Source organism: Manis javanica, chromosome 2, assembly GCF_040802235.1.
Source record: "Manis javanica isolate MJ-LG chromosome 2, MJ_LKY, whole genome shotgun sequence".
In the NCBI taxonomy this organism is placed as follows: domain Eukaryota; kingdom Metazoa; phylum Chordata; class Mammalia; order Pholidota; family Manidae; genus Manis; species Manis javanica.
Window position 1 is genome coordinate 47,027,744 of NC_133157.1, and position 71,566 is coordinate 47,099,309.

General features: G+C 41.3%; 5 protein-coding genes across 5 annotated transcripts; 4 read left to right on the forward strand and 1 right to left on the reverse strand.

The window, feature by feature from the left end:
* The first annotated feature begins 3,612 nt into the window (after window positions 1-3,612).
* LOC118972774 (uncharacterized) lies at window positions 3,613-12,101 on the forward strand. The gene is made up of 4 exons (XM_073219828.1): window positions 3,613-3,876; window positions 4,109-4,689; window positions 5,017-5,105; window positions 8,047-12,101. The coding sequence occupies exons 1-3, from the start codon at window positions 3,613-3,615 to the stop codon at window positions 5,057-5,059; spliced, it is 888 nt and encodes a 295-aa protein (XP_073075929.1). The 3' UTR covers window positions 5,060-5,105; window positions 8,047-12,101.
* A 144-nt stretch (window positions 12,102-12,245) lies between these two features.
* Window positions 12,246-25,356, reverse strand: LOC118972772 (uncharacterized). The gene is made up of 4 exons (XM_073219842.1): window positions 25,261-25,356; window positions 24,858-25,163; window positions 20,962-21,111; window positions 12,246-15,406 (listed from the first exon to the last, which is right to left on the reverse strand). Exons 1-4 carry the CDS (start codon window positions 25,354-25,356, stop codon window positions 15,155-15,157), a joined length of 804 nt encoding a protein of 267 aa, XP_073075943.1. The 3' UTR covers window positions 12,246-15,154.
* Window positions 24,884-29,216, forward strand: KLHL9 (kelch like family member 9). The gene has a single exon (XM_017660820.3). The coding sequence runs from the start codon at window positions 25,433-25,435 to the stop codon at window positions 27,284-27,286; it is 1,854 nt and encodes a 617-aa protein (XP_017516309.1). The 5' UTR covers window positions 24,884-25,432; the 3' UTR covers window positions 27,287-29,216.
* Window positions 29,217-35,659: 6,443 nt separating this feature from the next.
* Window positions 35,660-43,739, forward strand: LOC118972790 (interferon alpha-4-like). Its single transcript, XM_073228428.1, is given in 2 exon segments — window positions 35,660-42,817; window positions 42,819-43,739. Coding segments are annotated over 2 exon segments (558 nt in total). The 5' UTR covers window positions 35,660-42,295; the 3' UTR covers window positions 42,855-43,739.
* A 13,976-nt stretch (window positions 43,740-57,715) lies between these two features.
* On the forward strand, window positions 57,716-60,453 carry LOC108397407 (interferon omega-2-like). Its single transcript, XM_037020579.2, has one exon. The coding sequence runs from the start codon at window positions 59,345-59,347 to the stop codon at window positions 60,020-60,022; it is 678 nt and encodes a 225-aa protein (XP_036876474.2). The 5' UTR covers window positions 57,716-59,344; the 3' UTR covers window positions 60,023-60,453.
* Window positions 60,454-71,566: the final 11,113 nt, after the last annotated feature.

Genomic DNA, 71,566 nt, shown 5'->3' on the forward strand with positions numbered 1-71,566 from the left:
CAGATACACTTATAATTATTCAAAACTGCTAGGAACCACTGAAAAATTAACTTATTTTTTTAACATTTATTTTTAGGTCCTTAACTTTTAATTTTGCTTCATATTAGAAAGCGGTTTTAAACTTCACTAGCTGCTAGATATTCATTAAGATATTGTCAACACTTTTTTTCTTTTTAGCACTTGACATAATCATTGATGTATTGAATAACCTTAGTAGAAGTAAATAATAAAGTTTCTATTTGCACGTAACTCTCAAAGCCCGCACCTGAGGTTCAAGCATAAGCAGCATCCATAAGGCAGGCAAAGGCAACTCATAAGTAAGCAAAGACCACCTTTTACAATATGATTTTGATTCAAGCAAAATGATGGGAAGCCATCCCGTGAGTCATCAAGTTACCACAGGATAGCAGCACTGACTTCCATACAGATTGTTTATCTTCAATGAACTCAGTGTCATTACTTCTCATATGAAACACCAGAAAACCCAATGAGAAAAATGACTACTAAAGAATAAGATTCTGTTGGAAAGAAACAGTTTGTTGGAGCACCACAAACTATTGTAATATCTAAGATTTGTTCAGACCCCTAAGAACTAATTTTTGCACCATTGGGAATAAAATCATCCCCAATAAGAATAGAAGATGTAGAAAACACCACCGATTTGAATTTTTCTTTGTACTTTGGCACTGAATTTCAAATTTCCCAAAGGACTGTCAGAGGTCCCAGTCCAAGTCTATTCTTTTCCAACAAAAAGAAACCATCTTTGTAATAAATACATGCTAGATTAATATGGATTATTATCACGTAAGGAATTAACATTCAGCTCTGATCCGGAACTCTTTTTATTTTTGCATAGAAAGTTACGTCGTCTCAGTCCTCTACATTCCTACTCTTGAAATGGTAGGCATGTGACCATCCTTGTCAAATCCGCTTTTTAGTCACTGTCTTTTTCACTGTGTTATTCTCAGCACCAAGCCCCATGTACTCACTCAGTAAATACTTTTACTAAAGCTGTTTCTTAGATTTTTCTCATCCTACGGGCATGACCAAGCTATTTTGCTTCATTATGGCCATATTTGCTAGGATTATGATAGACACCAGCCAATATTTCCACACTTAATTGGTGTCAGTAATACCTACTGAGTTTGTTGCTGAAACCAGGAGGATTTTATTTCCTTTAAGGTGCGGATGGCTTCGGGTTCAAACTTCAAGAGCAGCTCGTTTCAGCCTTTGCCACGCACTATATTAAACTTACAAGTATGGCTTCATCTCTAATTTGCCCTCTATCTGGTCAAAACAGAAAAACAACTAGCCTGATGTCATATACAGATCACGTATCTCAGCTGAAACTCTCCCTCTTTCACACAATTCACAGCAACCAGACAATTCCCCACCTTGCTTTTTGGTGGATCTTTACAGAAGTGGCAATTACCTACGTTTTTCTGGAGATTCTTTGGAGACTCCTCACAAAGGGTGGTGAATGATCATTTGCATCCTGTTATCTCTATCCATTTCTATGGGATAGTGGGTTCCATTTCAGTTTGATTTCCAAAATTTGGCATGTAATAATTAGGGCATTACTTCAGATAAAAAATAAGAGTTTGGATTCTTAGTCCTTGGTTTGATGTTTTTACCCACTACCATGCTCATTCTTTATTTACTATTATAGTTATATTCTCTCTATAGATACCAAGCATGTAGCCTTTAGTGTCTGACCTTGGTCTGGATGTCTGTGTCCCTACAAAAGTCATGTGTTGAAGTCCTAACCCCAAAAGTCACGGTATTCAGTGGTAGTGATTAGAGCATGAGGGTACAGCACTCGTGAATGGAATTAGTGCCCTTACAAAGGAGGCCTGAGATAGATCTCTTGCTCTTTTGCCATATGAAGATCCAAGGAGAAGTTGGCAGTGTGTGACCCAGAAGTGTGTTCTCACCAGGTCCCAGTCAAACTGTCACCCTGATCTTGGATTTCCAGCCTCTAGAATGATGAGTGATACATTTCTGCTCTTACAAGCTACTAGGTCCATGCTATTTCTTGAAAACAGGCTGAATGGACAAAGACCTGACCTGACCTATTTTCTCCTTGGAGTGCCTCCCAGTAGTCTGTAAAATGCCTAAGGGGAGAGAAATCACCTTATGTGACCTTGTTTCCTGGGCATCTAGTCCAGTCCTATCATTTCAGGAGCTCAATCAATGTTAATGGAGAGAATAAGCATGGTAATATTTGGAGAAAGAATAATACCAGTGTATGCCAAATAACTATGATTTGAGAAGACAATAAAGATGCCTTACAAAGTCTTTAAGGTTCTACAAGGAAAGTTATAATTAAATATTCTGTGGGGTGTTTTCTAAAAAACTATTTGCAAGGTTATTTTCTTCAAGATCAGGGTAAGAATCATAGGCCTGGTCATAACTAGAAGGCTCACTTGCACTTTTATTTCACTGATCTTCAACTACTGCAAGGACCTATCTGGTCATACTTTCCTCATTTCTCTCAGGTAATAAGGAAACAATTTAAACTCTACCATGTGTTCCAAGACCTCATCTGCACACTTGCGGCCATTTTCCAACTTTGGCCTTCACCTTTGGGAATCAATTTGAATGCTGCTTTGAAAGAGTCAATGATGCCGTGAACTCTAACAAGACACATCCATTGAATTTCTCCATTTAAATAGTAGAATGAGATTTTTGGGTCATGTTTTCTTTTTAATAAAGTGTGTGCAGGTACACATTGGTTGTTTTTCCCAACAACAAAGCATCGGTACAAATAGTGTAAAACTGAAGAGGTCTTATTCACTGAACTTGTCTCCTCTTCTATTAGTCACCTGACTAAAGTCTTTTCCCAACTTCTTTGTACTTAGGCATCCCATGAGAATAAATTCAGGCCAATTAAATGTTGGCAGAAGTGGTATCAACCTGCAGAGTCTGGACCCTGGAAGACATCCCACGTGGTCCACCTTACTTTTTCTGTTTGCAGCTGAGTGGAATAGGCTCAAGTGCCACAGTCAGATTTGGAGTCACATGTTGAATATGGTGAAGTCACAAAATAGAAGATGCCCATGGCCCTGAATCACTGTTTGGCAAAGAGCCAATCAGACAAGTCATCTAATCAGGAATGCTTGCCTTGTGCTCTTAAGAAAAGGAAAGATGAACTTCTATCATGATCACATAATGCCTAGTTTTCCATTTCTCTGTTATAGCAGCTAGTGTTATGGGAAAAATGTCTCTAACAAAAAACTATTCTAAAGAACCTTTCCATGAAATATTGGACTTCACACTTTAGAAACAGGAAATACCTCCTCCCAAAGTTAAACAGATTTAGAAAATCGTTACAAAATCATTTATTTAAGAAAGTCATTCTCTTCTCTATAAGCATAGTTTTGTAAATTCATGACGTACAATGTTTTTTAAATAACCATTATTTTGGTTTCAGATATAAATTGAGATTGTTTTTTGGGCTTGGCAAACACTGTAATGTATTAGGGAGTGTCATGAGTATCACTTTATTCTTTGTTTCCTTGTCTTTGAGGATTGTCAAATGAGAGAAAGGCACATTTTAATTTCCCTTCTGACAACCTCCCAGGCACAAGGGCTGTATTCTTTTTCCTTCAGATGGAGATTGATTCCTTGGAAATATTTGCAGACAACAATTTCCAAGTGAGGACAGGCCAGATTTTCTTCTTCCCTGTGCTGCAGTTGTTCCAGGCTGTGATCAAGGCTGAAGAGTATTTTATGGAGAAGAGCGTTGTTCCAAACGGCATGGCTTTCCTTTGTGCTGAAGAGGTTGAAGATCTGCTGGAGTATCTGATGGTGGAAGCAAATGCCTTGTGTCATCCGTATTTGAGTGATAGTCCCTCTTTTCCAAGGGAATTTGAAGTCGGTTCTGTCATTTAGGCAGGACTGAGAGGGAATACTTTTCAGTTGTTGCAGAAGTTTGAAGAGTTCCCTGTTTTCTAGGCTATGGTACCAAGGCAAGACCGAGCCAGGAGAGCAGGTAGGGATGCAGCAGAGCATCACTCCGGCCACGAGCAAATAGATCTGGGCCACAGAGATTCAGCGATTTACCAGACGGCTGCCAGGGGGCGCGCGAGCACCGCTAACCAGTTAGGGCCCAGTGTCCTTCGATAGTTCCCTGAAAACCGTGATTCCCTATCAGGCCACCAGGGGGCGCGCGGGTAGCTTTTCGGACGCCGAGATTTGGGAGCCGCAGACGCCGGAGCCTGACGGAAACGCCCGTCGCCTCCTGGCGGGCCATCATCGTGCTGCTTTAATAGTAAGACACCTGCGTTTCGGCGGCCCTGAGTGCCGAGCTGGGAGCCTTGGCGCGGTCCGGCGGGCGACGTTTTTCTCGGGGAGCGAGCCCGGAAGCTGGCGTTTTCTGGACTTGGACGGAAGTGTTGTGCCCTCCTTTCCCGCAGACACTTTGGCGAGGCCATTTTTACACAGAATGGAGGAGACGGGGGCTCGGAGGAGAGCGTGCTTAGGCGTTTCTGCGGAATCGGGAGCGTTTCTGGGCGAGACGCCGCGACAGACCCGCGAGCCAGGGGGCCGCGGAAACCCGGGGAGCCGGCGGACCGGGCAGGGGACGCGCCCGGAGCCGGTCGGGGCGCCTGTCTCGTGGGGGAAGATGGCGCCACAGACGGGTTTCTGTGCCGTTCACGGTGGTTTGCAACGTCCAACGTTCAAGCGGTGGGCACACGAAAGAGGGGGGAGATTGAAAGCACAGCACTTTATTAACCTTTTAAAATATTGACATAGTTCAACATTAGATGTTGAAGTAAAAAAGTACTTTAATATTTCAAAGTTAAAACGGAATTTTGTTCAACTGTAGTCAACTTTATAATCTACATTTTTATACTAAAACAAGAATTTAATATAGTTCTGCTATCCTGGCTTTCATGAAAGCACTCAATATTTTCAAAATTGCTTTTACTTGTCTTCGATTGAGAGGATTGTTGTGTTTGACAATATCTCGTGACTCTATGACCATCTTAAATAATTTTTATTTGACTTTAGGTCACTGAAACGGCTTTCTCAGGTCCCCACCCTATGTTGTTGAAAAGAAAAGTCAGTGTTGTGTACAAGCAGTTGAGGACATTGAACAGGTCAGATCTCGTTTTCTTTGGTAAGAATTTTATAGACTGAATGGAAGTTGCCACAATTTCATATGCACAGTGCTCCCTTCCTTTATAATTCTCAGGGACCTGCAAACACAGGGTCACTTCTTGTCTTTAAATTTTTGGTATTCTGTTCATCATGGATGTTTTGGTATTCATTTTCAATGTTTAATATTGTATTAGAATATTACTTATTTTGATTACGTAGTTTTGGTGCCTCCTTAAATTGTGTGCTTGAGGGAAGTACTGGCTTCCTTTAACCCTAATACTGACCCAGGAAGTAACTTTCAAATTAGAATTGCAATCTTCCATAGCTGAAAATCTAGGAATGTCCCATTTCTCATCACACTGCCCCTCATACTTTTTAAAAATCGTTTTCCTGGTCCTACAACTTTATTTTTCACCTGTACCTTAAAAACCATCTCCAGAGATGGTCGAATCTAAGTGAGAACCAGGCAAGGGACTGTTTATCTCATTTATACTATTCACAGAGCAGCCCTTTCTGTCAAGCAACTTCTAGGACGCTGGTTCTCTGCAGACTGCTTTAACTGTGCTGTAAGATTTCTACCTTTAATGGGCCAAGCTCTGCTCTCAGTTCCTCTTCTAGAGTTTACTGAGGGGACCTCAACTTGCAGACCCCCAAGAGTGTCAAGGGAGCTGCAATCAGAGCTTTTCTTGGCTTGGCTTGGCTGAACATGAACTCTACAGGTTATTGTAGGTTATATTAGTACTAAAGGCAGCTGTCATTTACCGTGTTCTGATTCTCAGACTATAATTTGCAATTTTTTTAATTTAATATTTATAATTTCCTGTGTGAGCACCACTAATGTCATGATTTTTTTAAAAGAGGAAATGAAAATCTGATGTCATTTAAATTCAGGAGCCACAGATTTTGTCAGACAGTGGAGCTTTCTACTGCTTTTCAGTCCCTCTTCTTCATCATTTCCAAGCACTTGCTCTTAGCTGCACTGAGCCTGCTGGTGCTTCATAAATCCTAATCATGCCTTCAGTGTCTGTCAGCCGGCTCCTTGGAAGGCAGTCCTATTCCTAAGTCGACATTGCCAAGCACATTGTCACATATATGCAGTCAGCACATTTTTGGTGATTAAAGAGAACTGTGTGAATTAACCCTTAGTGGTCCAGTTTTATGCCTCTATTTCTCATAGACAATGTCAGAAAATGTGAGAAAATTGCATAAAATTCTCCTATAAAGAAATGTGAAGGGATTCAAATCCAGTATTTAGCCCCTTAAAGGGAAATGCAGATGGATGAGGCAAGTCGTGCAATTTAAGTGCAGCTTAAAGAAGTGTAGTTTAAGAAGTGTAAAAATGGCATCCAGGATCACACCTCTGAGTACTCCTACTAGAATTTAAAAAGAGAGACAGATGGAGACTCAGGTTTTTATTTCAATCTTGGGTCTCAATTAGACGTATACATCCTATAGGATTGACACCTCTGTCGTTTTTCACAAGTGTGTTTAATTTCCAGTATAATGATACAAAAGAGGTGGTGACAAAACCTGAGGCCCATTAATAGAAAAGAAATTTTTTAAAGTGGAAAGAAAATTGAGACAGTACAGAAATGACAATCCTAGCCTATTTAAGAATCTAATTTTCAAGGTGGTGCTGAGAGCATTTGGGCAGAGGGTCCCATAGCCAGACTGCATCACCAGCTCACCAGGGGCCTGCCAGTCCCTTTCACTGATAACACGGAGGATGATGTTGCAGCTCCATCTGCACTTTTAGCTCTGACCTGGCTGAGAACCATAGAGCAGACCTTGACATTTCACCAAATGGGGACAATCTTCCTTGTTTTGTTTTCTGAAGACCGCAAATGTTTCAGGTTCGCCCAGGAGCAGCTGAAATGAATATGGCACTAAATTCCAAAAGGCTCAGCCCACCTCTTTTTCCCTGAGATGATCTAGCAATTCTTCAACTTTTTCAGCAGAAAGGGCTGATGATCCTCACTGGGGTGGTCAGCAGCTGGAATTTCTGGAGACCTGTTTGGTGCAGAAAATAGAGATGGAAAGACTCCCTGAGCTATAACGATTCCAGCTGGACTGAAAGAGCTAGTTCTAAAGAATCTTTCTGCAGCAAAGAAAGTACAGTTGCCCTGGAACAACACAGGCCTCAACAGCACAGGTCCACTTATACACAGATGTTCTTCTATGAATACATTGGAAAATTTTTGGAGATTTGCAACAATTTGAAAAAGCATTTTCTCTAGTTTTGCTTTATTATAAGAATGCTGTGCATAATACATATAACATACAAAATATGTTAATCAACCATGTTCTCACTAAGGCTTGTGGTCAACAGTATGCTATTTGTATTTAAGGTTTGGGGGAGTCAAAAGCTACATGAGTATATTTAACTGCATGGGAGTCAGTGCCCAAAACCCCCATGTCGATCCAGGGTCAGCTGTATAGAGGTGCTATGCCTGGGACATGGTCAGTCTGGAAATGAAGATCAATAATGTCTTTCTTTGTATCAATAAGCTCAATAGAAGATTCAGGAAGTTAGAAAGTAGACTTAAACTCAGTCTTCTACAACTGAGTCTCATCTATTTATAAGTGACCTCAATGTTATAAATATTCATTCAGTTTAAACACTTTTTGTCTGCTTCAATTATAAAATGTACTGAGTCATTTTGGGGAGTTTATCAATAATGTGTTCTTTTGAAAGGAAAGAAATTACATTTTAATTTGTAATAATCTACTTTGTGATAATTGCTGTTTTTGCAAAATTTATAATATGACAAGCTTTGCCTTCCACTTTATTTGCCTGGGGGGCTAATTAAATCTTTATTTTAAATGTTGGGCCTTATTCATAAAGAGATACAAAGTGCCCTTAAGCCTTTAATCTGCCTAAAATCCAAAAGGAACAAATCAGTTTCACTGATTTCATTTATGTTTTTGCTCATCTTCCAGTAAGACCTGCATGGAACTGCCATTTTATGATGCCAGTTCTTTGCCAGAAACTTGAACTTGTTACCACGGGAAGCCACCACCTTAGCCAGCAAACATGGAATCCCCATACAGAGCCTCTATCTTCTCAGTTTCACTTTAGGATCAAAATCCCACAGAGGTGCTTCAGATTGCCAAAGTCCTATTCGAGTGTCCTTTGTTCTATCCACAAAGGAGACTGGAAATTTGAATTGTGTCTCCTGCATTGCTGAATTAGTTTTCCATTGATGCATAATTACCTGGAAAATCGAGCGGCTTCAAACAAGAGTTTATTGCCTAACAGTTTTTGTGACTCAAGAATTTAAGAGTAGATTCGGTGGGCTCAGGATCTCTGATGAGGTTGCTGTCCAGATGTCAGCTGGCCTGCAGCCACCTGAAGGCTTTATGGGATGGAGCATCTGCTTCTAACATGGTTTACTCACATGGACATTGGCAGGAAGCCTTCATTCCTCAACAGTCACATGGGCCTCTCTCTGAGGTCTGTGGTGTTTCCTCACAGCACAGCAGCTGGATTCTACAACAGTGAGTGATGAAAGAAGTGGAGGAGGCAGTAAATTTAGAGCCTTAGAAGTTACAATCATTTCAGCCATATGTTGTGTACTCATTGGAAGGAAGTCACTACTCCAACACATAGTCAAGGGAAGGAACAGGGGAGAGTATGAGACAGTTTGCAAAAATATTTTAAGACAACTACATCTGAAAAATAGAATTTATAAGGTGGTATATCCTCTAAGGAGAAAGGCTGTTCTACAGATAATGGGTAGCCATGAATATGGCAGGTGGTCCAGGTGAATCACGTCAGTGGGACAGCCTGTGGTGATTTATTGGATAGGATCTTGGAAGGTGAGGACTCAAGGATAACATCTGTGTCTCTATCTCAGGGGTATGCGAAAGATGGGGGCCCATTCACACAGCACAGTCAGGGGAAGAGCAGGGCTTAAGGGCAAGAAAGGTTAAAAATATGTAACAAGGGAATGTCTCCAAAAAAATGAGCCTCTAGAATTGTCTGTTTGGTGTCTCACCTAGGTTTTGCACCCTGGGGTTGTGCAACATGTTGAGGCTTGGGATGGGTAAGAGACTTCTTTTATAAAGTGATAGAAAATCTAAATGTGAGAATGGAAGTGCGAATGGAGATAGGCCAAATTATCTCTGGCAGATCAGTTTTATGCAAGCATGTTTATGAATGTTGAGGTGTTAGAAATCTTTTTAATTAAAAGTTTTAATGAACTTTGAGCAGTTTTTAAAAAATATTAAAATGGATTATCTTCTGAATAATTAGAAAATACTGTTTGGCATAGGAAAAATGGAATTTTCCTAGTCAGGTCAGTAATAACTTTTGCATAATTGGTGGCCAGGATTTGATATTAGTACCATAAAATGGTAAAATCAGACAACCGATTGAGAGAGGTTTTTCTTTGATGCCCATCAAAAGTATATATTAAGTCTTTTTATGCCTATACATTTATAATACTTTCAAGCATGTACAGAAATATATTGCAGTAAGAAACAGATCTATGGGTCAACATATTACAAAATCTAAAATCTAAAAAGTTCAAACATTTAGTGAGTCTGGATTCAGCCCCTTATCAGACTTCATTTACCTATGGCACATTAATCCTGAATTGTTTACTAATTCAGTGTTACAGTGTCACTCTGATTATGATCACCAAGGACATACCTGTCAAATTCCACAGACTTCTTTCAGTCTTTACTAAAAAATGATGGTGCTGCTGCTGATTATAGCAACTACATATTGCCCTTTCTAAGGGATGTTATTTAATCCTTCCAACATAGTTGAAACTGAGTTGTTAATATCCTCATTTCCAAAGAGCCGACTGCTAAGAGTTTATATACGTTAAATCCAGATTTCAAAACCTGCTATGTCAGATTCCAAACTCCACCTCCTTATCCATATTAAACGCCTATGAAAACTGCAAGTACTAAACCACCACTTATTTTCTGGAAAGCTCTGCACCTCTAACACATTTATGTTTATCATCTCATTCCTCACTGATCATAAATTTCCTGTTTTCATTAATTTGTCTGCCAACTCCACAAATTTGTAAATGAATTGACCTAATGACAAAGTATTTTGATTATTTCATATAATAAAAATGAAATTATCATTTGATAATTATGAGCCTAAAATATCGATAAAATTAATAATTCTAATAATAAAATAACCATATTTAATATATCCCAGGTGACTCATACAGATTGCTCAGTTAATTCTCACAATAAATTTATGAGATGCATAGGAGACAGGACTTAGACTTATGGCACCAGCACCAGAGCGACTGAATTACAAACATTTTAGTGACTCTTCTGTAGAAAATGCTGCGCTTGTGGGTTTTATGGATTAAAAGGAACAAATATTTATGCCACCAAAATTACATGACATGATTGGCAAAATATAAGACGACGTGTGCTAACGGGTAAAATGTGAGGGAAGGAGCCGAGCATCACCATTGCCCTCGGCAGAGAGACCAGGGGTTAGAAATGGATTGCTTTGCCAGGACCACAGTGAAACCCAGCGCGCGGCCACCGCCCTACGGGGCGCGCAAGGCCTTCGTTGCGTCCCAACGACCGAAAGGGGGCGCCCGCACTCACGGAACGGACCCACCGGCTTCGACCTGCCAGCGGGACCCGTCTGGAGGGCCAGCACCGCGGTCTCGGGTGCCAAGTCCATTCGCAGAACCGCAGCTTCACCAGCAGCAGCAGCCCCGACCCGGCGGGACGCAGCCGCGAGAGCCGCCAGAAAGCTTCCGCTCCGGGCCCTGGCCGCCCGGGAGCTTTCCGGACCGGCCCCTGCGCGGAGCCTGTCCTTCCTCCTCGAACAGGTCGGCCAGGCCGGTTTACAGAAGCGCCATGAATTCAGGGCATTGACGGCTCGAAATCAGAGCGTGCTGTGGTGCGTTTTCAGATTCGGAATCGTTCCCGCGGAGAAAGGCCAGGACTCAGAGACGGGAAACGCATCTACAGTCCGGATGCGAATGTAGGAAATACTGGGACCCTCCAGGTGGAGTGACTCCAGGACACACAACTGAGACTTAAAGGAGCCCCAGGGGTGGCAGGGGTGGAGGAGGGAAAATGTGTGCCTACGATGTCATTCACATTTAATGAACTGCTCCTATAAGAAACATTTTGAAAAAACACTTTGCAGGCCACAAGGGAGTGGCACAATATATTAAAATAACTGAAAGAAAAAAACTTCCAAGCAAGAATATCATTCTTGCAGTTATCATTCTGACGTGAAGGAGTTTTTGCATAATAAAATTATAAGATGAGCAAATAATGAACTGCCTTTGCATACACCTGTCATGGTAACACCACTGAGGGTTTTTTTCAGGGAACTTGGTAAAGCTGCACATTTGAGAGTGTGAGTGTGGCATCTGGGATCTAATTGAAGACCTTAATGGACAGTGTATGCCTACCACGTGTATAAAGCAAAAAGTTTGTATTAAAAAACGAATAATAAATTTCTTTATGTAAGGAAAAAATGCAAAAGCAGTAGATGCTTTACCTATGGATAGGAAATTCACAGAAGAAATACAAATTTCCAAAGAATCTGAAAATATTCTTCTGGTCTTGAAGCTGAAGTCTCAGGTCCAAATCCTCTCAACTCTTCTCAAATCTTCTCCACGTGTAATGCTGGGAATCCAGTTCTCTCAACTACACTTCTTACCAGCAGATTTTTTTTTCATTTTAAGTTCTTCCATACCAATTACAGGAGATGGACTAGAAGGTTGGAGTAAATTTTCTGTTTTTCTGACTGGACTGTGACAGATAGTAACTAGCACCAAGGACAAAAGGACAACTAATGGTTGCTGACAGATGCTACCTGTCACCTTCAGATGGGCAGAAACTAAAAGAAGAAGACACTGTGTTAGTCAATGTGTGTGAACATATATAAACTTACACACTCAAATGTAGATTAATATAGCCATTTTTCATGGACAGTTGGCAATACATATTTGCATTGGGTATTTATTTTGACCAATAAATTTTACTTCATGACACCTTCTTTAGAGAAAGACACTCACTTGGATGTTATGACAATTGCATGTTTAAACTTAAAAACAACCACAAAAATGTCAACTAGTCAGTGTGGGCAAGAGTTGGAGGAAGGGAAGGGGAAACACACCTAGAATCAGAGCTAATGTAAGGAAGCCTTCCTTTGGTGTGCCCCACCAGATTTTGGACAAAACCTCTTTGTGTGTACACATCTTGTCTGATTGCCTCACCCCATGTGTGTTTCTGGAGAAAAATTCTGATGTGGGGGCCAAATATGGCTTATTATGTGACTATAGCCATCAGTATTTTAAGCCACCACCTCCCTTTGGATGAGTAGTCTTTAGCCATGGGAGTATACGAAAGGTCATTGTCCTGAGGGTCACCTCCTCTGAGTTCTCTAGTCCTGGATCTCCACCTATTTGCTCATTCATCCTCTCTTCAGGTTAATAGACTCAAGTGAAAGAAAGGTGAAGGAACTGGAGTAGAGAGAGCCAGGAGGGGCTTCCCTGACCTTTCCTTTTCTCTCCTGCAGGTGGGAATGGGGCAACAGGGGCTCCAGTGCCTCTTTTCTTGACTTTAATTTCGTGATGGCTCTCCTCTTGGCAACACCATTTCCGCCCTTTTTTAGCAGTGACTGTACTCACCCCTTGAATGGTGTTGGTCCAGACCACATGGATATAGAGGAATACGGAGCATGATTCAGAACATTTGACCATGTTGACATCAATGGACTGAGTAGTGATCCAAGGTGTGCCCAGAAAAACTATTCTTGTCACAAATTGCAGGACCTGATTATGCAGCATGAGTGTCTATGTCCCTGAAGGAGCTACCCCATGGCTCTACCAAGCACACAGAGATCACAGAGGGTGCCCCAGCACTGAGAGGCCAGCCCTGCCCCAAGGACAAGATCCTGCACAATCTCATAAGCGGTTACTATAAGGCACTTACCCAAAAAGGAATTTTGCCTGAACACATCCCTGCAGACATTGTCTTTGTGCTCAAAGACATGCCCTACCTCCTACCTCTAAACTACTGATAAGGAGACATGAATGTGCTCTTCAGTGTCCTTGGGAGGCACTTGGGTTGGTGTGTGTGTGTGTGTGTGTGTGTGTGTGTGTGTGTGTGTGTGTGTGTGTGTGGCTAAGGAGTGAGAGTTGTCTTGATTAGTGATGATGGAAATATTCCCATTCCTTCCCACTAATTAGGCTATTTTTTCCCATCTTTCCCACACACTGGCTTTCCATCTTTCCCACACACTCATCCTCAAAATTTTTCCTCACTATCTGCCTCATTTTTCTGCAGGCACTGTGTGACCCAGACCATCCCCTCATTGAAGGCCATGTGATTCCTTTGTCCTGCAGTGATGTCATCAAGCCAGGCACCATGTAGGCTTTCCATAGGAAGGGGCTTCCCTTTCTTAAGTTACTCACTCAGTGGGGAAAACTCCTTGTTGAATTAAAATTTTGTTTCAAGGCAGACACCACAGACAGGGAAGATCCTTAAGTAGCATTCCGTAGTTTCGTGGCCTCTCACATTCCTCTGGTAATCCACTCAGCAGTACTCCCTGCCCCCAAATACCACCCTGCTAATGCTCCCCTAGCTCTGTTTTTCTAACATTCAAAGAGTTACTGTTTTCCAGACAACAGTCTTACCTCTGAACACTTTCAGAGCTGGGCTGCCTTGAGCAAAGTGACCCAGGCCATGGGTCTGTTTTAATAACTTAGAACCCAGCTCTCTTCCAGGAGCTGAATGGTGAGCAGAGCACTTCTTGACGAGATGGAGATTTCTTTGCCAAGACTAATAAGACCAAGTTCTTCCACTTCCATGTTTGCTAGGGCCCTTCACCTGCTCTGCCTTCCCTTTGGCCTCCTCCTGTCCCTACCTGCTAACCCACAATCAGCCAGGAGTTCTGCCTCCCTCTGCACCAGAGGCCTCATGCCAGGAAAGCAAAGGGGAAACGTGGTCAGTTGTAGACCTTCTTTAAGACCTGGGGAGCTGAGCTGATGCACCCAGCCCTCATCAGGAATGGAAGAGGGCCCTGGAGTCACATGGAAGATATCCTTCAAACTGCTCTGTAAGGTGGGATGTGTTCCTTACGCAGCCAACTCCAGTTCTGGTGGGGTGTGAGCTTCCTTGTCTCCCACTCTTCCTGGAGACCGAATGGGGCATTTAACCTGTGTGCCCATGCAACCCTGAGCATTCCAACCCATGGCTATTTACAGTTCAATATTGTGATAGAGCCAGGCTTGTTCTTTAGTGGGTTTCCCCATTTTTCTTAAGTCCCCCCCAAGCATTTGAGAAGTTTTTATGCTTTTGTATTTGTTTTTCGGATGGCCACGTTCAGAATAACAGATGAAGGAAGCTGAGATGGTGGTGGGTGTGTAGGGCTGCTGCAAAGTTCCCGTGACCAGCCTCAGCTTTGAGAAAATTGTCAGCTCTCAGTAAGAATGGAACCAACCTTTTCTTTTCCCTAAGCCCCAGTTTCTGGAAAACTCTCACAGTCCCCCAAATGCAGTAGAGACAAAAGAAAACACTCTCTTTTTAGAAGAAACAAATATATTTGTGAAGAATAAATGTTGCTGTTTTTGAGAACAGAGACCGTCCTCAGAGGATGCATAATATGAGAAACAATGAATTTTTTCTAATATTATGGAAACAATCCTTTGAGAGAAATCTTCTTGGAAGTTAGAGGGTAGTTGACCAGAGGAAACACCTTGTAGAGACAAGGCATAGGGCAGGTGTGAGGGGGGTCGGAGGGACCCGCCATCCTTGTCCATACCACTGTGGTCTGGCTGGGAACACAGGCTCCTAGCGGGCATAGTGTGGGATATTTTTGTTCCCTCCCTCTTAAGTATCTGAAAGCACTAAAGGAAAGGCCTCATTCTCTTTTTGCTGCTGCTCTTCAGTGAAACCTATGGCAGGAACTGGTGGTTCTTGTGCCAGGAGCCTCTTCTGATCTTCGGTCTGAGGAGGTGTCTCTCCTTGAGGTGGTTAGTCTCTTTCCTGCATCCTCTGTCTCATCTTCTCCTGCTAAGGGTCTCTTAGAGTCCTTGCTCTCTTAGGTTGTTGATGGATTTTTGTCCTCTTTGCTGTCCTCCCCAGTCTGGGGAACCCCTGTAAGCGTCTGAGCAGAATTGAGGGGACCCCTCTCATGGCTGTCTTGTCTTCTCTTACCCACAAGTGAGGGTGGAGTGAAAGAGCTACCCAGGCCGGGGGCTGAGTCTTTTGTGGTTGCCTCTTCTTCCCAGCCCACTCGAGAGTTTTCTCCAAGGAGCACTGCAAGCATTGCTGCAGAGTAAGACCTGGAAATCTGAGTAGATAAGGAAGAACAGTGGAGTAGGGAAGAGGCTTGGATTGGGTCTTCTTCACACTGAAGTGTTTTATTTTCAGAAGGAGTGGGGCCCTGCCTCTGATGTACCCAAGACTGCCTAACATGGGCTTCTAAAATCTATCAAAATCTGGATTAAGGAAAGAAGGCCTCCAAGAAGAATTCTGATAATATTCCTGGCATAAAAAGGGAGCCACATTTCTGTTTCGTGCATGGACGTGGGATTTCCCAGGCTGGAGCAACGCAGAGTGGGCATCTCACAGTATGATCCTCCCTATCTTCTTGCCCATGTCTGCCTCCTGGGTAAACACCCAGGGTCCTTCTGGTCTAGTTCTCCCCTGGGCCTCTTCATAATTCATTCTGAGTGACTCACCAAGCCACATGTCATCTCTTTCTCAGAGTGACCCACAGAAAGCAGCCCTCATAGGGAGTTAATGCAGGTACATGTAAAAGACAACAGGTGAAAAAAGGAGAATGGGGACAGCCTGGCCTGGTGGTCTTTGGAAGGTCACATTCCTCACAGCACTGCCTTTATGACATTCTTTCTGTCCCTCATTTCATCTTCAATTCCCTGTGGCTCTCCCTCAGTTCAATTTCCTGTTGCACTGGGGCCCTGGAATTCCATAGAGCAAGCCAGCAGGAGGGATACCTGAAATAGCAAAGAGATAAATCACCTTTTCTGAAGAGAAAGTACATTTGGGGCCACGTTAGCACCTTTTGGGTGAGCTCTTCAAACAGGGAAAATAGGAGCCTGTGTGTGTCAAGTGGAAGTAGGAATAAAGACAGTATGGAGATGGCTAAGTAGAATGTTCCATTGGGAACATTCTTTCAAAATTAGTGCCCAAGAATTAGGATTCAAGGTCCAAGATTCAATGACAATAATAGTAAGGCCCACGTGTATGGGGTTATGTCATTTTAAAGTGCTTTCACATACACTGTCCCTGGTGATCATCAGAACAGCCCCAGGAGGTGTGGAGCCAGGTGCTCTCTCAAACAAGGAGTCCCAAACAGGGAACTTAACTTGTCCAAAGTCATTACCCAAAAGTTTTGCTGCCACGCAATAGTTCTTCTACCATATCTCACTGTCACCTAATAGATAAGTGAATCTATGGCCCAGCTTTCACAGGGAGCAACAGAGCATGGATTAGAAGTGTCCCAGGTTCCAATTTCTTTACTATTCTGCTATGTGTCTCCCTCTGAGGGTGCTGTTTTCTGAGAAGGACTGGCTCTAGCAGGTGACATCAGCAGCAATTATGGACCTCTGGGACTTTACATAAAAAAGAAAGAAGATTCAACCTGGAAGGACCCAGGGTTGAATAGCAAAACTTTACCTGCTTTCTTTCTGCCTTTGCATTGCTGCTGAAAGGCCACAAAAAACAGAATTCAGAAGCAATTTTTCCCCTTTTCATTTTAAAGAAGCAACAAGCGTTGATGAATAATGTGTGTGACCTTCTGCATTGATTTGAGATCTCTATTGTCTCCATGTTATTCATCTTTAGGAGATCAAATATTTTCTACTGATCCTTTGTCAAACTTGAATAAAGAAGTATTTTGTGCACCTAGTCATTTACTGGTATTTCTGACAGTGGCCCTCTACTGAAAAGGGGCACCAACTCTCAGATCCTCAAGAACACATAGGCTATAGGAATCTGCACCCTGAGGCCAAGTCAAGTAGAATCCAATCAGAGTGTTTGCAAGGCTCAGCATTGCTCTCCATGTGTCAGATCTAACACAAGGGGAGGCCTGGCTGAGACAGAAGCGTCTCATGAACAGTGTTGAGGGACTCTGCCCTCGGGGGCCCAAACTCCTCTAATAAGCTTTTCCATGGCCCTGAACCAAAGTTTTGGGGATTTTACTCTGAACTCTTCTATCATACCTAAGTATATGGTTTCTGAGTTTTGGATAGAGCTCTAGTCTCTACTCAGTCCTAGGCAACCAACTCACAAGAGTTTTAAATAACACCAGTTTACTAATTCACTAATTCTATCTGGCAGAATAGTGGGTATTAGTTCTTTGCAATGGGCCCATGATTAATGAATCCATTCAAAAACTTGGATCATCTCACTATCACTAATACTCAATATAGTTGGAAATTTATATGGCAGTATTAAAAAATAAGGATTATGGTAAGCAGCTACTATGGACTAGGTACTATTCTAAGCACGTTAATACTTGGGATTCATTCCATGAACACTCCTTTGAGTGTACATGCATATATAAAACAGGTGTTTCTCAATCACCTATATGTGTCAGTTCTTGTTATAGTTGCCTTAGTACATATCAGCTGACAAAATGGGCAAATGTAGGTCTTTTCATTATCCCCATTTTATATTAAAAAAACAGAGCTACAAGGGAATTTAATAACCTTTTCAAGGTATAGCAACATTTTGGGAGCTAGGCCTCTGACTCCACATCCTGAGCCCTTATCCACATTCCAGGAATACCACTGTCCACAAGAACCAGAGGCTGCTGAGAATCTGAACATCCTTTGTACAGTACAGTGCCTGTTATCACTAATTTTATGTGCCAGCTTGGCTAGGCCATGGTACCTAGATATTTAGTCAAACATTTTACATGTTTCTATGAACACTTAAGATTATCATTTAAATTGGTAGACTCAGGAAACCAGATTACCCACTGTGGATGGACCCCATCCAATCAGTTGAAGGCCTTGTAGAAAAAGACTGACCTCCCAGAAGAAGACGGAATTCTGCTAGCACGCTATATTTGAACTCAACCTGCAACTCTTCCTGCTGTCTCCAGTCTGCTGGCCTAATCTGCCGATAATTGGATTTATCAGTCTCCACAATTTCTTCAGCCAATGCCTCTTAAAATAAATCTGTATGTACATACATCTTATTGGGTCTGTTTCTCTGGAGAACTCTACTAGTTTTTGATAAAAAGTTATTTCCAGTTCCCATTTGTCTGAGGCATAACAGCCACCCTTCTTCCCTCATGACATTTAACAGTGTACTTTGCCATCACATTCCTCACAATGGTAACACGGTGTTTTCTTCAGGATGATTTCACTTGTCAAACACCTTGCTTAGCCAGCAGTTTTTCTAAAACTGAATTTTGGTGATGTTTGCATGTTGCATTATATGAAGAATTTATTTTTGCCTTTTATGAATTTGCAATTTCAGGTTCTGATTGCCTCAACACTGGCCATCCTGCAACTCTTAAAATGTAGCTGGAGCCAGAGAACCATAACTGTAGCTGCCCACCATATCTTCCCAACGTAGACCAGCTAATCTACAATATCTTCTAACTTACATGTAACACACTTGACATATTCTATTTAATCTGTTCAGTCAAAAGCCCTGCATACCAAATTTTGCTGAGTTTCCTACATTCCAAGTTCCCCAGCTGCGACCAGCTCTTACCCCCTCGCAGTTCTTGAATCTCCTGATCTCCTGAGCAAATGAGCTCATGTATCTGGTGCAGTCCCCTCCTAGTGGAATCCACTTCAAAGCCCCTGAACACCTGCACAGTGAGTTCCTACATTCTTTACCAGCTTATGTGGTTTAGACACGTGGGCTGCACGGGTGCTGCGCCTGCTCTGTTCACTATTTCTGGGCCTGGCTGGTCGTCCCTGGGGTCTTGCCCGTGACAGCCCCTGGTGGCACTGGCACATGGGGAGGAGCAAGGCATGCCTACATTCACACTCAGCCACCTCCAGCTAACACTGCCCAGTGACTGTGCACAGATGTTCACAGCCGCCATAATGGCAGCCTGGGTCTCCCCTGGTCCTTTTTCCCAGCTGCATGGGTCTTGGGCACCTAAGTCCCAGAGAGGATGGGACCTGTGCCCACAGGGTAGGCACCTCAGTGCTGTGGTGGCCCAGCTTACACTGCCCCCCAGCTCTGCTGCCGCCAGCCTAGTTTTCAGGTCTCCAATGCCCTCGAATACACATAAACCTCCTAAATATACTATAAATGTATTGTGATTCCTGGAGAGCAAACATGATTTGGCTATGGAGATTTTCCAGGGCAAAGTGACAGTGTATGGTTGGCTAGGAGAAGTTTCCACACTAAATATTAAATGAACAAAAATAAAATTATACATGTATATATGTGTTTGTATATATACTTCTATGTAGACATAAGTATAGGTGTATGTATACTTGGTACATGTAACATGCATTCTCGACAGTACCCCACATAGAAAGGACAGTAATACTTGAACTGAGTCAGGCAGTGAAAGAGAGGGGAAGTCCAGAACTGCCAAGCCTTGCCACAGCGCCTGAACTGGTCCACACAGAAGTAACAGTAGAGGAAAGAAAGATGAAGGACCAAAAATTACTAAAATTCAAATATGACTAAGACTGTCCCAACCACAACTTACAGAAAAGCAAGCGAAAGCACTGGCTAAGTGATCTAAGGCAAAGATTCAAAAACCCTCCCAAACTGACACCCCTCCTGGCCACTTGAGCAATTCATCAGTATACACACCCACAATTCCTGGTTGACTACCTCCAGGACAATACCGTGTGGATTATAACAACACCCCCAAATATTACCAACATCCATGTCCTTCAGTGACAACCCCTCTGGTTGTCAGTTGGCAGTATCAGAATTCTCTGACAGCTGTTGAAATGCTCTTGAGCTCTCTAGCTGACTACTTCAAAGGGCTGCCAATATCATCATTCTGTCCGATGATGAGTATATTTCCAATTATGTTGTCAGACAGGATCAGATATGTGGAATGAATTTGCACAACTGGAAATTTATTGTTTATAAAGAAATTCAACAACATGGGCTATGAGGTTTCCCATTAATTAAAACACCACTGCAGTTCCACTCCCAGTTTATCTAGGTCCACCGCACAGTGTGAATAAGGGAGGCTTGTCAGGAAGTGGTTAGTAGCAGGCTGGAGGCAGGGAACATCTTTTAGTCCCTTTCTCTCTCCCTAGCTGCCCATTGCCCAAGGAGGCCTTGCCCTGCGTGAAGCTGTAGACTTCCTTTTGTAACGAGATCAGCTTGGAAAACTACCGTATTCGAGTATTCGGTCAATGCTCGCCAGAAAAACGCCTGTTGTTCCTTTAGGAGGGGAACGCCCTGAAGGGCTAGGACTTGCCCCTGGAGAAGCCTGGCCCCCACATTTGATCTCGGCCTTGGCCCATGTGGCCGGCAGGGGCGCAGGGCCGTGTGGGGGTTTCAGCAGAGCACACGGGCAGTTGGGTTCAGCTGTTCCCTTTTACTCTCAGCACCTATGTCATCCTGGTAAAGGCACATTGCTCAGGTCCCAGAGTATTCATCTGGACGCTCACGGAAACAAACCTGCCTACAGTGGTTTTGAAAAGCTTACAACTCTAACTTTTGCTCTCTCCCTGTGGCATTCCACTCGTAACGGGAACCTTGAAGCTAGAATCCACACGGGAGCAGAGCCCCTGTGTGCTGGAGGGAGTGGAGAGACTGTACAGGGGTGTGAATGGACTCCGTAAAGCTGCGCGGGGGACAGAGCCGGAGGGCGGGTACCAGCAAGCAGCGTATGCCTTCCGCGCTCCCCTCCCCGTGACTCCTCTCAGACATTCCTACCTGCTGCTGTTGCTGACTCGGCAGAAATCGGTTAGGCCTCTGACGTAAGTACTGACCGTTGTGCGTATTTCCCAGGGCTCCTCTCAGTTCCATGGAATTGCAGCTTTTGACAGGCATTTTCTGACACGTGGTAGGACTGTTCCATAGGACCTAATAGACAAAGATATGCTGTGACAGATTTATATAGAAAGACTAAGGATTTAAGTTTTGTGAATGAAAAACTCAAGAGGTTTTCTTTAATGAGAATTTAATTAATAGAATACAAATGTAATAAAATTGAAAGTTGAGCATGTTTTCTAAATTCTTATAGAATGTTAAGGGAAATATCTTTTATATGAAAATGTAAACAAATATAAGATGCAAGAATAAGTAAATAAATGAGTATATAAGCAAATAGGGTAATCATCTATTAGGGTCTGATGCTTCAGGACCTGAATATCTAACATATTCTTGCTTAATACTACTGACAAATAGGTAAATTACTTAAATTAATTCTGTAATTAAAGTTGAAATAACCTTTTGGAATAACCATCGACATATGTGCAAGAGTGATACAGCATATGCCTCAGTGAGAATCATTTCAAGGAGACCCTATGTCTCTAGCCCCAGTTCCAAACCTTCTTGCAAGTTTCTGGATGAAGAGAAGGATCTCATGATTTCCACTCTGACAATTTCCTAGGCACAGTCACTGTATTTTTGGTCTTTCAGGTAGAGGTGGATCCCTGGAAGTACCTCTTCACAGCCCATGTAGGGCCCTCGGTTTCGAAGGCAGATTCCACCTCTCCCATTGCCTGCACTAAGCAGGTGTCCAGGTCTTCCAGCTGCCGATGGAGTCCAGTGCAGAGTCTGTGCAGGAGGGAGGTGTTTCAGGCAGCCGAGGAGCGCTCTGTGTGGGAGAAGCTGAAAATCTGCTGGAGTATCTGGTAGAGGACAACAGTCACCCAAGGCCTTCTGGAATCAGCTGCCTTCCAGCAAATACAGCAGAAACAACTGGAACCAGCTAAGTGTCTATCAGCAGGGGTCTGGTTAAATAATACATGAGACACCCATTCAGTGGGAAATGATACAACTGTTTAAAAAAATTAAGTTCTCTATGTACGAATATGGGAAGATCTCCAAGTGAAAAATATAGGTGCGGAACTGTGAGTATGGCATACTATCTTTTTTTATTAATTGTTTTATTGACCATAACAACTTTAAGAAATCTCTTCCAACTTCAAAATTTATATCCCATTGTTTACTGGTTTAAAGATGATGCATTTAGGACCACTGCAAGTTGGTTAAAAAAATCTTTTGGGATTACATTTCTCTTGAATTTAACAGGTCCTTACATAGAACATTGCCTGGAAACCAGAATAGAACATGAATAAGAAAACTAAAGACGTGTTTAAATAACAAATACTATCAGTGTTTAAAATGGCAGACTACAGAAAGGTTTAATTTGTGTGTGTGCAGTCAGGCACTGACTGACGCATTTAGAAACCATTGTATTAAGTGCACTGAGTATAAATTTTTACCCCCGCAAAGGAATAATTCAATGAAACCCATGTTTTTTTCTTGGAATCAACCAGCTCGAAAACATGCATGGATGAACACTTACTAGACACTATTAGCAGTCTTTTATTTATACTCCTGTAATAGTAATAGCAACATATTGTGCTTGCATAGATCACATTTTATCCAAGGACCTCAAAGTCATTGTATCAAGCAATATGGTGTTGGAAGTTTAAGTTTCCATGACATATGAAGTTTGCTTAGTCATGGCATGGGAAACAGATGCCAGCAACAGAATCAAAATAAAAGCTCAAGGAGACAGTCTAAATTTCTTATGGTTTGTAATTTTCTTTCCAATTTGCCACTTCTTTCTTACCATACCTATAATACTGATTTGGGGTAAAAATGAACTTTACATGTTAGGAATAATTTGAGCATCAACTCACAAATGAACTATGTCTTTTTTATAGTTCATCTTTGAAAAGCACATAGGGAATGTTAGAGGTGGCTTTTTAATAGTGTAACTTTACACATCATTGATTTGTAATATGACTATGAATGATCCTTGAATAGAAGAAAACATTTTACACTGGAATGACATACATATATATGTAAAAATGATGGAGCTATATCTTTTAGTACACTTACATTTAACACAAAAGTACTTTAATTCATTGAAGGTCAGACTTTTATTCTTTCTGTCTTCTTGTTTAAACTTCTTAGAGGGTTTAACTCTTAGCATTTAACTGAGAGACCCAAGTTAGTGTAGTTTAAAGTTTCTTTGGAATGCATGAATCTGCCAGGCCCCACTGGAGAAGCCCACCTAAGTGAGAAGAAGGGGTGCCTGAGCTGTTCTGTTCTTGACTAAGGGCAGAAGGCTCAGCTCTTCTTGGTCAGGTACCCAAGATGGGCATTCTGTGCATTTTCTTTCTTAAAGGAATTTCCAACATTATTGGAAATGCAATTTCTCTTTGGACAATGTGATTAAGGTTCCGATCTTTCACTCGAATATTAAACTAAGTTAGCTCTAACCGTGTCCTTCTTTACTTCGAAGGAAACTCAATATCCATTCATTTTGGGTTAGTTCTGCTGGAAGTTCATTGGCCTTGTTTCTCAGGGTTGGGTCTGTCCCTGCTTCCGAAGCAGCGCGACTGTTTTAATATTCCCATTGAGCACCGCTGCGGGGAGCGCTGACGTCCCCGTTCTTCAAGATACCAAGGGTGGGTGAGAATTTCAGCAACTCCTCTATGATATCATTATATCCTTTGTTGGCAGCTTTCAGTAATGCTGTTGTACCATCCAAGGAAAGGCGGGTTTACTCCGCACGTGTAAGCAGAGATGAATTCGGGAGCTTAGGTACACGTGTCCCACCCGCCCCGGGCATACTATCTTTTACAGAGAAATAGAGTGTAATAAAAGAATATAGCTATATTCTTATTACTTTGCATATACTTAAGAAACTGGATGGATTTAAGAGACAATAATTTCAACCCGTGGGAAATGTTGGATAAATTGTGTCAAAGTTTATACATTTATTCATATGCCAAAATTCAAATTTAGTTAATTGAAGAAATCAAATCAATAAAATACCCATAAAGTGAATAATCAGTAGAGGGAAGAGATACAAACATTGCTGTAACCGTATTTTGGAAAGAAATTATATATATTGAATCAGTATATTTTCCAAATTTATTTATCCAAAACGGTATAAATATTTTTTTTGTATTTATACAAAAACGGGTAAGTTTTTGGATTCTATGTTTATTACAGAGGCTATAAAACAATGGAGGACAAGATATATATTCAGGAACAAATAATGAGCAAAGAAACTATAGAATGTATAGTTATTGGAAAGTTGTGTATCCATTAAAAATTATGTGAGTGGAAAAAAGCACGAAACAGTTACTGATGATGGAATTGCATTTAGGCACAAAAGTCAGCCTTTATTGTTTACAAAGCATGATCACAGTTGGGTATTGGAGACAAGTGATATGTTCCATATGATTAAAATTTTGAAAAATAAGAACGAAAGTTATAACTGAGGTGTCTATTAAATTTTGTAGGATAAAAATTATAGTGTTGTATGGAGGAAAAATTTCTTTCCCCTACGTCTTCTACGGCCCCCGTTTCCTCTCAAAAGCAGCATTTCATTGCTATTCAAAAAACGCCAGGAAGCATAAATCTTAAAACATATGCCCTTGGTGGGAGAGCTCAGACGCCGTGAAAACCGTAACGTTCGTGCACCCAGCGCGGCCTCTTCAGTCTCACAGGTCCCGCCCCTCTCCTGCCCCGCCCAGCCCAGCGCCCTCTTCTCCCCCACCCAGCTCAGCCCCCTCTCCAGGCCCCGCCCTCCCCGTCTCCCGTGCACTTCCTCCCCATCCCCCACGCGCCCGCCCACGAACCCGGTCAGGCGGCCGCGCAGCCGCTCCTAGCCCGGGGGATCCTGGGACTAGACCTTTCCGGAAGGACCGGCTCGGCGTCCGGGACCAGGCCCGTGTTCCAGGCCCAGGCCCGTGTTCCAGGCCCAGGCCCGTCCTCCAGGCCCTCGCCCCAAGACAGGTCCGTAGCCGCGGCGACTCTCCAGGGACAGCGGAAGGTGCAGCCGGCCGCTCACTGAGGAGGCCGGCCTCGCCGCCGAGCGAGCCGCAGTACGTGGCGGCGCCTCCCCTTGGCCCGGAGGGAACTGCTGGAGGAGCGGCAACGCAGGCCTGACCAGGTGAACCGGGTCACTTAACTGCCTTCAGGTGATGACTCATCCGCATAATAATCAGATTTGAGGCCTAGAGCTCGTTGTGGTCCAGCTACAGAACTGTTTTCAGTGGATGACTGGTGTGTTTTGCGGGGTGCTACGGTGACTGCTTGCCCTTGATAAAGAAAGCAAGCTTCCTGCTCTTTGCACATCCTCTTTTCCCTTAAAGCTTTCAGGTTATAATCTCTTTCCCTGGCGTACGTCCTTGTGCAAGAGGAAGGCTTTCACATGAAAGTGTCTCTTGGTAACGGCGAAATGGGCGTCTCTGCCCATTTACAGCCTTGCAAGGCAGGAACCACACGTTTCTTTACCAGCAATACTCACAGTTCTGTGGTACTGCAAGGCTTTGATCAGCTCAGAATAGAAGGATTGCTTTGTGACGTGACGCTGGTGCCGGGAGATGGAGATGAAATCTTCCCTGTTCACAGAGCAATGATGGCGTCTGCTAGTGATTATTTCAAGGCTATGTTCACAGGTGGAATGAAAGAGCAAGATTTAATGTGCATTAAGCTTCATGGGGTGAACAAGGTTGGTCTGAAGAAAATAATTGATTTTATTTATACTGCAAAACTTTCTCTGAATATGGACAATCTTCAGGACACACTTGAAGCTGCCAGCTTTTTACAAATCTTACCTGTTTTGGACTTCTGTAAAGTATTTCTTATTTCAGGAGTCTCTTTAGATAACTGTGTTGAAGTTGGACGAATTGCTAACACCTACAATCTTATAGAAGTGGATAAATATGTCAATAATTTTATCCTGAAGAATTTTCCTGCATTATTGAGTACTGGGGAGTTTCTGAAACTCCCTTTTGAACGTCTTGCCTTCGTGCTTTCAAGTAATAGTCTTAAGCACTGTACTGAACTTGAGCTCTTCAAGGCTGCCTGTCGCTGGTTAAGGTTGGAAGACCCTCGGATGGATTATGCTGCAAAATTAATGAAGAATATTCGATTTCCACTGATGACACCACAGGACCTCATCAATTATGTGCAGACCGTAGATTTCATGAGAACAGACAATACCTGTGTGAATTTGCTTTTGGAAGCTAGCAATTACCAAATGATGCCATATATGCAGCCAGTGATGCAGTCAGATCGAACTGCCATTCGATCAGATTCTACACACTTGGTTACATTAGGAGGGGTTTTGAGGCAGCAGCTGGTTGTCAGTAAAGAATTACGAATGTACGATGAAAGGGCGCAAGAGTGGAGATCTTTAGCCCCCATGGATGCTCCCCGTTACCAGCATGGCATTGCTGTCATTGGGAACTTTCTTTACGTAGTTGGTGGTCAAAGTAATTATGATACAAAAGGAAAAACTGCCGTTGATACAGTTTTCAGATTTGATCCACGATACAATAAATGGATGCAGGTTGCATCATTAAATGAAAAGCGCACATTCTTCCACTTGAGTGCCCTCAAAGGACATTTGTATGCTGTTGGTGGGCGAAGTGCAGCTGGTGAACTGGCCACAGTAGAATGTTACAACCCAAGAATGAATGAGTGGAGCTATGTTGCAAAAATGAGTGAACCCCACTATGGCCATGCTGGAACAGTGTATGGAGGCTTAATGTATATTTCAGGAGGAATTACTCATGACACTTTCCAAAATGAGCTCATGTGTTTTGACCCAGATACAGACAAATGGACACAGAAGGCTCCAATGACTACAGTCAGAGGTCTGCATTGCATGTGTACAGTTGGAGATAAACTCTATGTCATTGGTGGCAATCACTTCAGAGGAACAAGTGATTATGATGATGTTCTAAGCTGTGAATACTACTCACCAACCCTTGACCAGTGGACACCAATTGCTGCAATGTTGAGAGGTCAAAGTGATGTTGGAGTTGCTGTCTTTGAAAATAAAATCTACGTTGTAGGTGGATATTCATGGAATAATCGTTGTATGGTGGAAATTGTCCAGAAATATGACCCAGAAAAGGATGAGTGGCATAAAGTTTTTGACCTTCCAGAGTCACTTGGTGGCATTCGAGCTTGCACTCTGACAGTTTTTCCACCTGAAGAAAACCCTGGATCGCCTTCTAGAGAATCGCCTCTTTCAGCACCTTCAGATCATTCTTAAGACAACGATGGTAATACCTTTGCAGTGCATCCTGGATAATCTCATACTTTCCCTTCAATTGTTACCTTATGATTGGTACAGTTACCAAATAAAAAGGTAACTGATGTTTGTGCTGTTTGACTTAATATGTTCATCAAATTGTTAACCAGTACGTTCTGAAAATGTATTCAGCCAGGGCCAGTTGTTTTAACAAATGTAAAAGATGTAGAAAAATGTTTAAGTTAGGTCTCTTTTTTTGTGGTGGTGTATAAGTCAAATTGTAGGTGATTGTAGTAAATGTATAATTATGTTTATTATGTTCAAAGCTGAAAGTTTTCATCTTTGAGTATAAAACATCAAAGGGAAGCTTCAAGCACTAACCTAAAATATTAAAGAAAAGGCCACCAATTATTAGCTACCTCCCTCTTTTCATAGTTTTTGACATAGCTGCCAACTCACCAGATCGTGTGGGTGCATTTGAGTATGTGAAGTTTCTTAGGCAGACAGAAGAAATAATAAATTCAAAATAGTAACTCAAAAAACCAGTATAGCCCTAAGTCATGGTTTCATATCTTCGGAGAGAGGGAGAGAGAAAGTACAAACACATATACATACATACACATACAATCTTTAAATTGATTGGTACTTTAGCTATAGTGAAATTGTGTTTAAATTATTTTTCTTCACCTAGCAGCTATTTATGTTTGAATGTGAATTCAGTACCAGAGAATAAATATGTAGTTACACCAAATTGAGATAGACATTAAATTGACAAAGGAATTTGTTGTTTGACTAAATTGTTACTTCAGATGAAACCTACATTATTTTTTCTGCTTGTATGTTCTTTTTTGAGTTGCTTTTATACAGGTTATTTAGCAAAGTTTAGGTTTCAGAGATTTGTTTTGCTCAGAAATTTAGGCTCTGCTATTTTCTACCTTTTTGTTGACTAAAACAGAAAAAGCAAAGAATTATGCCGAACAAAGCTGTAAGATTTTTAGTTCAGTGTCCCAACATAAGTCATTCAGCATTATTTAATTGGGGTGGTTGCTCTGATGCTGCTCCAGCCCATATGCATCCTGAGCTTTCTGTGATCTGCCTCAAGGCAATGATGTGAGCAAGCAGGAAATAAACTCTCTTCTGCATCAAATCAGAGAAATGTCCTTTTGGCTATGTCTAAAGAACAGGACCAACTTCAGATTCCCTAGGAAGCCAGCCAAGAGAAGTCCAGGACTCTGCTCTCTTGCAGGCAGTACTACAGTAAATCTTCAGCCTCTTCAATAACAAGGGCATCCCTACTGACTGGGAATCACATGTGAATGTCTTAATGGGACCTGATCAGCAAATGGAATCATAGGAGTCCTTTGTAAAGAGTTACTCTGAAGAAGTACTTTCCTGGAATAAGTAACTGAAGAAAAAATTAACATACATGCATTATAATTAATATATATATATATATATACATATATGTATTTCCCTATATTTGGGAGATTGTCATAGTGTAAATCAGGAACAACTTTCTCTTTATTGACAATCAATCCCATAATAAAACTCAGGAACCAAGACAAAAGAAATTGGCTTCCAGGAATCTGAACCTTACTGCCCATACAAGTGTTGATCCATTTTAATGCTTTTTATGATTTCTGCATTGGCAGAAATTTTCATACTTTCTATGTTTTTTTAATGACTCAATTTTTTTATTACTAAAAATAGCACATTAAGAAAATACAAAAAGTAGAAATTGGTGTTAACTTTGTGCATTGAATAAGAAATAACATCCCAATCATTTATTTGATTATTAATGAGGTTAAATATTTTGTTTTTTTGAGTAGTTTTGTTTCCTCTTTGATCAAATGTTCATGTCCTTTAACCTTGTAATACCTATTGGAGTTGCTTTGTTTTTCATACCAAGTTAACAGGATCTGTTTATATAATAAATGTGATTTAAGTGGCAGTTGCTTGTGTTGATATTTTTTTCTCAGTGTTACAAAGGCAGGACTATTAAGTTAATTTTTGAGATAAAATTTGTCCATCTTTCTGCATTTTGACCTCGGGTATAATTTTGCTACAATTCCTTTATTTTTATGTAGTATTGGTGAATTTACTTTATTGGTGCTTATTCTGACATGCTGAAATGGTGTTGCCCTACTTGTCTTCTATTCTGCACAAACTTTTCTCTTTACCTTGTAGAAAACAGATTTCTGCTTTCTACTACGTTTGACCCTGTTTCTTTATAATTAACTAAACATTGCTTAACCAGGTAAGCAAACTGCTCCATCTATTATCTCATGCCTCCAGACTCACACACCCCACCTCACATCCTTTTACTTTATAATTTTTTTGCAGTTGACAGCTCTCTCAGCAATCAAAATAGCTGACATACTATACTAATACTAATTAAATCTGGAATTCCTTCCTTACAGATAATGGAAATTTTATGTAGCTTTGAAATTATTGACTGGAAAGCAATTTAATTCATAAGTTAATAGTATTTTACAGAAAATTTAGACTGAAAAAAATACTTAAAAGAAGATAATAAGAACTAAGAACTGCTACCACAAAAGCATTCTGTTAACATTTTTTTGTAGTTTTTCTGTGTTCATAAAGTAATGGTAGAGTTCTTGATTATAAAAATTTGTATTACAGAACAAAAGGTAAGTTATTGATTCTACATGTCAAAGGTAATTTCTGTTAATACTGGATATACAGTACAGAAGCAAAGTTGTCAAATATTTTTGATATGGGCATTTGTCATTTTTTGAATATGCCAGACCTTTAAATCTAGATAATAAAAGGAAACTAATCCAACTTCCAAAGACACAAACTGCTATTACAACTTTTTCTCCAGGTTTTCTGAAATGAGCAGAAAATAATGTAGGGTGCCTTTTTCCTAATAAATACATATTTTTGTATTTGTAATACATGTATTAACAGATTCCATTTTACCCAGACACATCCATCCTACTTGCCAACAGCATTTACCTGCAGAGCAAACACAATCATGTTGATTCTTCTGGTTTGTAGTTAAAATTGTCTTGTTCTGATTATAAAGACAAAGCATGCTCCTACAGAACATTTCATTCAAAACTACAGAAACATCCCATCAAGAAGTAAAACCAGTATCCTATATGCAGCTCAGCCTATTAACAACTGAAAGACCTTGGGGTGAGTTAACCTCTCTCAGCTTAAGTTTCCCCATTTGTCTGTGGGGTTGGGATGGGTGTTAATAATTGTACCCATATCAGAATTATATGGAGGGAGTGTTATAAAGTGTTTGACATAGGACATGCACAGTTAAAGCATTTATTAAATGATAGTTGTTACTAAAAAAGTAAGCATCATATTTCCTTACAATTTTTTACTTTAGTTTCATCTTGATTTTCACAGGTTATTTTATTTTCATCCATGTTTCAAACATGTGCCGTCATATTTTTTTCCATGTATTTAAACATCTACCCTAAATTTTCACCAATACAAATTAAACAAGATTTAATATGGTGGATCATACGGGACATTTTCCAGGGCTAGAACTATATAAGGCAGTATCACTTCTACCAACATTTAGTTGGCCTGAATTTATTCTCATGGGATGCCTAAGTGCAAAGAAGTTGGGAAATAGACTCTAGTCAGGTAACTAAGAGGAGACAAGTTCAGTGAATAAGACCTCTTCAGTTTTACACTATTTGTACTAATTTTAGGGGGAAAAAGTAACCAATGTGTTTGCAGCACACATTATTAAAAACAAAAACTGACCCAAAGTCTGATTCCACAATTTAAATGGGAAGATTCAGTGTATATCACTCTTTAGAATTCACAGCATCATTGACTCTTTGAAAGAATTCAACTTGATTCCCAAAGGGATAGGAAATTAAGTTGATTTCCTAAGTTAGAAAATGGCCAAAGTGTGGAGATGAAGTCTCAAAACACATTGTAGAGTTCAAATTGTTGCCTTATTACCTGAGTGAGTTAAGGAAAGTATGACCAGATAGGTCCATACTGTACTTGAGGGTCAGTGAAATTAAAAGAGTGAGTATTCCATTTATGAGCAGGCCCATGACCCCATGATTCTTTTTTTATTTTCTTCTTTTATTAAGCTATCATTGATATACAATCTTATAAAGGTTTCACATGAGCAACATTGTGGCCACTATATTCACCCACACCATCAAGCCCTCCCCCACACCCCATTGCAGTCACTGTCCATCTGCTTAGCAAGACACCATAGAGTCAGCACTTGTCCTCTCTGTGCCATACCGCCCACCCCCACCATGACCTCCCTACCTCATGTGTGCCTTAATCCTTAATCCTTTTCCCCCTCCCTCCATGCCCTCCCTCCCCACTCCTCCCCTTTGGTAACTGCTAGTCCCTTCTTGGAGTCTGTGAGTCTGCTGTTGTTTATTCAGTTTTCAGGCCAATAATTCTTTCTTACCATGACATGCTAAATACCGAAAAAAGAAACTTACAGAAAATATCCCTGCAACAAAACTTTTTTTTTTAAATACCTCACACAATATTCAATTATAGCTTTGATTGTAGAACCATGAAGAATTTACAAAGTATCTTGAGACCTTTGTCTAAGAGTTCTTAAGAACCAAGCATAGCTATGTAGTACATGTGTATTATATTTTCTCCTTTTATTATGATTATTCTCTTCATGCATAATGATCAAGCTCCTGAAATAACAGGGAATGGGCAAGATGCCTAGGAACAAGGTTGGGTAAGGTGATTTCTCTGCCCACAGATACCTTAACAGACTTAACGGGGATGTCTTTATAAGGTCAGATCATTAAAAGCTACATCTGTGGTAGCTAGAAGAGAGAATGTATGTTTGTGTATAAGGAAGAGTGAGAAAAAGACAAAAATAGGCAAAAGACTTACAATCCAAATTCTTGATATGAATCTGGGGGGAACACAGACATGAAGTAGTGCTGCTCTAATTTTAGCATGCCACCTTTGGGAAATGAAACTGAATTGGAGGCCTGCTACCCCATGAAATTATATGGAGATGGCAGGAAACAAATGTCCATTTTCAAGTTTGTGTGAGGAGTCCCCAAAGAATTGCAGGATAGAGTAGGTAATTGCCATTTGAGTCAAGATCCATCTTAAAAAAATGAATTTAACCCAGGAATACAGGATGTCATTCCATTTGCCTCTTTAAATTTTTTCCACCATGTTTGATAGTTTTCAGTGTATAAGTCTTTTGTCTCCTTGGTTAAGTTTATTCCTAACTATTTGTTTCCTTCTGATGCTATTGTAAATGGGATTATCTCAATTCCTTTTTTGGATTATTTATTAGTGTACAGAAACACGACTAATTTTTGTGTGTTATCTCCTGCAACTTTGCTGAAATCATTTATTCTAATTGTGTGTGTGTAATCTTTAAGTTTTTTTTAATAGGGTTATCAAGATCATACATCTGGGAACAGAGGTAAGTTTACTTCTTTCCCAATTTGGGTGCCTTTTAATTTCTTTTTCTTGCTTAAGTATTCTGGCTAGGACTCAGGTACCATGTTGAAAGAAGTTGTGAGTGGCATCCTCACCCTGTTCCTGATCTTAAAGGAAAATATTTCAGTTTTTCACCATTGAGTATAATGTTAGCTATGGGTTTTTTCATATCTGATCTTTATTATGTTGAGGCAATTTCCTTATATTTCTATTTTCTTTATTTTTTTTGTCATAAAACTTGAAATTTGTCAAATGATCTGCATCAAGATGATCATATATGTGTTTTTTCCTTTTATTATGTCAGTGTGATGTATTACATTGGTTGATGTTTGTTTGTTGAACCATCTTTGCATTCCAGGAATAAATCCCCCTTGGTCACATTGTAGCATCCTTTTAATCTGCTGTTGAATTAGGTTTGCTAGTATTTTCTTGTGGATTTTTGCATCAGTAGTCATCAGGGATATTGGCCTATAGTTTTCTTTTTTATAGTATTTTGGTTTAGTTTTGATAACATGGTAATGCTTACCTCAAAAAATGCTTGGAAATATTCTCTCTTCTTTAAATTTTGGAAGAGTTTGAGAAAGATTGGTGTTCATTTGTTAAATATTTGATAGAATTCTCCAGTAAAGTCATTTACTCCTGGACTTTTATTTGTTGGAAGATTTTTGATTATTGATTCAGTCTTGTTGCTTGTTACAGATCTGTTCAGATTTTTTCTTTGTGATTCAGTCTTGGTTGTGTGTTTCTATGAATTTATCCATTTATTCTAGGTTATTCAATTTGTTGATCTGTAATTGTTCTTAGTAGTCTCTTATGATATTCTGTATTTCTGTGGTATCAGTTGTAAAAACAGCAGACCAATGACTAAGAATCCAAACTCTTGTTTTTCGATCTGAAGTAATGCTCTAATTATTACATGCCAAATTTGGAAATAAAACTGAAATGGAATCCATTATCCCTTGGAAATGGATGGAGTTAACAGCATGCAAATGATCATTCATCATTCTTTTTGTGGTCTCCGAAGAATCTTAGGATGAAGGTAGGTAATTCCCAATTCAGTAAAGATCCACCAAAAAGCAGTGTGGTGAATTTGTTGCTGTGAGCTGTGTGAAAGAGGAAAAATATCAGTTGAGATATGTGCTCTGCATATGGCACCGGGTTAGTTGTTTTTCTATTTTGACAAAATAGAGGGCAAATTATATACAAGGCCATACTTGTAAGTTTAAATTAGTGCTAGGCAAAGACTGAAACTTGTGCTGCCTTTGCAGTTTGAGTTCCTAAAGCTATATGCTTAAAGCAACTTAAAGCTTAAAAAAAAGCCCCTTAAATCCCTAAAGCTTAAAGTACCTTAAAAGAAATAGAATCCTAGTAGTTATAGCAATAAACTCAGTAGGCATTATTGACATCAGTTAAGGGTAGAGTGGAAATATTAGCCACTGTTTATCATAATCCTAGCAAATACAGGCATGATGAAGCAAAATAGCTTGGTCATTCATGAATACCTTCCAGTAGGATAAGAAAATCTGAGAAACTGCCTCAGCAAAGATTACTTATTGAGTGATTACACTGGGCCTGGTGTCAAGGATAACACAGTGAATAAGACAGAGTCCAGTTACTAACAAACTGATTTGCTAAACATGGTCTTATACTTACTTAGTCCAATTCTGGCAGCTATAACAAAATAGAACAGACTGGGTAGCTCATAAATAACAGAAATAGATTGCTTATAATTCTGGAGGCTGAAAGTCCCAGATTGTAGTTCCAGCATGGTTAGGTGAGAGCCCACTTTGGGGTCACAGACTTCTTGTTGTGTCCTCACCAACTGGAAGGGGCTAGGGGTTTCCATGAAGGTTTTTTTATAAAGGCAGTTTAATGGGCCCTCATAACCTAAGTACCTCCCAAAGGCCCCAGCTAATAATGCCATCACATCAGGTATTAGATTTCAAGATATGAATCTGGGGGGGAAAAACAGACATTCAGACCATTGCACCTACCACTTAAGGAGTAGGAACCTAAAGGGCTGAGGCAACCTACCTTCCTATATGAAATAAAAAGACTAAAGCAGAGTTCAGGATAAGAGCTGAAAGTTAATTCTTCATAGGATAATAATATTTATGCAGTTTTGAATTTAGGTGTTTTCCTTTTGTTTGAAAATAATAAACTTGGATTGGAACTTCTGAAACACTTTTGGGAAATTTTATTTATTTTTTATCTATTTATTTTTTTGTAAGCCTTCCTAGTCATGTTTGTGGTATTTTCTTTGTTTTTTTATTTTATTATTAGGTATCATGGATATCCACTCTTATGAAGGTTTCACATGAAAAATATTGTGGTTACTACATTCACCTATATTATTGTGTCCCCCCATACTCCATTGAAGTCACTGTACATCAGTGTAGTAAGATGCCACAGACTCACTACTTGTCTTCTCTGTGCTACACTGTCTTCCCCATGACCCCCACCACACCGTGTTTACCAATCATAATACCCCTCAATCCCCTTCTCCCTCCTTCCCCACCACCCTCCCCCCACACCTCCCCTTTGATAATCGCTAGTCCCTTCTTGGAGTCTGTGAGTCTGCTGCTGTTTTGTTCCTTCAGTTTTTCTTCATTTTTACATTCCACAGATGAGTGAAATCATTTGGTACTTGTCTTTCTCCACCTGGCTTATTTCACTGAGCATAATACCCTCTAGCTCCATCCATGTTCTTGCAAATGGTAGGATTTGTTTTCTTCTTACGGATGAACAGTATTCCCTTGTGTATATGTACCACATATTCTTTATCCATTCATCTAGTGACAGACACTCAGGTTGTTTCCATATCTTGGCTATTGTAAATAGTCCTGCAATAACCATAGGGGTGCATATGTCTTTTTGAATAGGACCTCTTGTTGCCTTCAGGTCAATTCCTAGGAGTGGAATTCCTGGGTCAAATGGTATTACTATTTTTAGTTTTTTGAGAAACCTCCATATTGCTTTCCACAATGGGTGAACTAGTTTACATTCTCACCAGCAGGGTTGCAGGGTTCTCCTTTCTCCATATCCTGGCCAGCATTTGTTGTTCCTAGTCTTTTCAATGTTAGCTATACTAACTGGTGTGACATTATATCTCATTGTGGTTTTAATTTGCATTTCCCTAATGATTAGCGATGTGGAGCATCTTTTCATGTGCATGTTGGCCATCTGAATGTCTTCTTTGTAGAGGTGTCCATATCCTCTGCCCATTTTTTAATCGTGTTATTTGCTTTTTGGGTGTTGAGGCATGTGAGTTCTTTATATATTTTGGATGTTAACCCCTTGTTGGATATGTCATTTACAAATATATTCTCCCATACTGTAGGATGCCTTTTTGTTCTATTGATGGTGTCCTTTGCTGTACAGAAGCTTTTTAGTTTGATGTAGTCCCATGTGTTCATTTTTGCTTTTGTTTCCCTTGCCCAAGGAGATGCATTCAGGAAAAAGTTGCTCATGTTTATATTCAAGAGATTTTTGCCAATGTTTTCTTCTAAGAGTTTTATGGTTTCATGACTTACATTCAGGTCTTTGATCCATTTTGAGTTTACTTTTGGGTATGGAGTTACACAATAATCCAGTTTCTCTTACACATAGCTGTCCAGTTTTGCAACACCAGTTGTTGAAGAGGCTGTCATTTCCCATTGTAAATTCATGGCTCCTTTTTCATATATTAGTTGAGTGTATATGCTTGGGTTTATATCTGGGCTCTCTAGGCTGTTACATTGAACTATGGGTCTGTTTTTGTGCCAGTACCAAATTGTTTTGATTACTGTGGCTTTGTACTAGAGCTTAAAGTCAGGAAGCATAATCCCCCCAGCTTTATTCTTCCTTCTTAGGATTGCTTTATCTATTTGCAGTCTTCTGCAGTTCCATGTGAATTTTAGAACTATTTGCTCTGATTTGTTGAAGTATGCTGTTGGTATTTTGATAGGGATTGCATTGAATCTGTAGATTGCTTTAGGCAGGATGGCCATTTTGACAATATTAAATCTTCCTATCCATGAGCCCAGGAGGTATTTCTATTTATTGCTATCTTCTTTAATTTCTCTCATGAGTGTCTTGTAGTTTTCAGGTTATAGGTCTTTCACTTCCTTCATTAGGTTTATTCCTAGTATTTAATTCTTTTTGATGCAATTGTGAATGGTATTGTTTGCTCAATTTCTCTTTCTGCTAGTTCATTATTACTGTATAGGAATACAACAAATTTCTGTGTATTAATTTTATATTCCGTAACTTTGCTGAATTTAGCTTTTAGTTCTAGTAGTTTTGGGGTGGATTCTTTAGGGTTTTTTTTATATACAATGTCATGTCATCTGCAAACAAGCCATTTTAACTTCTTCCTAACCAATCTGGATGCCTTTAATTTTCTTTATGTTGTCTGACTGCCTTGGCTAGGACCCCTAGTACTATGTTGAATAAAAGTGGGGAGAGTGGGCATCCTTGTCTTGTTCCAATCTTAAAGGAAAAGCTTTCAGCTTCTCACTGTTAAGTATGATGTTGGCTGTGGGTTTGGCATATATGGTCTTTATTATGTTGAGGTCCTTTCCCTCTACACCCATTTTGTTGAGAGTTTTTATCATGAATGGATGTTGAATTTTGTCGAATGCTTTTTCAGCATCTATGGAGATGATGATGTGGTTTTTGTCCTTTTTGTTGATGTAGTGAATGATATTGATGGATTTTTGAATGTTGTACCATCCTTGCATCCCTGGGATGAATCCCACTTGATCATGATGGATGATCTTTTTGATGTATTTTTGAATTCGGTTTGCTAATATTTTGTTGAGTATTTTTGCATCTATGTTCATCACGGATATTGATTTTGTAATTTTCTTTTTTTATGGTGTCTTTGCTTTTGGTATTAGAGTGGTGCTGGCCTCATAGAATGCGTATTCTCTCCTCTTCTACTTTTTGGAAAACTTTAAGGAGGATGGGTGTTAGGTCTTCACTAAATGTCTGATAGAATTCAGTGGCGAAACCATCTGGTCCAGTTGTTTTGTTCTTAGGCAGTTTTTTGATTACCAATTCAATTTTGTTGCTAGTAATTGGTTTATTAAGATTTTCTGTTTCTTCTTGGATCAGTCTTGGAAGGTTGTATTTTTCTAGAAAGTTGTTCATTTCTTCTAGGTTATCCAGTTTGTTAGCATATAGTTTCTCATAGTATTCTCTCATAATTCTTTGTATTTCTGTGGTGTCTGTAGTGATTTTTCCTTCACCACTTCTGATTCTGTTTATGTGTGTAGACTCTCTTTTCTTCTTGATAAGTCTGGGTTGGGGTTTATCTATTTTGTTAATTTTCTCAAAGCACCAGCTCCTGCTTTTCTTTGATTCTTTCTTTGTTTTATTCTTCTCAATTTTATTTATTTCTGCTCTAATCTTTATTATGTCCCTCCTCCTTCTACTGACTTAGGACCACATTTGTTATTCTTTTTCTAGTTTCATTAGTTGTGAGTTTAGACTATTCATATGGGATTGTTCTTCTTTCCTGAGGTAGGCCTGTATTGCAATATACTTCCCTCTTAGCTGGTCTTCGCTGAGTCCCACAGATTTTTCTGTGTTGAGTTATTGTCATTTTTCTCCATATATTGCTTTGATTTTGTTTTTATTTAGGAGAATGTTGTTAAGCCTCCATGTGTTTGTGGGCTTTTTTGTTTTCTTTACATAATTTATTTCTAGTTTCATACCTTTGTGGTCTGAGAGGCTGGTTGGTACAATTTCAATCCTTCTGAATTTACTGAGGCTCTTTTTATGGCCTAGTATATGATGTATGCTTGAAAATGTCCATGTGTACTTCAGAAGAATGTATATACTGCTACTTTTGGGTGGAATGTTCTGTAGATGTCTTGTTAGGTCCATCTGTTCTAATGTATTGTTCAGTGCCTCTGTGTCCTTACTTATTTTCTGTCTGGTTGATCTGTCCTTTGGAGAGAGTGGCATGTTGAAGTCTCCTAAAATGAATGCATTGCATTCTATTTCCCCCTTTAATTCTGCGAGTATTTGTTTCATATATGAGGTGTTCCTGTGTTGGGTGCATAGATATTTATAATGGTTATATCCTCTTGTTGGACTGACCCCTTTATCATTATGTAATGTCCTTGTCCCTTGTGACTTTCTTTGTTTTGAAGTCTGTTTTGTCTGATACAATACTGCAACTCCTGCTTTTTCTCCCTATTAGCTGCATATCCTTTTCTATCCCTTTGCTTTTAATCTGTGTATGTCTTTGGGTTTGAAGTGAGTCCCTTATAGGCAGCATATAGACGGGTCTTGTTTTTTTTATCCATTCAGTGACTCTATGTCTTTCGATTGGTGCATTCAGACCATTTACATTTACAGTGATTATCGATAGGTATGTACTTACTGCCATTGCAGGCTTTGGCTTTGTGTCTTCCAAAGGTTCAAGGGTAACTTCCTTACTATCTAATGCCCTAACTTAACTCACTTAGTATGCTATTGCAAACACAATTAAAGGTTATTTCTCTTCTTCCTTTTTCTTCCTCTGTTATTTATATATTATGTATCATATTCTGTACTCTTCGTCTATCACTTGACTGACTTTGGGGCAGTTGATTTAGTTTTGCATTTGCCTAGTAATTAATTGGTCTAATTTCTTTACTGTGGTTTTATTTTCTCTGGTGTCAGCTATTAGCCTTAGGAACACTTCCATCTATAGCAATCCCTCCAAAATATACTGTAGAGATGATTTGTGAGAGGTAAATTCTCTCAGCTTTTGCTTATCTAGAAATTGTTTAATCCCTCCTTCAAATTTAAATGATAATCTTTCTGGGTAGAGTATTCTTGGCTCAAGGCCCTTCTGTTTCATTGCATTGAATATATCAAGCCACTCCCTTCTTGCCTATAAGGTTTCTGTTGAGAAGTCTGATGATAGCCTGATGGATTTTCCTTTGTGATCTTTTTTCTTTCTCTGGCTGCTTTTAATAGTCTGCCCTTATCCTTGATCTTGGCCATTTTAATTAATATATGTCTTGGTGTTGTCTTCTCTGGGTCCTTTGTGTTGGGGGCTGTGCACCTCCATGGCCTGAGAGGCTATCTCCTTCCATAGATTGGGGTAGTTTTCAGCAATTACCTCTTCAAAGGCACTTTCTATCCCTTTTTCTCTCTTTCTACTTCTGGTACCTGTATAATACAAATATTGTTTGATTTGGATTGGTCACCCAGTTCTCTCAATATTCTTTCATTTCTAGCAATCCTTTTTTCTCTCTGTGCCTCAATTTCTTTGTAATCCTCTTCTCTAATTTCTGTTTCATTAACCTGCTCCTCTACTTCATCTAATCTTCTTTTAAATCCTTCCGTTGTATGTTTCACTTTGAATACTGTATTTTCCAAAGTTTTTTATCTCATTCTTGAATTCCTCCCTGAGGTCTTATATATTTTTCTCTAGCTCCTTGAGCATGTTTATGATTTTTATTTTCAAATCTCTTTTAGGAAGATTGGTGAGTTCTGTTTCACTTGTCCCTCTTTCTGGTGTTTGTGGGATTTTGGTTTGAACCAGGTTCCTTTGATTTTTCATATTTGTAGGTGGTGCCCTCTAGTGCTCAGAAACTCTACCCACTGGAGCCTTTGGAGTGATGTTGGGGGTTGCACGTGAGTGGTTCTGATGCCTTCTGGGAAGAAAGAGCTCTTTCCTGCTTCCCAGCTACAGTGCCTGCCTCTACTGCCAGGGCCAGTGGGCCGAATGTGCAGGGAGGAGCCTCTGTGCTATGCACTTGTAGCTGCCATAGCCAGGGCTGCCCTCTAGCTGGTCTGGTGCAATGGTTGGAGCAGCCAGTTTGAGAGCCAGTGCTAGCCAGGAGGAAGGAGTAGCAGGCTGCATATTGTGTTTGGGTCCTTGTTACTGCGTTGCCTGCAGCGTATGGAGTGCCTGAAGCTCCTGAAAGTTCCCAATCTGCTGGGCTGAGAGCACTGAGACAATTTTTTTCTACCTGTGCTTTCTCCTGAGCAGCAAGCTCTGTGCAATCCTTGCCCCTTTAGCAACCCTCTTGCTTTTAGGAAGTCTCTCAGAGTGCCCACCTTTTGTCCCAGAGCGACCAGTTGTGGGTACCTGTTCTCCACAGGTGGCTGGAATCTCAGTCTCTCCAAGTATTCTGCCTGTGTTAGCTTTCCAACCCCACTAATCTCCACAGCACCAAGTAATGTAGATTTGTGCTCCTGGAGCAGAGCTCCAGGGCTGTGTTTTCAGTAGTCCTAGGCCTCCACCCCTTCTCTGCTCCGTTTCTCTTTCTCCTGCCAGTGAGCTGGGGTAAGGAAGGGCTTGGGTCTCGCCAGATCATGGCTTTGGTACTTTACCCTTTTCCATGAGGTCTGCTCTGTTCCCCACGTGTAGGCAGTCTGCCACAGCTTTCTTGCCTATTGCTGGGTATTAGTTGTATTTGCTATATTTTCATATTATATGTGGTTTTGGGAGGAGGTTTCTGTCTCACCTCTCATGTCGCCATCTTTAAGCCTCCTGTCCTTTTGAGAAATTTTAAATTTAGTACAAAACTACAAAGAAAGATTCAAATTGATGATGTTTTCTAACTCAACTATTTTCATTGGGGATGATATCACTACTAAGGGTGGGACTATTAGTTCTTGGGGGTGCGAAAAAAATCTTTGATATTGCAATGTTTTGTGATGTTCCAAAGTTCAAAATGCAACAAAATTTTATTCCTTAGTATTAATTTTTCTCATTGAGTTTTCTTATGTATCATATAAAGGCATTGACACTGAGTTCTTAGAAGATACACACACACAATGTATGCTAGATCAGTGCTATGAAACTCGTGGTAAATAGATGTCTCACTTGATCTCAAAATCATATGGTAAGAGGTGGTCTTTGGTTACTCATATAATGCCATTGGCTCTTTGGATGCTGCTTATGTTTGAGCCTCAGTGCTGTTGAGTGTGAGGTGGGCTTTGAGAGTTAAATGCAAATAGTTCGTTTTATTTTTTAATTCTACTAAAGTTATTCAACACATCAATAATTATGTCAATTGTTGAAAACAAAAAAATGACAATATCTGGATGAATAGCAGCTGAAGTTATTTCCTGATACAAAGCAAAATTAAAAGTTAAGTATCTAAAAATACATGTCAAGAAAATTTAAATTTTCAATGGTCAGCTTTTTTGCTTTTAGCTTTTAAATGATTTTTCATCTTAAATTTCTTTGTCATTCTTAAACCTGTGTTGGATAAAGAGATTACACTTTCCACTTTCATTTTCTTCATATAAATTACAGATGTACAGAGAGTACCTAACTAGATATACAGTAAAACTGTGTCATCAAAATTTCATGGGGGGTTCAATTAAAAAAAAAATACCTAAAAAGTCTCTGGAGGAAGGGGAAAGAGAGACAATAATGAAAAAAAATAAAAGGTTGAGAAATGCCTCTCTAACCCATTTGGAAAATGCAAAATGGAAAGCAAAAACAGAAGTAGAAAGCAAGGGACACATACAGAAATTGAAAACTTAGCATGTTCCCTATTTAAGACACACATGAAGGAAGGTCCGCAGAGAACCTAGAGTCCAGCTCACAGTCGCCCCCTCAGCCAGGCCAGCAGCATCTGCAAGATCCCCATGGCCCTGCCCTTTCCCTTCCCGCTGGCCCTGCTGGTGCTCAGCTGCAACTCCATCTGCTCCCTGGCGTGTGACCTGCCTGAGACCCACAGCCTGGGTGACAGGAGGGCCTTGGCGCTCCTGGAACAGATGAGGAGAATCTCCCTTTTGTCCTGCCTGCGGGACAGAAAGGACTTCGGATTCCCCCAGGAGGTATTTGATGGCAACCAGCTGCAGAAGGCTCAAGCCATCTCTGTGGTCCACGAGATGATCCAGCAGACCTTCCGCCTCTTCAGCACGGAGAGCGCCTCTGCTGCCTGGGATAAGACCCTCCTACACAAATTCTGCAATGGACTTTATCAGCAGCTGAGTGACCTGAGAGCCTGTGTGATGCCCGAGGTGGGGGCGGAAGAGGCTCCGCGGACCGATGAGGATGACTCCATCCTGGCTGTGAGGAGATACTTCGAAAGAATCACTCTCTACCTGCAAGAGAAGAAATACAGCCCTTGTGCCTGGGAGGTTGTCAGAGCAGAAATCATGAGATCCTTCCCTTGATCAAGGAACTTGCAAGAAAGATTGAGTAGTGAAGGAGGAGACCTGGCTCAACATGGAAATGGTTCTCACTGACCAATAATACCCCACTTCGCTGCATTCTGCCCTGACAAAGACTTTTATTTCTGCTGTAATCATGACATGACTCGAATCTATTTGTCAAATGTTTTCAGGACTATTAAGTAACATCATGTTCAACTCTATAGGTGCTAGTGGCTTGAATGACCATGCTGATTTATTTATCTATTTAAATATTGATTTATTTATTTAACTATATATAAGATTTTAATTATTTTTGTTCATGCAATATGTGCACCTTTACATTGTTGTTAATGTAACAAAATCTATTTATATTAAGTAAATTTATTATTTTATTCATTAAATTTTTACTATAGAAAAGTTCTTGTACTTGTTTATTCTTTAAAAAAGAAACACCAGGGGCGGGAGCCAAGATGGCGGCGTGAGTAGAGCAGTGGAAATCTCCCAAAAACACATAGAGCTATGAAAATATAACAAAGAAAAATCTTCCTAAAATAGAGACCACAGGACACAGGACAACATCCAGACCACATCCACACCTGCAAGAACCCAGCGCCTTGTGAAGGGGGTAAGATACAAGCCCCAGCCCGGCGGGACCCGAGCGCCCCTCCCCCCGGCTCCCGGCGGGTGGAGAGAAACCGGAGCAGTTTTTTTTTTTTGGCGAGCGCTTTTTGGAAGCCTTAGAGGGACAGGCCCCCGTTGCTGGGGAGGCAGGGTGGCGGGACCGGTGAGGAGGTGCCTGGGAACGGCGCCGGAGGACAAAGAATATCCCGCGTTTCTCCCTGCGAGACCTGGGGGCGGGTGCCTGGGACCGGTGCCTGAGGACAGAGGAGGTCGCGCGTTTTTCCCCTTTTCTTTTTTTCTCTTTTTGGCAAGCGCTTTTTGGAAGCCTTGAAGGGACGGGGACCCCAGTGCTAGGGAGGCACGGTGGCGGGACTGGTGAGCGGGTGGCTGGGACCGGCGCCTGAGGACAAAGAATATCCCCCGTTTTTCCCTGCGGGACCGGTGGGCGGGTGCCTGAGACCAGCACTTGAGGACAGAGGAAATCGCACGTTTTTCCCCTTTTTTTTTTCTCTTTTCTGCGAGTGCTTTTTGGAAGCCTAAAAGGGACAGGGACCCCGGTGCTAGGGAGGCAGGGCGGCGGGACTGGTGAGCGGGTGCCTGGGACTGGCACCTGAGGACAAAGAATATCCCGCATTTTTCCCTGTGGGACCGGTGGGTGGGTGCCTGAGACCAGCACCTGAGGACGGAAGAAATCGCGCGTTTTTCCCCTTTTTTTTTTCTCTCTTTTTGCCAAGTGCTTTTTGGAAGCCTTGAAGGGACAGGGACCCCGGTGCTAGGGAGGCAGGGCGGCGGGACTGGTGAGCGGGTGCGTGGGACCAGTGCCTGAGGACCAAGAATATTGAGCGTTCCTTCCCTGCGTGACCGGTGGGTGGGTGCTTTTTGGAAGCCTTGAAAGGACAGGGACCCTGGTGCTAGGGAGACAGGGCAGCAGGACCAGTGCGCGGGTGCCTGGGACCGGCACCTGAGGACAAAAAAAAAAAAAAAATCGCGTGTTTTTTCTTTTTTTTTTCCTTTCTGTTCCCTCTCTCATTGTTGCTGTTGTTGTTTTGGTTTGGAGAGTGCTTTTTGGAAATCTTAAAGGGGCAGGACAGGTCACTTAGACCAGAAGCAGGGAATCTAGGGATCTCTGGGCTCTCTAACCCCCTGGGCAGCAGGGAGCACAGAGGCCCCTTACGGAGATAAATAGTCTCCTGGCTGCTCCCCCTCTAACGGGGCTCCACCATTTTGGAGGAACAGCCCCAGCCAGGCCAAGCCCACAGCAACAGTGGAGATAAACCCCAAAGCAACTGGGCAGGAAGCAGAAGCCCTGTCTGTGCACAGCTGCCCAGCACAAGCCACTAGAGGTCGCTATTCTCCCAGGAAAAGGCTACAAACCAACAAGAAGGGAAGCTCTTCCAGCGGTCACTTGTACCAGCTCTGCAGACTATCTCTATCACCATGAAAAGGCAAAACTACAGGCAGACAAAGATCACAGAGACAACACCTGAGAAGGAGACAGACCTAACTAGTCCTCCTGAAAAAGAATTCAAAATAAAAATCATGAACATGCTGACAGAGATGCAGAAAAAAATGCAAGAGCAATGGGATGAGATGCAGAGAAAAATGCAAGAGCAGTGGGATGAGATGCAGAGAAAAATGCAAGAGCAGTGGGATGAAGTCCGGAAGGAGATCACAGATGTCAGGAAAGAGATCACAGAAGTGAAACAATCCCTGGAAGGATTTATAAGCAGAATGGATAAGATGCAAGAGGCCATTGAAGGAATAGAAGCCAGAGAACAGGAACGTATAGAAGCTGACATAGAGAGAGATAAAAGGATCTCCAGGAATGAAACAACACTAAGAGAAATATGTGACCAATACAAAAGGAAAAACATTCGTATTATAGGGATACCAGAAGAGGAAGAAAGAGGAAAAGGGATAGAAAGTGTCTTTGAAGAAATAATTGCTGAAAACTTCCCCAAACTGGGGGAGGAAATAATCGAACAGACCATGGAATTATACAGAACCCCCAACAGAAAGGATCCAAGGAGGACAACACCAAGACACATAATAATTAAAATGGCAAGGATCAAGGACAAGGAAAGAGTTTTAAAGGCAGCTAGAGAGAAAAAGGTCACCTATAAAGGAAAACCAATCAGGCTAACATCAGACTTCTCAACAGAAACCCTACAGGCCAGAAGAGAATGGCATGATATACTTAATGCAATGAAACAGAAGGGCCTTGAACCAAGGATACTGTATCCAGCACGACTATCATTTAAATATGATGGTGGGATCAAACAATTCCCAGACAAGCAAAAGCTGAGGGAATTTGCTTCCCACAAACCACCTCTACAGGGCATCCTACAGGGACTGCTCTAGATGGGAGCACCCCTAAAAAGAGCACAGAACAAAACACACAACATATGAAGAAGGGAGGAGGAGGAATAAGAAGGGAGAGAAGAAAAGACTCTCCAGACAGTGTATATAACAGCTCAATAAGTGAGCTAAGTTAGGCAGTAAGATACTAAAGAAGCTAACCTTGAACCTTTGGTAACCACGAATCTAAAGCCTGCAATGGCAATAAGTACATATCTTTCAATAGTCACCCTAAATGTAAATGGACTTAATGCACCAATCAAAAGACATAGAGTAATAGAATGGATAAAAAAGCAAGACCCATCTATATGCTGCTTACAAGAAACTCACCTTAAACCCAAAGATAAGCATAGACTAAAAGTCAAGGGATGGAAAAACATATTTCAGGCAAACAACAGTGAGAAGAAAGCAGGGGTTGCAGTACTAATATCAGACAAAATAGACTTCAAAACAAAGAAAGTAACAAGAGATAAAGAAGGCCACTACATAATGATAAAGGGCTTAGTCCAACAAGAGGATATAACCATTCTAAATATATATGCACCCAATACAGGAGCACCAGCATATGTGAAGCAAATACTAACAGAACTAAAGAGGGAAATAGACTGCAATGCATTCATTGTAGGAGACTTCAACACACCACTCACCCCAAAGGATAGATCCACCGGGCAGAAAATAAGTAAAGACACACAGGCACTGAACAACACACTAGAACAGATGGACCTAATAGACATCTATAGAACTTTACATCCAAAAGCAACAGGATATACATTCTTCTCAAGTGCACATGGAACATTCTCCAGAATAGACCACATACTAGCTCACAAAAAGAGCCTCAGTAAATTCCACAATATTGAAATTCTACCAACCAATTTTTCAGACCACAAAGGTATGAAAGTAGAAATAAATTCTACAAAGAAAACAAAAAGGCTCACAAACACATGGAGGCTTAACAACATGGTACTAAATAATCAATGGATCAATGAACAAATCAAAATAGAGATCAAGGAATATATAGAAACAAATGACAACAACAACACTAAGCCCCAACTTCTGTGGGATGCAGCGAAAGCAGTCTTAAGAGGAAAGTATATAGCAATCCAGGCACACTTGAAGAAGGAAGAACAATCCCAAATGAATAGTCTAACATCACAATTATTAAAACTGGAAAAAGAAGAACAAATGAGGCCTAAAGTCAGCAGAAGGAGGGACATAATAAAGATCAGAGAAGAAATAAACAAAATTGAGAAGAATAAAACAATAGCAAAAATCAACGAAACCAAGAGCTGGTTCTTTGAGAAAATAAACAAAATAGATAAGCCTCTAGCCCAACTTATTAAGAGAAAAAGAGAGTCAACACAAATCAACATAATCAGAAATGAGAATGGAAAAATCACGACAGACTCCACAGAAATACAAAGAATTATTAAAGACTACTATGAAAACCTATATGCCAACAAGCTGGAAAACCTAGAAGAAATGGACAACTTCCTAGAAAAATACAACCTCCCAAGACTGACCAAGGAAGAAACACAAAAGTTAAACAAACCAATTACAAGCAAAGAAATTGAAACAGTAATCAAAAAACTACCCAAGAACAAAACCCCGGGGCCGGACGGATTTACCTCGGAATTTTATCAGACACACAGAGAAGACATAATACCCATTCTCCTTAAAGTGTTCCACAAAATAGAAGAAGAGGGAATACTCCCAAACTCATTCTATGAAGCCAACATCACCCTAATACCAAAACCAGGCAAAGACCCCACCAAAAAAGAAAATTACAGACCAATATCCCTGATGAACGTAGATGCAAAAATACTCAATAAAATATTAGCAAACAGAATTCAACAGTATATCAAAAGGATCATACACCATGACCAAGTGGGGTTCATCCCAGGGATGCAAGGATGGTACAACATTCGAAAATCCATCAACATCATCCACCACATCAACAAAAAGAAAGACAAAAACCACATGATCATCTCCATAGATGCTGAAAAAGCATTTGACAAAATTCAACATCCATTCATGATAAAAACTCTCAGCAAAATGGGAATAGAGGGCAAGTACCTCAACATAATAAAGGCCATATATGATAAACCCACAGCCAGCATTATACTGAACAGCGAGAAGCTGAAAGCATTTCCACTGAGATCGGGAACCAGACAGGGATGCCCACTCTCCCCACTGTTATTTAACATAGTACTGGAGGTCCTAGCCACGGCAATCAGACAAAACAAAGAAATACAAGGAATCCAGATTGGTAAAGAAGAAGTTAAACTGTCACTATTTGCAGATGATATGATACTGTACATAAAAAACCCTAAAGACTCCACTCCAAAACTACTAGAACTGATATCGGAATACAGCAAAGTTGCAGGATACAAAATCAACACACAGAAATCTGTAGCTTTCCTATACACTAACAACGAATCAATAGAAAGAGAAATCAGGAAAACAATTCCATTCACCATTGCATCAAAAAGAATAAAATACCTAGGAATAAACCTAACCAAGGAAGTGAAAGACTTATACTCTGAAAACTACAAGTCACTCTTAAGAGAAATTAAAGGGGACACTAATAAATGGAAACTCATCCCATGCTCATGGCTAGGAAGAATTAATATCGTCAAAATAGCCATCCTGCCGAAAGCAATATACAAATTTGATGCAATCCCTCTCAAATTACCAGCAACATTCTTCAATGAATTGGAACAAATAATTCAAAAATTCATATGGAAACACCAAAGACCCCGAATAGCCAAAGCAATCCTGAAAAAGAAGAATAAAGTAGGGGGGATCTCACTCCCCAACTTCAAGCTCTACTACAAAGCCATAGTAATCAAGACAATTTGGTACTGGCACAAGAACAGAGCCACAGACCAGTGGAACAGATTAGAGACCCCAGAAATTAACCCAAACATATATGGTCAATTAATATTTGATAAAGGAGCCATGGACATACAATGGCAAAATGACAGTCTCTTCAACAGATGGTGCTGGCAAAACTGGACAGCTACATGTAGGAGAATGAAACTGGACCATTGTCTAACCCCATATACAAAGGTAAACTCAAAATGGATCAAAGACCTGAATGTAAGTCACGAAACCATTAAACTCTTGGAAAAAAACATAGGCAAAAACCTCTTAGACATAAACATGAGTGATCTCTTCTTGAACATATCTCCCCGGGCAAGGAAAACAACAGCAAAAATGAGCAAGTGGGACTACATTAAGCTGAAAAGCTTCTGTACAGCGAAAGACACCATCAATAGAACAAAAAGGAACCCTACAGTATGGGAGAATATATTTGAAAATGACAGATCTGATAAAGGCTTGACGTCCAGAATATATAAAGAGCTCACACGCCTCAACAAACAAAAAACAAATAACCCAATTAAAAAATGGGCAGAGGAACTGAACAGACAGTTCTCCAAAAAAGAAATACAGATGGCCAAGAGACACATGAAAAGATGCTCCACATCGCTAATTATCAGAGAAATGCAAATTAAAACTACAATGAGGTATCACCTCACACCAGTAAGGATAGCTGCCATCCAAAAGACAAACAACAACAAATGTTGGCGAGGCTGTGGAGAAAGGGGAACCCTCCTACACTGCTGGTGGGAATGTAAATTAGTTCAACCATTGTGGAAAGCAGTATGGAGGTGCATCAAAATGCTCAAAACAGACCTACCATTTGACCCAGGAATTCCACTCCTAGGAATTTACCCTAAGAACGCAGCAATCAAGTTTGAGAAAGACAGATGCACTCCTATGTTTATCGCAGCACTATTTACAATAGCCAAGAATTTGAAGCAACCTAAATGTCCATCTGTAGATGAATGGATAAAGAAGATGTGGTACATATACACAATGGAATACTACTCAGCCATAAGAAGTGGAAAAATCCAACCATTTGCAGCAACATGGATGGAGCTGGAGAGTATTATGCTCAGTGAAATAAGCCAAGCGGAGAAAGAGAAATACCAAATGATTTCACTCATCTGAGGAGTATAGGAACAAAGGAAAAACTGAAGGAACAAAACAGCAGCAGAATTACAGAACCCAAAAATGGACTAACAGGTACCAAAGGGAAAGGAACTGGGGAGGATGGGTGGGCAGGGAGGGATAAGGGGGGGGAAGAAGAAGGGGGGTATTAAGATTAGCATGCATGGGGGGGAGGGAGAAAGGGGAGGGTGGGCTGCACAACACAGAGAGGACAAGTAGTGACTCTACAACATTTTGCTAAGCTGATGGACAGTAACCGTAATGTGGTTGTTAGGGAGGACCTGATATAGGGGAGAGCATAGTAAACATAGTATTCTTCAGGTAAGTGTAGATTAAAAATTTAAAAAAAAAAAAAAAGAAAGAAAGAAAGAAAAGGGGGATTACTCCTTAACAGGATAAAACTATTGGTAAATCAAAGATCAACGCATGCTTTAAATATCCTTAATGTTGATCACTTAAAGGGTGTCAGATGATCAGCTATGGAGGTACTCTTTTCTGATAATATTCCTTTCTCTTAATTAAAAAAAAAAAAAAAAAGCAGTTACTGTGTGCTGACCTCCAATGAGTTCTGCACAGTGGTATAGAGGGCATGTCAAAGTGTGGGCAAAGGGTCTGTTTGTTTCTATGCAGAAGATCAAGGCCTAGCTTGGATACCCAGAAAATGAACTAAGATACGATATGAGGAGGAGCTTCCGGCATCAGCACTCTCTGGAGGACTCGTGCCGGGGGATGATCATCAAAAAGCCTCCACAGGGATCCGGACGATGCTGCGGTTGTGGCTGCATCCAGCCCACCATCTCCTGGACTTGCCATAAGAAGGAGGAGGGAGATGTCTAGGCTGGCATGTGCATACAGTGAGACAACGAATTTGACTGGATCTGTACTGTTGGAACTCAACCAGGAGTTGGGAGGGGTGCAAGTTGTAGCACCCCAAAATCTCATGACTATAGACTATCTATGGTTAAAAGAACATATGGGATGTGAACAGATCCCAGAAATGGGCTGCTTTAATTTGTCTGATGGTTCAAGTACAGTTGGAAAATATCCATCATATCATAGATAAATTTTCACAAATGCCTAGGGTGCCTAAATGGTTTTCTTGGCTTCACTGGAGATGGCTGGTAATTATAGATTTGCTTTGTTTATGTCACCGTATTCCTATTATGTCAATATGTGTGTGCAAATTAGTTAGTAGTTTAAAACCTATACATACTTAAGGTACTATACAAGAAGATATGTCAAAGAAATAATCAATCCTCCCAAGTTTCCTTCATATGCTACATCTATAGCTTTTCTTCTTCCTTCCTAATTACAAACTTTAAATAGAATTCGTGCCTCATATCGAATTTATCGAGTATCATAATTCCTCCAGGTGGTAAAGATACCTCGAGACAAGTGCTGGGCATAGAAGCCACAGTGCATAAATCTGCAAAGAAGTAAAAAGCTAACCTTTGCAAACAATATGGCTTCTCTCTCACTTACCAACTTTACATTTCCCTGTATGGCCCCGGAAGATGACTGGTTAGCCAGAGACGGGTAAGATTCCTCAAGGGAGGAACAACCTAAGACAGGCACAGTCGCAGGGGGGCCATCAGGTGAGAATTTGGGGATCAACAGAGGTGAGGCTCAGAACCTCACCCCCCCTGCTTTGAGAGAAATCTTCTGCATCCGTGGATGTCTTGCTGCCCTTGTCTAGCCTGGATTAATACTTAGTCCATAGGCACACACCTGATCATCTGATCATCTACATTTGCCTTCTTACAGCACTAAACTATGTTTTCTACCTTTATCTTGCATCTACCTACCACTTCAGCATTTTATTAAAAATAAAAATAATAATAATAATAGGAGAAATGTGGGATCAACATATAAATCAAGTACAAAAATCAAATGAATATTCATATTTGACCTGATGGTTTATAGGTCATATTGCATGATCAAAACCGAAAGTTTCTGTGATGACTGCCCTTGTACTGTTCACCATGTAAGAATTTATTCACTCTGTAAGAATTTGTTCACCATGTAAGAACTTGTTCGTTATGCTTCAGAAGATTGGAGACTGACGAGAATTAGGCTTGAGATGGATTAATGATTGTACATTGAGCATTGACCCCCCTATACTGAATTTTATTGTTGTTAACAACCATTTGATCAATAAATATGAGAGATGCCCTCTCAAAAAAAAAAAAAAAAAAAAAAAAAACAAGACTAAAAAAAAAAAAAAAAAAAAAAAAAAAGAAACACCAGTCTTGCATGGGCAACCTGATTAAAGAATAGATGGTGCAATTCATTTAGCTACCATTATTGTATTCAAGTTAGAAGTAAAAATAGTTTACCTGTAAGCCAGGTCATATGTTACCCCAAGGATATAGAGGTGAGCATAAGAAATACATTCCCTGCTTTCTTCTGTCTTTGATTTTTGTAGGAAAAAATGACCTAAAACCAATAATCAGTTAATATATGATTAAATACTTTTTACGTTTTAAGTTAATACTAATTAATATGAGAAATGAATATCTGTTAGATGTAATGCTATAATTAGAAGAAGAGAAAAAATAGAATTCTCTGAGTAGAAGGTGGATCAAGCTATGTCAGGATATAAAAACAGAAACACTGTATATTTTCTGTATGGGGTAGACATCCAAATGTCAATGTCCATTGGATAGTTGAGTTCAATTTACAAGCAGTTCCATTAACTGTAAAGAGTGGAAACAAGAAGTGGTCTCATAGAAAGAGAGTATAGAATGAAAAAAGGACATAAAATTGATTCCTATGACCTTCAGACTTAGAAGAGAGTGAAAGCCACGAAGGAAACTAGTAGAATAATATATTAAGAAGATGGGAGAGAAAAGTTATAAAGCCATGTTTAAAAGATAAACTGCTTAGAAGACCCACTGTGTTCATAAAGAATGTGAATGGAAACTGCTCACCACCTTGACAAAATAGATTGCATTGGCCAACTATTAGAGCAGATTTGGTAGAATTAATCATGAGAAACTATATTGAAATAGGTGGAACGGTGAATAAGAGAAGTTAATGACAATATATAGAGAAAATAATTTTGAAAAATTGGCCTTCTGAAGTGGAGGAAAGAAATAGGGTAGGGCCTAGACTAGAATGTGGGTTTTCTTTTCTTTGCATATTATGTTCCCTTTCTTGAAATACATTTGCCTTTGGATAGATTTGATGTATTGACAAATCACATTAATATGTTAATATTTTATCTTAAATCATGACATATTTAATTACAATGATAATTTTTATTTATTTTGATGAGTACTATGGACTCTGAACTGCTCTGTGAATTGAAACCATCCACAAAATGGAGAAACAGACGGAATTGACCTTAGTGAGAGCTGGTTTGGTGAAATTAACAAGCAGAAGCCATACTGGAGTAGATTGAATTTAATGAGAGATTTTTTTCCCCTGGGGATTCATTTTGCTTGTTTCATTTTCATCACAGTCAGATTTGCATTTGTTTTTCCTTTTGCTTCAGAGAATCCAAATACTTCCTAAGAAAGTTGTAAAATACTCCAAAAAGTATGGAAAATAACTGTACAGGTCCTTTATGTTTTCATTTCATTTTTACTCCCCTCTTTTGGTTAACCTCCATAGGAAATAGAAAATAATTCAGAAGCAGCATGACAACATTGCCTAGACAAATATTTTAAAAGAACATATAAGATGATAAAGATTCTGAAATTAGTAAAGAAAAGAAGGCTAGTTTTCTCTAGTGTCATATGCTGGCCTCACTGTCCCACATTTTCCCTGTGACACAGAATGATGAACCAACAAGTGCCATAGAAGTGTACTGATAAGTCTAGGGACAGTTATTAATTATTCAATATTAGGTTCTGATGTGAGGTATGATGGAAAATCTGAGAATATTATTCGTTAATACTTATGTCTTGAGTAATTACTATGAACTCTAGGCTAATGATATGATAGTGGACAACATACAGACCTTTCTGCTAAGAAGGTTACTTGTCAAACAGGTCTAATAAATCCATTTTCAAGAAGAACAATCCAGAAGGATAAGACAGTTTAGTTGACATGTAAAATAAATAGGGCAAAAACAAAGCCCAGGATCTGACGTAAAATTTTGTTCTAGCAAGAAGAACACTTATTATATGAGTATAACAGAAAGACTCCCCATTTGAAAGATTTGAATCCACTTATACTGAAACATCAGAAGTTTCTTACAGCAATATTAAATTATATGTAAAATTAAAGAATTTAAATTGTTGATGTTTTCTATTTAGAGCGTAAAGGAAAGAAATGGGATAAAAAGTGGACAGGAACATTCAGAAATTTAAATTACTGTGTTCTGTTAGAGATATGTATAGAAAGGACTTCAGAGAGATTAGGGGTCAAGGCTCACATATACTTCATCCAAGCTACCAGCATCCCTAGGTCCCCAGTGCCCACCCCTCTGATGACCCTCCTAGTGGTTAGCTGCATCAGCATCTGGGCTGCGACCTGCCTCACAGAGCTATCGACTGGTTCACAAGCAGACCTGATGCTTCTGGGATGAGCTCTCTTGGTTCTCCCCATGGAAGGATGACTCCTCTGGGAGATGGTGGATGGCGGCTAGTTCCAGGAGGCCCAGGCCATCTCTGTCCTCCACGAGATGCTCCAGCAGATCTTCAGCCTCTTCCACACAGAGCGCTCCTCTGCTGCCTGGAACACCACCCTCCTGGACCGACTCTGCACTGGACTCCATCGGCAGCTGGAAGACCTGGACACCATGCAGATGATGGGAGAGGAGGAATCTTCCCTGGGAACTGAGGACCTTGCACTGGCTGTGAAGAGGTACATCCAGGAAATCCACCTCTGCCTGAAAAGAAAAGAAATACAGTGACTGTGCCTGGGAAATTGTCAGAGGGGAAATCATGAGATCCTTCTCTTCATCATCGAATTTGCAAGAAAGATTTAAAAGGGAAGGGACCTGGAAATGACTCTCTACCTAATACACCAAGTCACATGCCCATGCGTTTCATTATTAGTTTAAGGACTTATTTCTCCTTTAGTCATATGCATTGAGTTAAATTGTTCAAAATTGTTAAAATGTTTTAAAATGACTATCATCTCGAGGGGCATCACTCCTTATGAGATAGCTATACTGATGTTGGGTATGTATTCACATATTGGGGGAACTTTTGGTTTCTCATTCAACATATAACCAGCTTTGAAATCATCACTCCTAACCTCACAACAACGAAGTGCAAAACCACTGGAAAACATCTCCTTAGGTTCATCAAGATTTGAGGTAGCAGGGAAAACCACCACCCTGGTAACTGGAGAGAGTGGCAAATGCAGAGAATCACAGCTTACCTGGAGCAGAAGCCCACAGCTGGAGCTAATATCGGCAGGAACACTTAAAACTGTAACTGAAGAGTTGCTTGAGACTCTGTGTGGATGAGCTGGAAAGGGCTCCAGAGTTAGTGGAGACTCACACTTGTGTGAATTTTATCTTCAGGAATCCCACAATGTTCTCACTTGAAGATCAGAGAAGAATCTCTTTTTCTGGGCAGAGGGAGAGGAAAAGTAATCCTTTAGAAATCCTGAGTGTCCTCTTCTCCTTAACAAAGGCTTTCCCTCAAGGGAAATTACTTTTACCAGAGTCTAAGCCACCTGGGAGAAGGGAAGTATCCAACTCCCAACCCCTCTAACTTTCCTGTCTTGCCTATTAGGGTGGTAGAAGAGCTGAGAAGCACTTATAAAGGCCACTGCCCAGAAGCATAGGATCACTAAGACAGACATAACCATAGGATTATAGAACACTTACCCTCCCCCATACCTATGGCCACATCAATAGGGTTTCCGTGTAATAATGGGATTACAACAGAAAAGAATTGCAAGTCTCAGGCTTTATTTAAGAAGTCTCTAGAGAAACCCAAAGACAAGAGAGGAGAAAAAAGTAATGAACACAAGAGGACATTTAGTTTCTGACACCGATAGTAAACACAGTCCAACTCCTAGCAAGATAAACACAAAACCTCACCCTAAAGATCCACTTATCTCAGTTCCTTGTATCCAGTACAGCCTGTCCAGCTTCGAACAAAAATTTACAAGTCGTAGTAAAAGGTGAAAAGCAAAAGTTTGAAGAGATAAAGCACACACCAGAACTAGACTCAGATATAGTAGAGATTTTGGAATTATCAGATGAGGAAGTTAAACTATGATTAATATGCCAAGGGATCTAATGTGTTCATATATTCATTCATCTACTACCTAAGTCATACTATGTATTTAAAATTGCTAAAATAGTTTTGTTTAAATAGTATGTTCACCTTTATTTTTGAGTATAACAAAATAGTTTCAACTTTATCTTTGACAAATTATATATATAAACTGCATCCTTTGCTGATTCTGATACCTGGCACATTTCAGCCTTCCTCCCTGTTGCCTGAATCCCTTTCTCTCTCACCTATCCCACAGTCGTTTCCTTCTTCCCCACCGTAGAAATCCCCAGCGTGCTTTCGGCATTTACCCATTAATCTGTAAACCCATTCACACAGCTGTTTCCTCTTCCCTTACAGTTTCTGGCTGTCAGTTTCCTCTTAAGTACAAAGTCACCAAATGAAAGCAAAAGTTGAGTGAAAGTTCTAGATTTTTCAGAGACTCTCATATGAGAGGCCCTTTTTTTCTCTTCCTCTGAGTGTTTTTAGAATGAGGGAATGTCCCTGTTGCAGTGATGTAACAGTAACTGTAGCAAAAAGACAAAAGAAAGGATCCATCTTGGTGGACAATTAAAATATTTGTAAAGGAAAGAGTGCCACCTACTGGCTAATATGGGCAAAGACAGCGACCAAGTCTGGAGACCTGGCTTCTTTTCAGAAGTCTGTGACTTTGAGATTTTTCTCCAGTGTTAAAAAAGTCTCTTTCTTGGAAACAACTGACTCTAATACTGGAAGAAGTCTGTTTCTTTAGAATTTTACATTTTTAAAAATGTACTTTATTGTTAGAGTAGTTTAAGGTTCATAAAAAAAATTGAGCAGAAAGTATAAAAAATTCCCACATAATCCTTACTCCTACATACCATAGCCTTACCCATCGTTACCATCCCCCACCAGAAGGAACATTTGCCACAACTGATGAACCAGCATTTACACACCATTATCACCTAGAGTCCATTGTTTACATTTAGGTTCATTCTTGGTTTTGTATATCCTAGGGTTTGGACGAATGGATAGTGACATGTACCAATACTAAAGTACCACTGCCCTAAAAATCTTCTGAACCCCAATTAGTCATCCCCCTACCTCTTGGTAACCACTGATCTTTTTACTGCCTCCATAGTTTTGCCATTTCCAGTCATACAGTTGGAATCATATTGCATGTAGCCTTTACATATTCTTGAACTTGGGTGTTTAAGTTTTGCACAATAGGCATTTAAGTTTTTTGTTGAGAGGATTAGGTTAATATCTTAAAAGAACTTAGAATGGTGGCTTGTCCATAACTAACATGCAATAGAATTCATTTATTACTATGTGGAGTACTATTATCCAGATTAAGATCAGAATCTTTTAGAATCATCTAATTGTCTCTTTTAATTCTAGGTTTCTCAAAACAGCCTTTTCATTGCCTGAATGTGTTTATTAACTAGATAGAATCCTGCTAGAGATGGTTAGTGTTCTATAAACTGGGGTCCCGGTTGCCAGTATCTTGTGAATGGTTAGTGTGATTTCTTCCTTCTCTCTTCAGAGCTCACCACATGTGGATTAAGTGAAAGAAAAATCAGGTGTCTGGTCTTGCAAAGCTGAAGGCAGTCAGTCCATGGATCTAGGAGTTGGTCTTCTTGGCACTTCTGGCAGAAGCAGCCGTTTTCCTGCCTTTGTGTGATTGGTATTGGCCTTCATTCTTCCCCTTTGCCCACAACTTCTAGTCCCCAGTTTCGCTGCACTGAATCTTGCTAACTTAGAATATGTCATTTTGTCAGCAGAAAATAACTTCCCTTCTTTCACTTTCATGACATTTGGACTGAACATTTGTTTCCTTTGTGCTCACTGTTGAATTTTACTTTCTAGGAAAGTTGAAATGAGAAATAAAAAAACCTGAAGTCTTAAACATTATACAGAGGAACATTGTAGTCCTTTTGCCTTTCTTTTACTTCCCTTATGGTTCTTACCTCATCATGAGTTAGAACAGCAATGCGGGAGCAGCAAGACAAAACTTGCCCAATAAGCCACTAAGTGAAGGGAAGTTACAAAATTCTAAAGGAAAATCACAAACAAGTACAGGAGAGAAGACCAATTACTCCCTGATGCAGGGCCTTACTGCCCTGCATTGTCAGAGGGAGACAGAGAGAGGGGAGCAAAGAAGCCTAATGGAATCAGCTGCTGTCTAAGTGAACAATGGAAGATATATGTTTCTCTAATACAAGCCTTTTATGAGAGACATCATTATTGCCTCCCATGTACCCAGCTCAGAAGCTTGCAGCATAACAAGTATTCTATAGATTAAGTAAAAAAGTTGAGTAATAAAATCTGTACTTGGCAAAATAATTTACTTACCAATGGTGAAATGATTACAATTGGATGAATCCTTCACCTACTTAGACAAAACAAACTTCTGCTACTAGCATCTGAGGGCCGTTGATGCTTTTGAGATCTGGGAACATGGGTCAAGAGAAGAGGAGGTCAGCACTGAGACCTAGGGTCCTTCACACAAATGTTTCAGGGGCAAGGGTAAGGGTCCAGGGGGATTATTTGTTTTGCCAACAAAGAGTCTAAAGTCCTCAAGATGTAGTGAGCCTGTCCTCAAGGAGTGAGTCCAGGAGGATTTAAGGAGAGGACTCTGACACTCTAGGGGAGAGAGTGTTACTAGATGTGATAACTACCTTGTGAGTGAGGTGGTGCTGGGAAAATAAAATTATCTGGAAATTAAAATCGTCACACCTGTGTGCACCAAAAAAGAAACAGGATTCTTGCTGGAGGTATTGGCACAGTCTAAGGAGCACTACAGACCTCCAGTAATAAAATTGTGGAAGAAAGGACAATGTCTGTTTTAGTCCTGACCTTGTGGCCCCAGTGAAGCACGACTATGTGGTACTGCAGGAATGTGTTCTAGAAGGAACAGAAATACCTGAGAAGCTCACTCGATAATCAGAGCCTCTGCTGTGAATCAAATAGTAAATAAAGCCCAGTTCTTGGTTCTAAAGAGCTTAATTGCCAAAGGTGGTCTGGTAAATCCCTAAACAAATACAGAAACCCTCAGGGATGAGGGAGCCGCCTTCTTATGTAAAATAAGGAGGGTGAGGATGGAGACTAGGATCAGAGCTAAAATTCATTCCTGGAACAGGAGACCAACATCCCTTCTAATTAGGGCAAAGATGTTCCTCATTTGTTAAGTATCCATCTGGACTGGCCCATCTGAAGTTTCCTGGGAAAATTAAACTAATATTGCACAATTAAGAGTTTAGACTGATGACATCTTCTTAGACTATAAGGATAATACATAAATGAAAACAAAAAAAAAGGAAGTACAAGTGTAGAGAAATGTTTGGAAAATGAAAATTGTTGTGTTCCCTATTTAAAAGCCATGCTTGACAGAATGTCCTCAGAGAACCTAGGGTCCCAGGCTCACCCAGACACCCAGCTGAGGCAGGCCAGCAGCACCCTCACCTCCCCCATGGCCCTCCTGCTCCCTCTACTGACGGCTCTGGTGGTGTCCAGCTATGGCCCCGGCGGATCTCTGGGCTGTGACCTGCCTCAGGACCACGTGCTGGTTAGCAGGAAAAACTTCGTGCTTCTGGGCCGGATGAGGAGAATCTCCCCTTTCCTCTGTCTGAGGGACAGAAAAGACTTCAGGTTCCCCCAGGAGATGGTGGGTGGCAGCCAGTTCCAGGAGGCCCAGGCCATCTCTGTCCTCCACGAGATGCTCCAGCAGATCTTCAGCCTCTTCCACACAGAGCGCTCCTCTGCTGCCTGGAACACCACCCTCCTGGACCGACTCTGCACTGGACTCCATTGGCAGCTGGAAGACCTGGACAGCTGTTTGGAGCAGGTGATGGGAGAGGAGAAATCTGCCCTGGGAACTGAGGGCCCTGCACTGGCTGTGAAGAGGTACTTCCAGGAAATCCACCTCTACCTGAAAGAGAAGAAATACAGTGACTGTGCCTGGGAAATCGTCAGAGGGGAAATCATGAGATCCTTCTCTTCATCCAGAAATTTGCAAGTAAGGATAGGACTTAAGGATGGAGACCTGGGATATTCTTAAAATGATTCTCACTAAGGAATAGGCCATATCACCCTTGCACATATGTCATCAGTCATTTGAAAAGACTCTTATTTCAACTTTAATGACAGCGTTAATTGAATTAACTCAGCTAATACTTTGTCAATACTATTAAGCAGTAATATGTTAAAAATACTCAGCTCCTGGGGCATCAGTCCCTAAGAGAGGCTGCCCTTTTGTTATTTATTGTTTGCTTGTTTATATTTATTTTTTTACTTTAAATACATTTTATATTTATATTTTCATTTAACCAATATTTGCCTGTATATTGTATTAAAATTTAGAAAACATGTTCATCTTTTTCACTAAATGTGCATTTTGTCTTATTTATTAAATTTTCATCAAAGAAAAACTTCTTGCATCTGTTTATTCTTAAAACAAACCCAAACTCTGGTTTTCTAGTTCAAATTGAAGAATGGATGATAACATTTATCTACTCATTCATTCATTCTGTTCACGTCCATGTATAAGTTGTGTATCACAGTGGCAAATTGTGGAATTGCCTTCAAGAAACAAGGAGAATAAATCTAGGACAGTACTTTCTGTGCTGAAACTTTGTCTTACAGAGAAAGAGACATACAAAGAGCATAAATATTTTTAAATTTTCAATTATGTTAAAAATTCAAAAAGAAGTGATAAGGAAAATATTCAACACAGCCATTAAGGTCAGCAAACCGCTTTTTTCCTCCATTTGGCAAAGCCTCCCCAGCTTCCTCCTCCCCTACTCCAGGCTCCTCTTTTGCCCTGCATGCTGAAACGCCACATATCAAAATAATATAAATTGCTCCCCGTGCTTGTGCTCGGGGCTCAGACCTTGGGAGATTAGTCCCCTCTGAGCCCCTGGTATAAAATAAACCTCAAAACTCCAAGACCTCCAAGTGCCGCTTGGTTCTTACATCAGTGATCCAGTCCAGGCTTTCCAGTATTTTCTGTAACATTTAGTTCCCTGACTGGGATACCCAACCACACTGGCCTATTGTTGCCATTGGTTTGGGGCAACGGCGGGGCAGTGGTGGAACAGGAGATCGCAATGGAGAAGGCGCGCCTTGCCTGATCTTATGGCAGTCTCCCACCCGGTCGCACTGGGCCAGCCCCTCTCCGCTGTTCCCGCCGGACTCAAGGAGGCTTGGCAGGTGAGGACCTAGTTCTGACATTGAATCTGGTAAGGCCCTGGGGCCCCTGACCCAGCCAGTCCCACCTGTTGGGGTGGAAGGGGAGCCTGATCACCTCCTGGAGACTTCTTAGAAGTCTCACAGGTAGACATTCCCAGAGGGAAAATGTTTAAACTCTGGTCTGAGTGTGTGTGAGTGAGTGTGCGGGGTAGCTGAAGTCATTCAGTCCGCACTTGAAACTGTGATTCCACGGCCTGTGCTATGGAATCTGAGTGGGCCCTCATCCGCATTCGTGGTCGGTTGCCACAACATAACAGTGATTCAGCTTTGGCTGACCTGGCCTGGGACTTATATGGGTGCACCTTAGTTAAGGCTGGTCAAAGTCTCTGTGAGAAGCATGAATGGATGGGCACCTGACTGATCTCATTTCTAGATGAGGAACCCCTCCCTTGTCTGTTGTGGCACCGTCCATGGACACATCATGGGGTCAGGGCACAGTAAACCCACAGTTCTTGACACTATGATCAAGAATTTCAGGAAGGGATTTTCAGAAAACTTAAGAGTAAAATTAACTCCTGGCAGGTTGAAAACCCTGTGTGAGTCTATATTGCCCACCTTTAGGGTGGCCTCCAGAAGGAACCCTAGATGTCCCAACAAGCCACTGAGCCTGACGGGTCATCCCTAGGGATCCAGGTCATCCTAATCAGTCCCCATACTTTAACTCCTGATTAGGAGTTGCCCAGACTCTTCCCCTTGGGTGCAATTCGCTTGCAACAGGCAAGGACAGGGTAGGGTCTTAGTTGCCTCAACAAAGAAGCCTGTAAAGAATCAACAGAAACCTGAGCCTCCACAAATTCTTGCTGGTTAACCAGAGGAAGAGCCAATATTGCCCTACCTTATGTCCCCCAAGACGGCAGCACCCAGCCCCCCTGTCCCAGACACCCTGTTGCCACCAGCCTCCCCGCCAACTCCAGAACCAGTGGACCAACTCTGCCCTGGACCAGCAGCCAGACTGTACCCTCACCCGTGAGCAGGCACCCTTCAGATGCCAGTGTAAGACACAGAAGCCTGAAAGGCATAATAAAAACGTGACCATACAGCCAGGCCAGTCCATGCTTTACTATCAACCCTTCTCCACGACCAACCTCCTCAGTTAAAGACACAACACCCCATTGGAAAAGCCACAAGCCCTGGTTGATCTCATGAAATACCTCTGCTAAACCAATCGGCTGACCTGGAAAGGCTGCCAAGAGCTTCTCTACACCCTGTTCACAATGGAAGAGAGGAGGCAGCCAGGGTCTTTGATTGGGGTGCCTGGGCTGAAATTACCATCCCTGAGGAGCACCCCAAGAGGGACTTCACCACCTGAGGGACAGCACCAGATCCACCGATATCAGGATGCCCTCCTCCAGGGGATCAAAGCCCCAAAGGCTGAGTCCAAAAAGCCTATGAACATGACCAAAATATCTTCAGTCACTCAACAACCAAGAGAGTCTCCTGAGGATTATTATGAAAGACTGTGAAGCTTATCACATCTACACTCCCTTCAATCCTGAGTCACCAGGGAGCCAACAAATGGCCAACACCTCATTCATAGCTCAAGCCACCCCAGACATCAGACAAAAGCTCCAAAAACTTGAAAGCTTTGCCGGGATAAATATCACTCAACTGATTAAAATTGCTAACAAAGTATATCTAAACAGAGAAGTTCAGACCAACAGAGAGGCTGAAAGAAAAGTGAAGAAAAAAGCAAGCTTTGTGGCAGCCGCCCTAAAAGAAAGAGGGATAACCAAAAGGCAGAGAAAAGCCAGCCACCAAGAGGGGGGAAGCCTAGGACACCCCTAGCCAGGGACCAGTGTGCTTACTGTTGAAGAGAAGGGGCATTGGGAGAATGAATGCCCCAACCAAGGCAAAGCCCCGAAGCCCGGTAGCTACTGGGAGGAGACTCACGGGGAAAGGCTCACTGGCCTGGCAGGAACAGACTCAGATTGACAAGGACCGGGCTCTCTCACCCTTGGCCCTCCTGAGCCCACGGTCAGAATGAAAGTGGGAGGACAACGCAAGACTTTTATGGTTGACACAGGGGCAGAATACTCTGTGGTCAGCCTCCCTGTAACTCCCTTCAGTAAAAAGACTGCAACTATTCTTGGAGCCACTGGGACATAAGCAGTCCAGCAGCACTTTTGCCAAGCCCGCCAATGTGAGCTTGGAGGACACAAGGCCCGACATAAGTTTCTCTACCTGCCCGAGTGCCCTGTTCCCCTCCTCAGCCAAGATATACTCTCAAAGCTCAGAGACCAAATAACTTTTGAACCAACTGGATGCACCAGCCTCAAACTAAACCCAGGCCAAGAAGAGCCAGGGTCCCTCGTATGGCAATAACCACACCCAGGGAAGAGGAGTGGAGGCTATTCTGTGCCCAGACCCTCTCAAGTAGCCCACCTGAATTCAGAGCTGCCTTCCCCTCATGGACTTGCTCATAACCGAGCCCCTGTCATTGTAAATTTGACTCCGGGGGCCCAGCCACAAATACAGCGGCAGTAACCTCTCTCACAAGAGGCAAGGGCAGGCATCCAGGAACACCTGATCAGACTCAAAGAGGCAGGCATGCTAACCGAGTGTCAGTCACCCTGGAACACCCTGCTTCTACCAGTCAAAAAGCCAGGAGGAGGGCACCAGGCTGTTCAAGACCTGTGAGCCATGAACAGAGTGACTGTTTCTTTACACTTGGTGGTCCCAAATCTGTATACCCTCCTCAACCAGATCCCGGGGTCTGCCAAATGGTTCATTTGCCTAGACTTAAAAGATGTCTTTTCTGCCTCTGGCTGGTCCCCCAAAGCCAGCTCTTGTTTGCCTTAGAATGGACTGAACCAGATACTGTGGCAGATGCAGTTAACATAGACACACCTTCCGCAAGGGCACAAGAACTCATCCACTTTCTTTGGAGAGGCATTGGCTGCAGACCTTGCCAGCTTTCTGAGGGAAGCCATGTGCTGTGCCCTCCTGCAGTACATAGATGACTTCCTCCTTGCCAGTGACACCCAGGAAAATTATGCAAAAAGGTCCTCCTGCAACTCCTGTCAGACTCAGGATACCAAGCCTCATAAAAAAGAGCACAAATCTGCCAGCAGCAAGTCCAGTACTTGAACTTCCTCCTCACCCAGGGAGAAAGGGCACTAGGGCTGAAGAAGAAAAAGGTCATTAACTCCTTAGCCCAGCTCCAGATGAAGAAAGGCATACAAAAGTTCCTGGGGGCCACTGGGTTCTGCAAAATCTGGATTCCTGGATTCTTGGCAATGGCAAAAACCCTCTACAGCCTCCTAGGGGTGGGGGCGGGGGGCCATACCAAGAGCCACCTGTCTAGACAGAAGAGGCAAGAGCCACCTTCCTGGAAATAAAGGCTGCTTCAGAACAGGCACCAGCGCTAGGCCTGCCAGATATAAAAAAGCCCTTCAATCTCTTCATACATGAAAAAAGTAGTCCTCGAAGTTCTCGCATAAACTGTTAGGCCCTGGCAGTGGCTGGTTTCATACCTGTTAGAAAAAATAACTAAAACCCAATGGGGCAGGATGGCCACCCTGCCTCAGGACACTGGCAGCCACAGTTCTATTCATTAAAAAAGCAGATAAACTTACTCTGGGACAAAAAAAATAAATGTCAAGTTCCCCCACACTGTTGTGTCCCTCTTAAACACACAGGGACTCCGATTCCTCTCCATCTCTCAGCTGGCACAATACTAAAACTCCTCAAGGCTGCCTGGCTCCTAGAAAAAGTAGCAATTCTGCATTGCAAAGAACACCAAAAAGAAAACAACTCTATAATACAGGGGAACGAGCTGGCAGATAAGGCAGCTAAAACAGCAGCCGATAAAAACAGATAAAGCTCCTTCCCTCACCATGGCCCTAATGTCCCCAGTGGAGGCCCCTCCACCCAAGTACACTGTAAAAGAGAAAGACTAGGCCATGGCTGAAGGAGGCACCCTAACTAAAAACAAAAATGATGGTTGCTGCCTGACAGACACATCTTTGTCCCAAATACAACTGGAAGGCATCTAGTCAGCCAATACCATCAGCTCACCCACCTAAGAAAAACTGCACTAGAAGCCCTCCTCAAAAAGCAATACTAAGCTGCCTCTGTAGCATATGCAGTACAGATTTTAACTAAATCTCTCAACATTTCCTGGAAACTCCACACTGCATACAGGCCACAAAGTTCAGGGAAAGTGAAGCAAATAAATTGCACCCTCAAAAGAACCCTAACTAAGTTTTGCCAAGAAACTGGCCTCCCGTGGCCAGACCTACTGCCCCAGGCTATCCTGCATGCTTGCTGCACACCTGGGATTCAAGGCTCTTTCCCTTTTGAATTAGTGTATAGACACCATCCCCCATGTCTAGGAAGCTTCCCAGGGAGCCTACACCAAATAAGAAATGAGAGAATAAGAGAACAGCTCCAGGCCTTAAGAGCCACCCTAAATAAGCAGCAGCAATATATCATAGAAAGAGCCCTGATCTCCTTAGGAACCCCAGTACATTCCTTCCAGGCTGGGGACTCAGTCTAAGTCAAAAATTGTGAAAGAGACCCCCTCAAACCTCAATAGACTGGGCCCCACATTATTTTTCTAACTACTCCTACTGCTCTCAAAGTTACAGGCATCACTCCGTGGGGTCCATCATTCCAGAATGAGAAGAGCCCATACTCCAGACAAAGAAATACATCAGTAGAAAGCCCAGTCAGATCTCCAGATCCTCTCCACCTCCGCATCTGACGATTACTGTCTGACTAATGAACACCTGCACGCCGTGGATCCTGGCCCTTGCCAGAATGGAATCTCTCATCCTGGGCATTAAACTCTCTGCTGCTGCCCCCTCTGACTAAACTGTTTCTCAAAAAGTTGTCCTTTCTATTGTCTATTAAGTAATCATTAAGTTGTTTTGCTGTACTTACCTGTCTCTCCTAGCTGAACTCAAGTCTCAGCCTGCATTTCCAAAGTACCTCTCTGTAATGTTTAACTGTACAGAAGTATAAGTACAAGTCATTATAACCCTATCATAAGCCAAAAGATGATGCCCTATAAAAAAAAGTGTTTAAAGGGGCATCAGAGGGGGTAGTGATAAAGAAGATATTCAACACAACTGTCAAGGTCAGCAAACTGCTTTTTTCCTCCAGTTGGCAAAGCACCCCCAGCTCCCTCCTCCCCTCCTCCAGGCTCCTCTTTTGCCCTGCACAAAATGCCACATATCAAAATAATATAAATTGCTCCCCCTGCTTGTGCTCAGGGCTCAGACCTTGGGAGATTACTCCCCTCTGGGCCTGCCAGTATAAAATAAACCTCAAAACTCCAAGACCTCCAAGAGCCGCTTGGTCTTCCATCAGTGATCCAGTCCAGGTTTTCCAGTATTTTCCGTAGCAGAAGTAAAGGGAAATTATATTACATCAGAAATCTTCTGGGGATAAAATATGGATATTCTTTCTAAGGTGTCTGGGAAATATGTAATTGCAGAAGTCTTGTCTAGAATGAACAACAAACACTGTGAGAACAGGTATTAATTTGAAATTCTTTTATGCATATCTGGGAATGAGGGCATGAGAATAGTTTTGGTCACTTATAGAGTTGAAAATAAATGGAGATCCTACACCTAGTCCTGCAGACCCCAGACCCATGATAATGAAAAGGTGGGCACTCTGGAAAGGCGGAGTGACTGGAGCAGTCAGAAGGACACATGGGGATGAATGCGGGAGACATAGCTGAAGAGAAGTATGTCTAAAAGACAGTGCCCTGCGGTGCTTGCAAAACGGGTGCGGACAAACTGTCCCAGTGGAACCTGAAAGCAGATGCCATTGGTGGCCTTAGGAGGATCAGATTTAGTAGAATGGGGCAGGAACTAGACGGGAATAGGTGGAACAGGAAACGGGAGAATGAGAATTATTGGCACTTGTGTATAGAAAATTATTTTGGGAAACCTATTTGTGGAGGAGTGAAATTAGGTGGTACTTTGAGGAAAATGTGGGTAAGCACCTCTCTGCAGGTATTTTTTGTTTTTGCAATATATTTTCTGAGAATTATTTTTGAATGCATGAATTGGTAGAAAACATGAATGTTTTGAATACCTGATTTATTTTAAATTATTATTTGGCTAAAATGCTAATTTATCTTTGTTCTAAAGAATGTTACTTTGTAGTCAACATCAGTGTCAGCCCTTTGCTTGCTAGTTACTGTCTTTTTGTCAATTAAGTTTTAGAATCATTTTTTTCTGTGCTTTCTGCTTTTTAATTTACTCTATTTTTTTTTTGCTTGCCATTTATACTTCTTTATGATTTTATAATTTCTGATTGTTGACTTGAATGATTTTTGTAGATTGTAGCTACATTCCTTGGAAGGACACACGTTTTTAATTTCCTCTGTATCCAAAGAGCTGGACAGTTCCTTTTATATTTCCTCAATAACAGGAATGTCTTGGATGTGGAACCAGGCTTCTTCATCATCACATTCCTCTTCTGATTTTTACACACGTTCAGTTCCCTTTCGGTTAATCTATTTTTACATTAAATTCAGTATTCCATCAGCAGTTTTCTTTGATCTGATATGACATGAGAATCTAAAGTGATGTTGTTAGAGGGACAGGCAATATTCCTAGAACCTTTTATTAAAATATCCTCTCCTTCCTTATTACATCAGATATGTCTTTACCATAAATCTAATTACTACTGATAATAAAACTATTTTTCAGATTTTAAAAAATACAAATGGTTAGTGAATTTTCCTCGTCATGATATGATATCTAAAACTCATTTTTTTCTTCTGGATTAGATAGCTTAGACTATGAGTTTTCTTTTTTTTTCAGTATTACAGACACTCTTAGGCCAAGAGTTTTTTGTTTTTTGTTTTTCCAATATTATTGCTTGCATTATTTCCTGCTTAGCTTTAAAATTGTTCTACAGTAGACAGGTTAGTATTCATGAAAAATATAAATATTGGTGGATTCCCAAATGGCTAATGATAATATCTAACAGATAGATAGAAATGATAAAAATAAAGGAAAGAAAATAGATCAGAGAACCTTTTCTCAAAACCTAAGGTAAATGCAATTGCTAAGTAATATACAGCAAAAAGCACAACAGTGTTAACAAAAAAAAAAGGAAAACCAGGGAGCATGAGAAAGAGAGTTTAATAAAAGCATTAACTTTGATTTTTAAAATTAACGTTAATCCATAATGTGAAGTATGAGGAAGCATCCATACCACACAGCATAGGATTTTGCATTGATTACTCCATTTTGCAACTTCGTATGTGTGATCTGGGAAACTCACCTAACCCCTCTGGGCCTTAGTTTCTGAAATGTCAGGTGATGTTGGAAATATTCACAGAATGCTTTAAACCAACGAATTCATTTTAAAGAATTTAGTAGAGAACCTTCCAGTGAATGAGTGTTTAACATACGGCTACCATCTCCTTACTTTTTCAATATAAATCTAATCAGAATATCTTTGTCTATTAGGTCCTATGGAACAGTCCTACCACGTGTCAGAAAATGCCTGTCAAAAGCTGCAATTCCATGGAACTGAGAGGAGCCCTGGGAAATACGCACAACGGTCAGTACTTACGTCAGAGGCCTAACCGATTTCTGCCGAGTCAGCAACAGCAGCAGGTAGGAATGTCTGAGAGGAGTCACGGGGAGGGGAGCGCGGAAGGCATACGCTGCTTGCTGGTACCCGCCCTCCGGCTCTGTCCCCCGCGCAGCTTTACGGAGTCCATTCACACCCCTGTACAGTCTCTCCACTCCCTCCAGCACACAGGGGCTCTGCTCCCGTGTGGATTCTAGCTTCAAGGTTCCCGTTACGAGTGGAATGCCACAGGGAGAGAGCAAAAGTTAGAGTTGTAAGCTTTTCAAAACCACTGTAGGCAGGTTTGTTTCCGTGAGCGTCCAGATGAATACTCTGGGACCTGAGCAATGTGCCTTTACCAGGATGACATAGGTGCTGAGAGTAAAAGGGAACAGCTGAACCCAACTGCCCGTGTGCTCTGCTGAAACCCCCACACGGCCCTGCGCCCCTGCCGGCCACATGGGCCAAGGCCGAGATCAAATGTGGGGGCCAGGCTTCTCCAGGGGCAAGTCCTAGCCCTTCAGGGCGTTCCCCTCCTAAAGGAACAACAGGCGTTTTTCTGGCGAGCATTGACCGAATACTCGAATACGGTAGTTTTCCAAGCTGATCTCGTTACAAAAGGAAGTCTACAGCTTCACGCAGGGCAAGGCCTCCTTGGGCAATGGGCAGCTAGGGAGAGAGAAAGGGACTAAAATATGTTCCCTGCCTCCAGCCTGCTACTAACCACTTCCTGGCAAGCCTCCCTTATTCACACTGTGCGGTGGACCTAGATAAACTGGGAGTGGAACTGCAGTGGTGTTTTAATTAATGGGAAACCTCATAGCCCATGTTGTTGAATTTCTTTATAGACAATAAATTTCCAGTTGTGCAAATTCATTCCACATATCTGATCCTGTCTGACAACATAATTGGAAATATACTCATCATCGGACAGAATGATGATATTGGCAGCCCTTTGAAGTAGTCAGCTAGAGAGCTCAGTGCATTTCAACAGCTGTCAGAGAATTCTGATACTGCCAACTGACAACCAGAGGGGTTGTCACTGAAGGACATGGATGTTGGTAATATTTGGGGGTGTTGTTATAATCCACACGGTATTGTCCTGGAGGTAGTCAACCAGGAATTGTGGGTGTGTATACTGATGAATTGCTCAAGTGGCCAGGAGGGGTGTCAGTTTGGGAGGGTTTTTGAATCTTTGCCTTAGATCACTTAGCCAGTGCTTTAGCTTGCTTTTCTGTAAGTTGTGGTTGGGACAGTCTTCGTCATATTTGAATTTTAGTAATTTTTGGTCCTTCATCTTTCTTTCCTCTACTGTTACTTCTGTGTGGACCAGTTCAGGCGCTGTGGCAAGGCTTGGCAGTTCTGGACTTCCCCTCTCTTTCACTGCCTGACTCAGTTCAAGTATTACTGTCCTTTCTATGTGGGGAGCTGTCAAGAATACATGTTACATGTACCAAGTATACATACACCTATACTTCTGTCTACATAGAAGTGTATATACAAACACATATATACATGTATAATTTTATTTTTGTTCATTTAATATTTAGTGTGGAAACTTCTCCTAGCCAACCATACACTGTCACTTTGCCCTGGAAAATCTCCATAGCCAAATCATGTTTGCTCTCCAGGAATCACAATACATTTATAGTATATTTAGGAGGTTTATGTGTATTCGAGGGCATTGGAGACCTGAAAACTAGGCTGGCGGCAGCAGAGCTGGGGGGCAGTGTAAGCTGGGCCACCACAGCACTGAGGTGCCCACCCTGTGGGCACAAGTCCCATCCTCTCTGGGACTTAGGTGCCCAAGACCCATGCAGCTGGGAAAAAGGACCAGGAGAGACCCAGGCTGCCATTATGACGGCTGTGAACATCTGTGCACAGTCACTGGGCAGTGTTAGCTGGAGGTGGCTGAGTGTGAATGTAGGCATGCCTTGCTCCTCCCCATGTGCCAGTGCCACCAGGGGCTGTCACGGGCAAGACCCCAGGGATGACCAGCCAGGCCCAGAAATAGTGAATAGAGCAGGTGCAGCACCCGTGCAGCCCACGTGTCTAAACCACATAAGCTGGTAAAGAATGCAGGAACTCACTGTGCAGGTGTTCAGGGGCTTTGAAGTGGATTCCACTAGGAGGGGACTGCACCAGACACATGAGCTCATTTGCTCAGGAGATCAGGAGATTCAAGAACTGCGAGGGGGTAAGAGCTGGTCACAGCTGGGGAACTTGGAATGTAGGAACTCAGCAAAATTTGGTATACAGGGCTCTTGACTGAACAGATTAAATAGAATATGTCAAGTGTGTTACATGTAAGTTAGAAGATATTGTAGATTAGCTGGTCTGTGTTGGGAAGATGTGGTGGGCTGCTACAGTTAGGTTCTCTACCTCCAGCTATGTCTTAATGTTTATTGTTCTCTGTTCCATGATCTCTGTGTTGTGACAATTTCTCAGAATTCACTTATTTCTTGAGGACCTTCACAGTTGTGAGGAATGCTGGTCATGTATTTTATAGACTGTCCCTCTACTGGGACTTGTCTCATGTCTCTCTGATGATTATGCTGGGGTTACATGTTTTTAGATGAAGACCATTTTACAAAGTGTCATATTATTCACACTATATCAAGGATACATACTATCAACATGATGTGTTCAATTTGATCACCTGGCTGAGGTAGTGTGGTCAGGTTTTTCTACTGTTCTATTTCCCTTCCATACTGTACTTTCTGAAAGCAGCCTGTATATGTACCCCACAGTTAAAGGGGTGGGGTGTTATGCTCCATCTCCTTGAGGGCACAATAGCACAATAGCTATATAA

Excerpts from the sequence above, each read along its gene's own strand:
- LOC118972772 (XM_073219842.1), bottom strand. The coding sequence starts at position 25,356 with ATGTGCAAAGAGCAGGAAGCTTGCTTTCTTTATCAAGGGCAAGCAGTC. Across the intron at positions 21,112-24,857 it reads CTGCGCGGCCGCCTGACCGG|GTCCTATGGAACAGTCCTAC; the intron begins GTTCGTGGGCGG and ends TTTGTCTATTAG. Across the intron at positions 15,407-20,961 it reads CGAGTCAGCAACAGCAGCAG|ATTTCCAGGTCTTACTCTGC; the intron begins GTAGGAATGTCT and ends TTATCTACTCAG.
- LOC108397407 (XM_037020579.2), top strand. The coding sequence starts at position 59,345 with ATGCTTGACAGAATGTCCTCAGAGAACCTAGGGTCCCAGGCTCACCCA.
- LOC118972774 (XM_073219828.1), top strand. The coding sequence starts at position 3,613 with ATGGAGATTGATTCCTTGGAAATATTTGCAGACAACAATTTCCAAGTG. Across the intron at positions 3,877-4,108 it reads CTTTTCCAAGGGAATTTGAA|GGCCCAGTGTCCTTCGATAG; the intron begins GTCGGTTCTGTC and ends CTAACCAGTTAG. Across the intron at positions 4,690-5,016 it reads CAACGTCCAACGTTCAAGCG|GTCACTGAAACGGCTTTCTC; the intron begins GTGGGCACACGA and ends ATTTGACTTTAG.
- KLHL9 (XM_017660820.3), top strand. The coding sequence starts at position 25,433 with ATGAAAGTGTCTCTTGGTAACGGCGAAATGGGCGTCTCTGCCCATTTA.